We start from the raw sequence: 72,089 nt of genomic DNA, 5'->3' as shown, positions 1-72,089 counted from the left end.
GATACAAGAAGGAGGAGAAGATCAAGGGAAAGAAAACCTGTTTAAAAAGTAATGTCAAAAACTTTCCTAATTTGATGAGAGAAAAGCTGACACAAATCCAGGAAACACAGAGTCCCAATCAAGAGGAACCCAAAGAAGCCCACTTCAAGACACATCATAATTAAAATGGCAAGATTCCAAGACAAAGAGAGAATCTTAAATGCAGCTAAGGAGAAATAGGAAGTAACATACAAGGGAGCCTGGATAAGACTAGCAGCTGACTTCTCAAAGGAAATGCTCCAAACCAGAAGGAAATGACAGGACATATTCCCTGTAATAAAAACCAAGGCCTGCAACTGAGACTTCACCACCCAGCAAGGCTCTCACTTAAAATGAAAGGCCAAATAAGTGTTTCCTGGACAAAAGAATCCTCCAAGAATATACCTCAAATCAACACTGCAAGGGTTGTTAAAGGGTGTGCTTTAAGAATAGGGAAAAAAAAAAACAGTGAGAGAGAGAGAAAGGGACACAGGTAAAAAAAAAACGGAAATGAATAAACACCTAACAATAATAACCTTAAATGTAAATGGATTAAATGCTCCAATCAAAAGACATAGAATAGCTGAATGGATAAGAATACATAACCTACACATATGCATACAAGAGACCCACTTCAGAACAAAAGACCTACACAGACTGAAAGTGAGGGGCTGGAAACAGATTTTCCAAGCAAATAGACAGAAAAAAAAAAGAAGCCAGGTTGCAATACTCATATCAGACAAAAAAGACTTCAAAAAAAGGGCCATAAAAAAGGACCCAAGGTCACTTCATAATACTCAAGGGCAGAATCCATGAAGAAGACATAAATATTATAAATATATATGCACCCGACATAGTAGTGCCCAAATACATAAAGAAAATCTTGGAGGACTTCAAGAAAGACATTGACTGCAACACCATGATAGTAGGGGATTTCAACATGCTTTGTCAAAAATGGATAGATCTTCCCAACAAAATATCAACAAAGATACAAAGATATTGTGGCAATGGACAATGTTCTAGATCAAATGAACTTAAATATATATAAATAAAGCCTTTCATGACAAAGAAGCAAAAAACACATTCTTTTCAAATGCACATGGGATATTTTCAAAGATAGACCACATAATAAGACACAAAACAAACCTCAACAAATTCAAGAATATTGAAATCATATCAAACATTTTCTCTGATCACAAGGGACTGAAACTAGAAACCAACCACAAGGAAAAAAAAAAACAAAACAAAACACTCAAACTCATGGAGATTGAATAGTATGCTATTAAACGATGAATGGGTCAACAATGAGATCAAGGAAGAACTAAAAAAGTTTCCGAAAACAAATGAAAATGAATTCACAACAATCCAAAACATATGGAACACAGTGAAGGCAGTCCTGAGAGGAAAGTTCATAGCAATACAGGCCTACCTAAAGAAGATAGAAACATTTCCAATGAACAACCTAACCCCATGCCTACAAGACCTCAAGGAACAACAACAAAGACAACCCAGAGTAAGCAAAATGAAGAAAATAACCAAGATCAGAACAGAATTAAATGACATAGAGACCAAAAGAACAATTCTAAGGATCAATGAATCCAATAGCTCATTCTTTGAAAAGATAAACAAAATCAACAAGCCTTTAAGCAAACTCATCAAGAAAAACAGAAAGAAGACACAAATAAATACAATAAAAAAATGAAAGAGGAGATATTACAACTGATACCACAGAAATACAAAGGACTGCTAAAAAATACTATGAAGAACTGTATGTCAGGAAATCTGAAAACCTAGGTGAAATGGACACATTTGTAGAAAAATATAATCTTCCAAAAGTCAATGAAGAAGAAGCAGAAAGCCTGAACAGACCCATAACAGCAGATGAAATTGAAGCAGTAATCAAAAAAATCCCCACACGCAAAAGCCCTAGACCAGGTGGTTTCGCAGGAGAATTCTACAAAGCATTTAAGGAAGAGCTAACCCCTATCCCTCACAGATTATTCCAGAAAATCCAAGAACGTGGAAGACTCCCAAACTGTTTTTATGAAGCCAGCATCATCCTAATCCCAAAACCTGATAAAGACATAAGAAAAAAGAAAACTTCAGGCCAATATTGCTGATGAACATAAATACTAAACTCCTCCACAAAATATTGGTAAACTGCTTCCAGGAATATGCTAAAAAGATGTTACACCATGATCAAGTGGGATTCATTTTAGGGATGCAAGGATGGTACAATATTCACACATCAATAAAGGTAATATATCACATGAACAAAATGAAAAAGACAAAAACCACATAATCATATCCACAGATGAGGAAAAGACATTTGAGAAGGTGCAGCTCTCATTTATGGTAAAAACACTTAGCAAAGTGGGAATAAAGGGGACATTCCTCAACATAATAAAAGCCATTTATGAGCAACCTAGAGACAACACCATACTCAATGGGAAAAAAAATTAAGATCAGGAACAAGACAAGGGTGCCTGCTTTCACCACTCCTATTCAACATAGTATTGGGCATCCCAGCCACAGCGATCAGACAAGAAAAAGAAATAAAAGGCTTCCAAATTAGAAAGTAGGAAGCTAAACTGTCATTGTTTGATGATGACATGATAGTATACATGAAAAATCCTATAGACCCCACAAAAAAAAAGAAAGAAAAAAAAAACTACTCAACCTAATAAATGAATTTGGCAAAACAGTGGGGTAGAAAGTCAATATTCAGAAATCAAAAGCATGTTTGTACACCAACAATGAAATACCAGAAGGAGAAATCAGGAAAAATATCCCACTTGATATAGCAACAAGAAAAATAAAGTACCTACTGTTCAACCTAACCAAGGAGGTAAAAGATCTGTACTCAGAAAACTGTAAGACGGTGAAGAAAAAAATTAAGGACGACACAAACAAATGAAAGTGTGTAACATGTCCATGGATTAAAAGAATTAACACCATCAAAATGTCCATGCTATCCAAAGCAATGTATAGAATCAATGCAATCCCTATTAAACTACTAGTGGCATATTTCACAGGTGTAGAAAAAAGATTTCAAAAATTTATATGGAACCATAAATGACCCCAAAGAGCTGGAGGAATTTTGAGAAAGAAGAACAAAGCAGGAGGGGTCACAGTATCTGACATCAAATTTTATTATAAGGCCACTGCGATCAAAACAGCCTGGTACTTGCATAAGAACACACACATGGAAGGGAGGGGGGAGTATTTGAAGGAACTAGTATAAAGGATATATGAACAATAACAAGGAGGGGTGGAGATGGGAGGGAATTAGGAAAGGCTGCAGGGGTAAGCTACTATGGGGGTAAAGGGAAGAAAACTGTACTGAACAACAATAAAATAAAAGGGCACATAGGCCAATGGAACAGAACAGAGAGCTCAGAAAGAAACCCAAGTCTCTATGGTCAATTAATATCAGACAAAGGGGAAAAATGCATAAAATGGAGTAAAAACAGCCTCTTCAACAAATGGTGTTGGGGGATCTGAAGAGCCACATGAAAAAAATGAAACTCAATTTCCAACTGACACCATACACAAGAATAAATTCAAGGTGGATAAAAGACTGAGATATAAGTCTTGACACCATGAAAATCTTCAGGAGAACATCAGCAGGAAAATCTCAGACATTCCATGCAGCAATATCTTCACTGATATGTCCTTTAAAGAAAGGAACATAAAGGAAGGAATAAACAAATGGGATATCATCAAATTAAAAACTTCTGCATGGCTAAAGAAAACAGCATTAACATGAAGAGAACAAAGTATATGGGGAAACATATTTGTTAATGATAACTTGGACAAGGGTTTGAGCTCCAAAATATATAAAGAACTAGCATGACTCGACTCTAGCAAGACAAAAAAAAAAAAATTACAAGATGGCAAAGGACTTGAACAGACACTTCTCCAAGGAGGACATACGATGGTCCCCACAGGCATATGAAAAGATGCTCAGCACCACTAGCCATCAGAGAGATGCAAATCAAAACCACACTGAGATACCATTTCATACCTATGAGAATGGCCATCATAACAAAATCAACAAACAAGTGTTGGGCAGGATGTGGAGAAAAGGGAACCCTAGTGCACTGTTGGTGGGAATGCAGGCTGGTGCAGCCACAGTGGAAAACAGTATAGAATTTCCTCCAAAAACTCAAAATTGAACTGCCTGTTGACCCAGAAATTCCACTGCTGGGATCATTTCCTAAGGACCCTGAAACACCAATTCAAAAGAACCTATGTACCCCAATGTTCATAGCAGCACAATTTACAATAGCCAAGTACTAGAAGCACCCTAAGTGCCCATCAGTAAAGAGTGGATCAAAAAGCATGATACATTTACAGGATGGATTTCTTACATAACAGAGATTAAGAAGGAACTCCTACCCTTGTGACAGCATGGATAAAATTGGAGAGCATTATGCTAAGTGAAATAAGCCAGGTGGTGAGGGACTAATATTATATGGTTTCATCTTTAACACGAACCTAATTCACAAAAGAAAAGACAAGAGAAATATTCCCAGAGATATTGAAATTAAGAACAATCTGACAGTAATCATAGGGGAGGTGGGAGGGGATAACGGGGGAAAGAATTTCAGGAACAACTATAAAGGACACATGCACAAAACCAAGAAGGGTTGTAGAAGCAAGGGAGGGAGGAAGGTTTGGCTGGGTTGGGTTGCGAGGTGGAGGGGGTAAATGCAGAAAACTGTAATTGAACAATAATAAAAAAATTTTAAAAGGTACTCTTTCTAAGGTTTCTCTTTTTTAGGCAGGTTTATAAGAAGTTAGCAATGTTCCTTGGAGAACAAAATGGGGAAATTGAGACAGATATCTGAACTGGGTTAACAATTTATAGACAAATACAAAATCTCACCAGAGTGAAAAGCCTCAAGTGGTTAACAATGAACTAATTTGTGCTGGACCTCCCATCAGGGTGGTCTTCCCTCATGTGGAAAATTGCTGGTCATGTAATTTCAAACTTCAATCCTAGAAGCAACCAATTAGTGGAGACCACAACCTTGAAAGGCCACCCCTGAAAAAACTGATGAATATCTTACTGAGCTCTTCCTCGAGACCTCACCTAAAATCTTTACTTTTTCAAAGTAGATAGAATTGCTTGAGGCATAGAAACCAGCATGTGTTCTTCTTCATCTTCATTTTTAACAGAACATTTTTAATTTTTTAAAGGTTTTAACAACAACCATCCCCTGTAATTCCATCAATTTACAACGACTTGGTAACATGCAAATACTTCAGAGAGAAGAAACATGGTTGTTCTTGATGAATTTACTTATAATAAATTTCCACGATATTTTATTTTAAAATATACGAACTGGCTAGACATTATTAGTAATCTAAAATAAAATGGTAACATAAGGATGATTTTAACACTGGCATGAATTTGTGAGTCAATTTAAGGACAATGACTGTAGAGATTTATTTTAAAAATCTGGGGTCAAAAAATTTTTAGGAACCAACCATGTACCTTTGTACACTTGAAGATCAACAGCTAAAAACCCACTATCGATGAATACCATTAAATAATGATGTACAATATCCATCACACATCTGTTTCAAGAACAGCATGTGTTCAAAATTGTACATTTCTTTATAAATAAACATCACGGTATTGCTAACTATAGAGAAACCACTGGAATGAGTTCCAAAACATGTTAACTCTCATAAGGCGTTCCTGAGCTCTATTTTTAAGATAAAAATGGATATTTTTATCTTGTGGCTTTAAGAATATCTTCTTTGCTTTAGTTGGTTTTATATCTCCCTTTTCACCTTCTTCATAATCGGTACAGTCTCTTTTTGTGACAATATTTTTTTCCAATTGTCCCCACCAAAGCCCCATATCTTCTAGCCATTTCTTCATCGACACATCAAACTTCACTCTTTCATGTTGAACTTCTTCTGTTTGTTCTTAGAATTCATCTGAATCATTAGTTTCTCAACTTCAGGATTTAATCCTCTGAATGGCATTGTTCCATAGAGAAGATCTTCACATAACAAGAAATTCTGCTCTTCTATTTTAAAACTGTCCTTCTCCTTAAGCTCTGGCAAATCCAAGTACCAGTGCTCTTCACTAGTAGTTTTCTTCTCTTACTGTTATAGTTGTTTCTTGGTTTCTGAGTACAATCTTCTTTGCATGAACTTCATGCACAGCAAATTCTTGGACAACTTAGTCTTGCACTCTGTCACCATGCTAGTTTCCACTGGGTCCCACTCTCTGCCACAGCATGAGTTCTTCTTGAGTCACATCTACTCAAATATCCTTTGCAAGTAAAATTTCTTTCTTCTAAACTTTAATGGATCTTCAAGAAACTTGCAACCAGGGAGCAATGGGCAACAGCAACTCATCAGGGGAAACCTCCTGAACTTGTTCCCAAGACCCCTTTTCTGCGAATCTGCTATAAGCAGAAATCAGCCCCATCCTATCCTCACATCTTTCTCACAGTGTCTGAAGAGAGCCACAGCAGACCCACCCAGTCTCTCTTCTACTGTTTTCATTCTACTCTCATCCATATTTCCTGTCCCTGGTTTAATAAGCCTACTCTCAAAATTACCTGGACTTATGTTGTGGGACTCTTCCTGCACTAACCCAAGAACCCACACCCTAACAGTCGGCTTTAGGCCATTGTGCCCTGGGCCTGGGCACAAAATATCACCCTTTCTGGTGATATTTTGAAGTTCAGAAGAAACGTTACTGATAAAGGAAAAAAATGGATGTGTGTGTTCTCAAGAGAGGTTAAAAGTAAGTAGCTTCTCTTAACAAGTAGTTTATTTGCAAGTGAGTAAAAAGAGACAAACTAAGAAAATCAAGGAAAGTTGTGGAAGGTTAGTGGAACAAGGGTATTGAGGAAGGGATTAAATGTATAAACACTACACTTTAATTATGTGAATGTCCTTACACCCAAACTGAACAAGGGATACTAACTATATTAGTTAAATGGAAGCTGAAGTAGCTATAAAAACACAGCCCTCCAGGCCTGCTGCTGAAGCAGAGGAAATGTACTTGTGAAACTCTTATTGTCTTTCTCACCTGTGGAACTTGTAGATGGTAATTGTAATTCATAGCATTGTGTTCTTGCAACCTGGTCCCCAAATTAAACTTAAGTTTACAGCTCCTAAGTGTAGAGCTAATGAAAATCAGATTATTAATAAATAGTTAATTGCAGTTGGCCCATAGTAAATGCAATCCCATCTCATGGTGAGAATGTTTATACTGAAGAAGTGTGTAGTGTTCCCTCAAACTACAAGTAAATGGTGTACAAGATGAATACAGAGAAATGAGACAAATAACAAAGCTTAGATCATTATAGCTTACTGGGTAGAAATGATCCAGAATGTTTGTCTTAACATAGTCCTGTGAAACTGTTTCCCATTTACCTCCTTTTTTCTTTTGAGTACATTCGTCTTTGACTTCCATGCACTGTTGAGGTCTTGCTACATCACCAATAGTTTTATCTTTGAGCAAGACAAACGTTGCCACTAAGTCTTCCTAAGAATCCCACCTGGCACTTGAGACAATGTTATTTAACCAAAAATAGTTTCCAACTCGCACGTGAGACAATGTTATCCCACCTCACACTTGAGACAATGTTATTTAACCAAAAATAGTTCACCAATGCATTGTTTAGAAATGGGAAGGTGTGAACAAAATAGTGGCCACATACTAATCCTGACAAGCTCAGGGAAGGGCTGTGTGGTGGGACTCACAAAGTCAGAGACCTGAGGTGACCACAGAGGATGGTCTAAGTGATGGGAAGTCATGTCCTAGGCCAGCAGCTCTTTAAATAACAACCAATCTTTACCTTAACTGAGCCTGTTTATTGTCTTTTTGCATCTACCATGACATAACTTTAGAATGTCATGACAATTTATGGTTTTGTAGACCTCTCTCTTCAGAACAGACAACAAAAACCTTTCACTGTTATTGTTATTGTGTTCATTATTTAGTGCTAACTGTCCTGAACTAATGCTCTTAAAAAACAGAAACGGTGTCTATTGTTTTTAATTTTTCTTAATCTCAGAGATTTCTGCACTTGGCTATCCTCTGCCCCCCTACTCTAATGCCAGTGGATTTCATGTAAACCCTTGGACTTCTGGCTTTCTTTGAGTGTACTATATAAAATAAGGTGAAGCACTGCCATTATCTCAAAAATTTTTTCCATTCATTGAGATTTCGCTTCCTGGTGATTGTCTTCAAGATTGTCTCAAAGAAACTCAGAAAAATTCTCTACAGGTTAGATGTTTCTTATATTGACAGCTGAAAATTCCAAGCTTCTGATCCAGAAGTGGTCTTTCTGGTGACCGGCCCTAACTCTGCCACTATGCAGAAGCCTGCCAAGGGTTGCCTCATCATGACAAAAGCACTTTTATCACCCTCATCACTTACAACATTCCAAAAGTTTAGTCACTCTTGTCTAAGACCCAGCAAAGACGACCAAACATCTTTTTCTGATGTCACATGACATATCTGAGGCTTCTTGAGGTGGGATGACATGCCCAAAGTCACACAGCCTGCAGGTGGACTCAGACCTGTCATGTACTGTCTACTGGGACTTGGTATGCATGCTCATTTTCTTCTATTTTTTTTCCTTTATATCATAGAAGCTGAAAGTTTCAATCCTATTTTTCCCATAATTGTTGTGATTGAGAGTCCAAATGTGAGTCAAATTCAGCCTCCAAGGTGCACGTGTGTTTAATTCAAGAACTGGAAGGGAGAAGGGGCATTATTTCCTTAAATGTGTTGATTGATGGGTGGACTGTGGCAGAAGAAGTAGGTGTTTCCTTACCTATACTTGGGGCTGTGGTCATGCAACCTTGTGACCAGACTTCCAGTGGCAACTCACTCACTTCCATTTTTCTAGGTATTCATGGTTTTATAAGGACTGAGTCTTTTTCTTGAAGATGTTTCTGCACATGTGGTCATGGAAGGTTTACTGGTAACTACCCAAAGTTGGAAATAACACAAGTGTCCATAAAGGGTGTATAGATAAGTAAAATTAACTTATCCTTTGAATGAGATATAACTGGAGAGTAAAACTAAAGAACTATGTCAAAAGAGCTAAATTTGGCCTCAAATTAAATACTTTATGATACAAAATTGAAAATTCCATAAAGTGCCGCTGAATTTATACTGAAGAGAACTGAAGAGAGTTTCCTTAACACTAAAAATGGAGGAGGAGAGGTGAAGAAAAATGAGATTACAAGAGGGCATGAGAAGACTTTAAGAGTAAGGGACATGGTCTTTATTTTCATTGTACAACTTCTCTGGTGCACGCATCTGAAAACACTTCATAAATTGCATACTTTCAATATGTTAAGGTCATTATATTCAACTATAATTCAATAAGTATATTCAAGTTATATATACTTCTGAGAAATATTGCCTAAAGTATAAGTTGAATACAAAGTACAAAACTAAAAAATAAGATACCCAACTGTAACGTGACATTTTCTTGCCCATGTTTCTACTTGTCCTCAGGGGGTGACAGTATTACTCTGCAGATGGGGCCTTTTTGGGGAACCACTGACTCTACCTCAGCAGCACCCATAGTGCAGCAGGGGAACAACCTCAACAGCATCATTCATTCCAGTCTTTCTAACTCTTCAAGCTCCCAAAATGGACTCTGTCTACTCTTCCATCCAGCCAGGCATCACCCCTACAGAGGTCAGTCTTCTGAGGAAGTTTTTTTTTTTTTTTTTTTCATATCCTTTGTTCTTTATGGAGTAAATGTCCACTACCTCTCAAGGTTTCAACAAGAGATTTCTTTCTCAGAAATGCTCCCCATGTTCTCCAAAGCAGATAGGATTGAATTATATACTCTGGGGGGATTAGAAGTTTTGTTTTGAAGTCCTTCACTGGATTATAATTCAGTTCCTCAAGCCATGATTTACTTGAGAGCCTGTCTGTGTTACAGGGTAAAGTCATTGAGCCCACACTTGTCTTATTCTGTTTGGAGTTTCCAGGGCCCAGCCAAGAGCCTAACATATGACAGATGCTCTATAACCAAGCATTGCATCAGTAAGGGAAACTGCGCTGTGGAAGCCTGTCACTGAGTGGCACTTGCAGTGAAATTATGTTCTTATAGACACAAAAGCACTGATGTCAGCATGACAGGAGGATGGCACGTGTTTGGGGACATCCTAAGGTCAGGCCTTTATTTCTCATACCATCTGAAGGAAAGAAAGGAACTTCCTAACAGTGAGGGCTTGGACTGCATTTATTCCTCCAATGTCACAGTCCTCCACAGTCCCACCTTGTTAGTTAGCTGATTCGTTTAGCTGATGCTGCAGCTAGGTGGGGAGTATTAAACAGCCAAATTATTTTGACCTGAGAATGTATGTTGCTTCCTATTAAATCAATGAAAGACTCTCTTTCACAGTTCTAGTGGACCACTTCGGAAAGAAAATGGGGTCTGACAGCAAAAAAAGGGGACTTTGAAAAAGAGAAATATATACAGAGTCAAACGGGAAGCAAAATTATCAATAGGGACTCAATTATTGATACTTCAACATGTACAAGAGCTAATACATTGGGTTTTTAAAATATGATTTTATGAAGTAAACAGTATTACTGGAAACCTTACTGTAGCTCATGACATCCATAGCAGATATTCTACCTCTCCAAATATGACAACTATTCCCAAATACCTTTCCCACGTTCCCCAGACCCACTTGAAATATGGTAATTGAATTCTATTTAAATGCCACCCTCTGAAGAATACAAATATGTATTAGTTATAAATTATGTCTTTTCTAGCTGGGTTGAGACATTTTCTTCCATTAGAGCGACAGCCTTAATTAAAAAAGGTAAAATATTATTGTGAGGAATTAACACCAACTATGGAATACTCCCCGACTTACTGAGACTGAAGGACTCATTTCACTGGCAAAATAATATAATACGTTTCTAATATTTGGGCTCCTTTACAGATTCTCATTTTGCCCATCACTATAATTCTCTGGATTAGTGAAACATACAAATTAGCTATTAAAACTTAACTAAATAAATTTTCAGAGACTTTTAACCCCCACTAGCCAAAAAGCCTTTCAACCTAAAATTTACTCCTCTTGGTAAACACATAGATTTTCTCCTCATTAAATAGTCACTGGTCACTCCATTCATCTAAACAAAGGGAGATATAGATCAACCTTAATACATGGAGATATTCTGCATTATTGTCCAAAACTTATTCATCAACTTGTAAGAACTGATAAATTAGTGATATCCATGTCAAAGATGCACTGCAAGGCAATGATGATAACCTTAAAGACAATGACACATTCTGTCTAATGGAAGAGAAATCAATTAAAGACACTCACCACCATTGTTGGAAAAAATCTTATGGGACCCCAACAGCCAAGGTACACCTGCCCCTGTCTCTGATGCTTGCCTCTACTCATCACAATCAAACATATTTCAAGGATAAGAAGTTGCCTGTGTCAGAGACAGACAGCTATCCCAAAATATCAACAAAACCTTTATATCTACAAACTGATGTTGAACAGTATAAGTTTGATTGACTTTACCTTCCTGATAATATTAGTCACGATAATTGTAGTTGTTCTTTGGACTTTTCTCAGTGTCTATTTAGAACAACTGTTAATACTTTCTAAAGGTGTATATGATAACTTTTATTTTACATAAATGCTATTTTATATTAAATACTTTTGAATTTTATTGTTGTTGGAGTAGAGTTTTCTGCCTTCCCCCCTTCCCTCCTTACCAAACCAGCAATCCCCACCTCCCTCCCCTATTTTCATCCCCCCTTGTTTTTGTCCATGTGTTCTTTATAGCTGTTCCTGTAAACCCTTCACCCTTCCCCGCTCCCCCCCCCATTATCCTCTCCCCTCTCCACTCTGGATACTGTCAGTTTGTTTTTAATTTCAATGTCTTTGGTTAAATTTTGCTTATTTGTTGGTTGGTTTTCTTTTGAGGCAGATAAGGAAGAAGCTAGAAATACTCCTTTGCAAGTGAAATGCGGAAATTGAGAAAGGTGGCTGAACAAACTGGTCCAGTAATTTACATCTGGATACAAAAGTTTACCCAGGTGAAAAGACCCAGGTTCATAGCAATAAATCAAGTGTGCTGAACCTTGCTTTCAAGATAGCCTTTCCTCTTCAGGTATATAGCTACTCATGCAATTTAGAACTTCTGTCTTGGTACTGACCAATTAATGGAGACCACGACCCTGAAAGGCCACACCTGAAAAAGCTGATGAATTTTATCTTGAGCTCTTCCCTGAAACCTCACCTAAAATGTCCACCATTTGAAAGCAATATACTCAACACAAATTACACAGTGTGTACTCTTGTTTGTATTTTTAAAAGGTTTTATTCTTTCATTTTTTTTTTATAAAGTAGATGGAGATCGAGTGAGAGAGATAGAAACACCAATGTGTGAGAGAAACATTTTCAATTTGCCCCTTGCACATCCCCAGCAGGGGACCTGGCCCACAACTCAGGCATGTGCCCTCACTGGGAACTGAACCAAGGACTTTTCAGTTCATAGGCCATTGCTCAGTCCACTGAGCTAAACATCCAGGGCCACATGCAAACTCCTTTAAGCACATGTACGGAATTGTTTTTCTTTCTCTAGGGGAGGGTAAATTTTCATTCTTGACCTCTCTGAGGGGTTTCCAGGAAATTTGCAATAAGGGAGCATGGCAACATCAGCTTGTCCCAAGCAACCCCCTAAACCTTTCTGCAAGGCCCCTTTCCTGTGACTCTGCAATAAGCTGAGAGTAGCCCCCCCCTTGTCTCACATGTTTCCCACAATGTTTTAAGAGAATCAAAGCAGCCCCACACAGTCTCTTTTCTGATTCTCTTTTTATTCTAGGCCCGGCCTTGTGTCACTGTTCCCTGCTTAAATAAATATAACCTCAAAATTACCTGGGCTTATTTTGTGAAATCCTTCTGGTAAAAAGTCAAGGGTCTGTGTACCACTGGCTAACCGTTAGAAATCCTGTCCTGGGCCAGGTCCCCTTTCTGGAAACATTTTGAAATTTAGAAGAGATGTAATTGCAAAGTGAGAAAAAAATGTTGTGTGTGTGTGTTAGAAGAGAGTTTAAAAGTAAGTAGTTTGTTCTATTGAGTTGGTTATTTCTGAGTAAACAAACTAAGATCAAGTAAAGCTATAGAAGATTACTGTAATAGAATATAAAGAAAGAAATTTCATCAGTAAAATTGTGACTAAAGAAAAGAATAAATGCACAGCCTACAGCAAACCTGTGGAGAAAAGGGGGACAGCAAGGCTACTCTCTCAAGAGGAGAGTACACTGACCCTTGCCTAAACAGGCTTTTATTGTTTTTCTCAGGTCTTACATCAAAGAAGGATGTATTATCTATTACATAGAATATTGTTGTCTATATTTTAGGTACAATCAAGGAATTGAAAATAACATGCAGAAGGTAAAGTCAGCGAGCTGATAAGTTCTGTCCTTGGGAAAATTCACACAAGCTTTGGAAATTACCTTGAAGATAAAAAGTACAGGTCTACTGTTTCACACCAGGGTGACAGGGTTTTAGCAAGAGCAAGCCATAACAGTCTATATGCAGATTCTAGGCCTGATTCCCATGTGAAAACTTGATTTGAAGATCTGGCTTCTGCCCATCACCTCACTTCTGTAGGTTTCCATACAGAGCTCAGTCACATTTGCCAGACCAAAACAAACCAGTCCTCTACACTTAAGGTTACAACTTCCAAGTGAACAACTAGCAGAAATCAGAGTAATAATGAATAATTAAGAAGAGGAAGACCATAGTAAGTGACACTCCACATAATGATGAGATGGTTAAAAATGGATCGGTGCATAGTCTACCCTCAAACTATTAAGTAAATGTTATCAAAATGTGAAACACAGATATATGAGAAAGCACTATTGAGTCCATGAAAGCTTATAAGCTAGCAATCACCCAGGCTGCTTTTGTAATAAAGTCCCGTGGAAGTGACTGCCTCCCATTTACATGCTTTTCTCTTTTGAGAACATTCAGCTTTGACTTCTAGCCAAGGTGGAGGTCTTACTGCATCACAAATGGTTTATCGTTCAGCAGGAAAAATGCTTCCACTAAGGCTTCCTAGGAATCCCCTCCTAGAACTTGAAACGATATTATCTAACTGAAAGATAGGTCACCAATGCATCCTTTAAATTGATTTATGACTAAATGGGGAAGTGTGAGCAAAAAAGGGGCCTCATATTAAACCTGAAGAGGTCAGAGGTGGCCTGCATAGTGGGGCTTACAATTGCAAACAGCTTGAGTAACCACATAGGATGGTCTGAAATTAAAATTTTAACCAAATAGGAGTCATGGTGGCTGGTCATGCCCTAGGCCAAGATCTTTCCTGACTGAAGTCAGTCTTTACCTGAACTTAGGGTATTTATTGTTTTGTTTTGAAGTTTTTTGCCTCTCTCATAACATACCTTTGAAATATCAGGGTAATTTTATACAACACTCACTGCATGATAGCAAAGACCACATACCTTCTCATTACTGTACTTATTGTGTTTATTGTTAACTGCTATCATTCCTATAGGAACCAACATAACAATTGTGTCTGTTTTACTTTTTACCCAGTCTCAGAGTCTTTTGTCCTTTGCATCCTCCAACTCTTTAATGCATTGCCCATGGATTTAATGTAACCCTTTAGGTCCCCTGCTTTCACTGTACTGTATAAAATGAGGGGCAACACTGTCATGTTTCAGAACATTCCTCCAGTGCATGTGGATTTGCTTCCCACAATTATCATCATGTTTGGCCCAAGAACACTCAAAAATTTTTTTTTCAGGTTGAAACATTTCTTACATTGACAGTTGAAAATTCCAAGCTTCTGATCAGAACTTGGTCTTTCTGGTGTCTTGCACTCACTCTACAACTATCCAGAGGCCAGCCAGGAGTTGCGTCATCACAACAAAAGACATTTGTCACCCACATCACTTAGAAAATTCCAAGAATTAGCTGCTTTCTCTAAAATCCAAGAAAGAAGACCAAACATATTTTTATCACATCACACGAGGGAACGATTCTTACTGAGGTGGGGTTACTCACTCAGAGTCACACAGCCTGCAGGTACACTGGTAGTTGTCACGTATTGTCTGTGGGTACTTGGCATATGTCCTTCATTTTTCTTAGGTTTCCTCTTGCATCAGAGGGATTGAAAGTTTATACATTACCTTTCCCCTACTCCTACTGACTGAGAATCCAGATGTGAATTAAAGGCAGCTTCTGAGGTGCACTGGTTCACAATTTAAAGCTGAAAGATAGATGGGGCCATTATTTCTGCTGCCGTGGTGACTGATGAGTGGTCTGTGGCAGACACAGCTTTATGTGGAGAAGCAGGTGTTTCTTTACCTCTGGGTGGGGCTGTGGCAGTGTGACCTTGAGATCAGAGTGAACTGATCTCACTCTGGTCAGGTAGATAGTCAGTGAACTCTCTACCTTCCATTTCTATAGCTATTCAGTGGTTTTAGAAACACTGATTCTTGGTGTTAAAGACTTTTCTGCACAGGTGTTCATGGTAGGTTTACTTGTAATAGGCCCAAATTGAAAACGCAAATGTCCATGAAGGTGTGAATCAATAAACCAAATTAATGTGTTCCTGGAATGAGATACAACTAGAGAATCAAAAGAAAGAACTATGTCAAAATAATCATGTTGAATTAAGACATCAACCTAGGCCTAAAATTACATACATTATGATAAAATTTTAAAAATTCCAGAGAATGGAAATGAATTTAAAATGAAAAAAGCTGATAAGAGCTCACTTAACACTAAAAAAGGAGGTTGACAAGGGTGGGAAGGGGGGAGGGCTGGGGTGGGGGTGGAGTGGTGTGGGGAAAATGGAAACAACTGTACTTGAACAACAATAAAAATGTGGAAAAATAAGAGATTACAAGAGGGCATGAGACGACTTTAACTGTAATGGACATGGTCTTTATTCTCATTCTGACAGTTTCTCTGGTGCATGCATCTGGAAAAATTCCATACATTGTATACTTTGTATATGTTAGGCTTATTATATTCAATTGTAACTCAATAAATATATTAAAATCACATATACATATATTAAATATTTCCTAAAGTATAAATTGAAAATAATGTACAAAGCTAAGAACAAAACAAAACCTTAGCATAATGTGACATTTTCTTCCCATTTTTCTACTTGTCCACCTGGGGGCAACAAAAATACTCTGTGGGCTGGAGTGTTTCTGGGGCTCTGCTGACTCCACCACAGCAGCACTTACAGCCCAGCAGGGTACAACCTCATCAATATCAATCATTACACAGTCTTTCTCCCTATCCAAGATCCCCACAGTGGACTCTGTCTACTCTTCCATCCAGGCGAGCTCCATCCCACCAAAGGTCAGTCCTCTACAGGCAGGTTTTTATATTTAACACCCTCTGTTCTTCAAGAAATAAATGGTCACTAACGCTTCAGGTGTCAGCCAAGAGGTCACTTTGTCAGAAATGTTCTCTGTGATCCCCAGACCAGCTGAGACTCAAGTACTGTGTATGCACCAGAAGTATTCTGTCATGGCCCTTCATTGAATTATAATTCATTCTGTAAAACCTTGATTTATCTGAGAGCCTGTCTCCTTTACAAGGTAAACTCAATAAGCACAGGGCTGACACAATGAGCACAGGCATAAGACATGTCTTATTCTTCTTGGACTTTCTGGGGCCCAGCCAGAAGCCTAACTCATGACAGATGCTCAGTAAACACTAGGGGTAGCATTTCATTCCCAGAGTTCCTGGTCTGTGGGATGGCTGTCTGTTGTTTTTGAAGACATCTTTGTAGTTCATGATGTCCTGGGGAACAAGGGAAACTCCCTGTGTTTGATGGGCCAGGAAAACCCAGAATCTGTGGTTAATTCAATCTCAGAGGGGCTGAGGGTTCTGTGAGAAATGCTCTTTTGCTAACAGAAGTACGCACAGGGATCTGGTTAAGTGTTCATGTGGAGCTTTCCTGGCCACTGGGCCTGTGGGAATACAGAGACACAAAAATCACTTATATGCAACACCCCAATGTACTGACAGAGGACACACAGAACATTTTGGGGACTGACCCTCCAGACCAGCATCCTCCTCCAAAAGCTCCGGAGGAACTTCCTCAGGCACTTCCTTTGAACACTTGAAACCAAAGAGCTCTGTATAAAACAGCACATCCCCCTGGTGGGACAGTTCTCCTGACAATGGACCTATAATACTCTAGACAATGCCACATTTTCACTGGGCTCCCTCTACACTGGTCAGTATCTCTCTGCAGCACCTGACAGTGGCTGCAAGTCTACTTCTGTCCTCCAGGAGATGACACTGATACACACAAGAAATAGACACATGAACCCGGCTTTGGCTAAGGATATGGAGAAAGGGCCTGCTTTTCATCCCCTGCTTCATCAGGCATTTCTTAGGCACTCCCTCATGACTGCTCCATCAAATTTGCTTCTTCTAGAGACTGTAAACAAAACAGCGTTGTGTAGTAAACCCGACAACCTCAGTGGGCCACATGTCAAGCCTGACATGCCTTATAGGATATCCTAATCAGAAATTTCTAACTCGGCAGATGATAGTAGGTTGTCATATCCTAGGCCTCTCTTTTCCTTAGCAAAGGTCATGCTCTACCTTACGTTACCCTTGGTCCATTTTTGTGCATCTCAGATACCATAACTTGGACACGTCAGAGTGATTATCTTTGCTGGACCATTCATGTCACAAGAGTCTGGGACAAGCAATCAGGTGAGAGCACAGAAACTTTTGTGGTATCTGCATACCTTCTCTGTGTCCTCTAAATGCTAATTATCCTGTAGTCATCAATGTAAAAACATATGAATCTCCATTTTGCATTTTTCACAATTCTAGAGATATCCCTGTTGTTTTCTCTCACCTCTTAGTTGATTTTATGCAATGTTTTTCACTTTCTACTTTGATTATAATATATAAAACAAGCTGCAAAACTGCCCTTCTTCACAGGATTTGAGATCCTGGTCCCAGGCATATAAGGTGAGTTCGGTTCAGATAAACTCATTAAGTTGCTGTATAGGCTTTGGATTTTTTTTTTCACTTTGATAGAACCAAGGAGTTCCTCCTCTCTCAAAGGTTTCTGTGCTGCTCTCTACCCCATGTCTGACATATTCCATGGGCAAGGTGAGGTGAGCACAAAAAAGCCACCCAGGCAAAAATCAGAGGTTGTCCCAACAGTCAGGGATCACAAGGACAAGCCCAACAAACAGACATGGAGAGGAATGATCTACTTGAAACTATCCATTCAAAGCAAGAAAGTGCAAAAGCACCTGAACTTTCACCACAGTCTCTTTTTCGTTGAGACACACAGGACACCTCTCCCTTCACACTCCAAAAGTGCAGGTGCTATTTCGATTCTTGGTTTTGGGGTTTTGTCCCTGGAAGCAAATCCAGTCTGGTGACAACCTGAGATAATAGAAGGGTTTCATCTGTAATTTTCACCAACCTTGAACCTTTTCACCCCCACAGTCCTCTCTGTACCCTTCCTGCTGCAAGCATATAACACCTTCTCAGAGCATTTGAGAACATGCAGAGGACCCAGGGCCCAGCTAAGTTTCTGTGTCACAAACAGAAATATTTCCCATTTTCAGGGCACCTAGGGCTTTCTTTGTGGTTCCAAAGACCCAAGGCCAAGTCACAGCAGAGACCACTACTGGCGTGAGTGGGTCATCCTCTCAGAAACACATGTGCCCTCATCAGCCTTGCTATTTATTGCAACTGTACCCTACAGTCCAGTAGGATCAACCCCTCCTGAGGGCTTGTCAGATACAGAGTCACTGACCCACTGCACTCCTGCCCTGTCAGAATGTGGAACTTAACATGATTGGAAGAATTTCCCTGTGCACAGAAGAGCTGGAGAATTGACTACCTTCACAGGGAGTGGTCTCATCTGAATGGACACCCACATTGGCTTCAGAGTTGCCAAAGCTGCATTTCTAAGGTGTCACTTGGGCTTCACCATGTTTGCAATGTTTCACAGGTGACTCAATGCACAACAGGAGTGACATCCTTGAGACAGGCTTTCCTAAGTTAGCTCAAGAACTGCCACTCTGAAGGGAAATGTCAACTGTGAATAAGAGAGGCTGTGGGAAAGATACTGAACACCTGACAGGAAGCCCTGGGAAATGCCTGAAACCTGGAAACTGTAGTCTTGTGCTTTCCCAAACACAGAGTGAGAGTGGGTGTTTGTGTGAGTGTTTACATGCATGTGTGCACATATGTGATGTTGAGAGACCTCAGGAGTTCCCAGGGAGCCCAAATGTAGTGGAGCAGTACTGGTGAGAAAGGAGAAGGGTGCCAAAAATGAGATTAGAATGTAGGGGTATCCTGTGCACAAACCCAGCCTCTAGCTCACATGACAAGAATATTAGATATGCTCCAGACTAAAGCTCAAGACTAAAGTTTAAAGGAAGGACACACATCAGATTGCACCATTCTGGACAGAGACATCTGGGAGCCTTATAACCTCAGGCTTTTCTCAAAGACACAGCCACAAGGCAGCAGGCACCATAGGGTCCCCCTCAGTCTTTAGCCACAGAGGACTTGTCCACTGGCAATGGCTCCTGCTGGTTGGTAACTAGGAGGTAATTCCTTGGAGTAGACTAAGGATCTGACACAGAGACTGGCTGGGGTCTTCTGAAGAGACCAGTGCTCTGAGGAGGGATAGACGGCTTCTGTTTGGACCTGAAGGTGAAGGAGAAAGCAGCACAATAGGATGGGGAAGAGGGTTCAGCAAGAGGAAAATCTAGAAGTGATGACAGGCAGACAACCCTCAATTGCTGTTTATTTCTGGTTATTCACAATTGAGTATTGAGTTATAAAAACTGGTAATAATAATCATTATTATTGTCAGCAAGCAGCAGGAAAAATTGAACCATGGGCTCTAGTCATTGTCTTTAACACAAACTTAAAAAATGGGTAAATATACCCCATGAATTACCCTGGGACTCTGGGAAAACTCATTCATTCAACCTCATGTATTTCCAGGCGTTCCAGTCACTGGAGGTACAAGATCAGACAAGGCCCTGCTCTCATCAAGCCCATGCTCTATGGAGGAGAGAGGGAAGATGTAGATGTGATGCCAGGTACCCACAAGTGCCATGTGGGAAAAAAGCAGGGTCAGGTCAGGAAGTGAAGACAAAGATCTTTAGAGAAGTTGGTCAGCAAAGGTATCTTTGAAGAATGCCCCTGAGTTTCAGAAGAGCTCTGAGCACAGTGCAGATGTGAACAAAACAAACACCTGGAGAAGTGTATAGGAAACAGAGAATATAAAAGTTTCAGAGGTGCTGAAGTAAAGGAGGCCATGCTGTTGATCTTGGCCATGGGAGACACACACTCACCTGTAGACCAAGGCTGAGAGGTAGAGACCTGTTCTGGATACAGGACCTCATCTTTCCATCCCAACACATAGATACAAACACTGATTTTGTTATTACTTTCTAGTGTCACTCTTAAATTTCTGGTGCCTTCTCATCACAGCCTAACTCACTATTGTGTTCACCTTTATTTTTGATGAGGAGGATGCGATTCTACCTCTCCACAGTATGCCTCCTGATATTCTAGCTTTTGTATGTTACAATGGGCAAGCATGTCCAGAAATGGTATGATTGCATTTCTTGTAACATTCTTAAGAGATGATACAAAAGGTCCTGCATTCAGCAGACAAGAGAGAATAAATTCTGATGGAGCCTTGCTGATACACAATGTCACCATGAATGACACAAGAATCTATCTTCCAGATTTCATAAAAGAAATAGGATTTGGGAAGCTTAATATATATTGAGTGATTACTCTCTGACGACTGGGTGTTGGATGGGGTGACTTCTACTTCACACACAGGACTGATTACCTTGGACTCTGCCTCGATCCCACTTTGAATTTTGTTTCATGGTTGGGTTTTGACCTTTAATGCTGGATTCACACAGTGTAGACCAACTTCCTAATGTCTCAGTTCCCTTCCCAAACTCCAGCTCTGCAGTCACTGCAGACAGAAGGATCAGTCTGATGACACTAACTCAGCAGAGGGAGACCCACCTGTTCAGCCCCCTGAGCACTTGCCTATGAACTTGAGCTTGAGAATGACTTTGCTGTAGTAGGTCAGAGCATGGTCTGAGAGGCCTCCTGAAATTCTTACTGACCTCTGCTCAGAAACCCCTCCCCAGAAACTTTTCCCAGGGATCATGACTCCAAGGACCCTGGTGAGCCTGTACCAGGTTGGGTTTGCCCTCCTGGAAAGGGCTAATAGTTTAATGGGTGCCCAACTCACAAGGCTCCTGAGTTAGTCACCAGTAAGGGCTCTGGTCAAAGATTCACTGTTGGAGGCCATCCAAAAACTGACCCTTGACACAGTTGAAACAAAAGAGATGCATTTGCACAGCAGATGCAGCTGTGGCCAGGTCTCCTGTCTATCTCTTCCCATGTTCCTGCCCCTATTAGCATCAGGTGGTGAGATTTTTGGACACCTGTGCTTTATAACAAAAAACTTTGTATGATGCCTCTGATTCAACATGAAATGACTTGCTGACCACTAACTAGAAGCCCCTAATAATTCTAATGCTGCCCACTTCCCCCAGCTGCAAAGTTAAGGGTAGATTTAAACTGTGGGCAGACTAACTGTCAGAACGCTAGAGGAGGCCATTGCCAGGAATGTCTAGGGAGTCATCATTCAAAAGCTCAAGATTTATTAGAACCACTGCCTTTCCCATGCCCTGGGCAGGAGTGGTTTTTAATGGGACCAGGTAAATAGAGGAAGAAGGAGTTTTAATTTAAATATAATAATCTTAGTACATGGAAACATAATTATGGGCCCCCTGGATATGTAGTTAATAGATCTAGGTAAAAAATCATTTATCTAATTTAGACAATCTAATTTCAATAAACAATAACTAATTTTAACCCCCTCCTACCCCTTTGATTTAGACCAATCCATAGAAACTTAGTAGATATTTAATTATAATCAACATTTAAAAGTTTGTGTGCATATAGCTTTGTTGGCTATCTGATTAATGATCCTCTTGGTCAAAATAACCTTTGTTTAATATGGTTGATCTGTGGGACTTCCTATACTTTTTGGTTATTTGTTTAACATGATTGAGCTATAAAATCTTCTGTGTTTTTAGAAATTATTTCTATGGTAACCATTTCTGTTTTAATAATCATGTTATGTATTGAATATTGTATAACCTCCCCTATAAAAATAAAGATTGATTTCTCTCAGTGAGCCAGTCAGGTCTAGAGAGCCTGGCTGTCCACCATCATCACATTTGGTGTCTGTCTCATGTTGCCTGAGTCATTCTTCTTTCAGGGACCCTTAGACCCGCCGAGGCTGGACCCCAGCAAGCCACATCTTGGCAGAAACGGAGTTTTGTCTCTCACCTGAGTCTGTGTGAAAAGCAGAGTTAGACGATGTCCATGGATATTAGCTACCTGTCTTGGAGACCTTAGAAAACCTCAGTGAAAAGCTCAGCATCCCCAGAAAGAAACTAAGGATAAAGGATGCTCCTGGAAGCTCCTCATTCACCAGGGATCAGACCAGGGGATCCTCTCTTGTAGTCTATCAGTAAGAGGTGCCTCTTATTTGAGCAGCTCTTGTCTCCCAAGATTTAGGTCACATACTGTATATATTTTAGTTGCTACACTGATAGCTGGCAGCCAAATATGGTAGCCATTGAGAATAACCTGACAAATAGGGAGATATGGTCACTAAAGCAGTCATACAGAATATGAGCAGCTGATGAGTCACTCAAGGTCCATCTGTAGCCATAGACATAATTTCTCTATGTTAGGGGCCATACACTGGGTCTTTGGATTCTGAAAAAAAAATGAATTGGTTCAGATCCTTTTTTTAAGGTGTCCTCAGCTCATAGGAATATATTTTGGTCTGCAGAGTAAAATAATGGAGACATAATATATTTTTACTCTAGAAACAAACTACCTGCAATCACAATGAGAGTCACTGCACAGAGCACCCAGACTTCCCCCTGAGGTAGCCTATGTACACCTTGCTGCACTGGACTTGAAATTAGTCACTTAATTGTTTTCTAATGTGTTGCTGTCACTCCCACCAGATATAAACAAAAGGAGTTTGCCTTCTCACTCCTCACTCTACCCCTGAAACCAGCTCACTGAAGCAGAAAGATCAGAAGATGAGAGCAGATAAAGGCAGAAATGAAGAATCCATCAGCCAAAACCTTGGCTTTACTCTGAGTGAAGATGGGAGACACTGGGAAGTTGAAAGACAAGAAAGAGAATTGAGTAATCTCTGTTTATGAAAGAAACCAACGTTTTGACACCCTGCCAATTTGGTTTTAGTATATTGATTTTAAGCTATTTATTTGAAAAAATAAAACACAGAAAAAAGCTGTTGACCCTCTCTATATTTCTGCCAAGGGATTCAGAAAGGAAATGTGCTTCAGGAGATTTTGCTTTAGGTCAATTGACTATGTGTGGTACATCAGAGGGCTTTGTTAAGACACCTATGTCTAGATACCCACTCTGCCCCACTGATTCTGAGTTGCCCAGAAAATTCTCTTTCCATACAGGATCTGGTGTTCTCAATTACCTGTAAAGCACTCTCTGACTTCTGAAATACAAGACCCCACTTTCCCTCATTCCTCCTTTTTCAAAGAATTTTTATGTACCCGATGTTGCTTTACAGTCATAGCAATGTTTATGCTTATGCGAATTATCCATGATTGTATGTTAAAAACTTTATTTCTTTTTGCTAATCTGTGTATGTTATTTTGATGGTTATGCAAGTGTAAAATATTTAGAAGGTGGGAGCAACGATTTTATTATATATTCGCCTCCAAATTAGCCAGGATTAGTAAGGCTGCTGGGTTGCAAGCAGGGAGCTCAGTAATAAGACAAGTGCACCATCCAGGTGACAGGTAAAAATGGTTGGACCAGCATGAAAAGAAGTTACAGTTTCAGGATTTGTTCTGAGCACCTAGAGTCAAAGAGTTTTCTGAAAAATTTAATGTGTTTTGTAAGAAGAAGAAAGGTTTTGTGAAAATACAAAGGGATTCAGAAAAGTACTGGAAAAGCCTACTGAGGTCAATTATTTGTGTGGGATTAAAAATCTGAAGGTATCCTGAAGTGCCTTTTAAATATTAGTGGTCAAGTAAATACTTAGACACCAGCAATCATGTCAAGTTTGTCTCTTTCATCCACTACTGTGTCCCCAATGCTTCAGACAGTGCCTGATAGGTATACAGTGTACATTCATTACACATTTACAGAATCTGCAAATGAACAAGCAATGAACAATCAAAATGTCTCATGGACACCTATACACAATATTTCTTATTGACCAAGAAAATACAATATTATCACACAGTCACCATGAATGCTGGGGGCTCTTATGAGCCCATTAGGTTTTGTAAGTCACATCAGACCTTTTATGTGCATTTATGCTCTCTATAATTTTGTAACTACATCAATTTAAACATAAAACTCCTTGAATGATCTAGAAACTGAGAAGGCACCCCTCTGGGATACTTTTTGATTCCGATTTCTCAATAATAGAAATGGGACTGAGGGACTCATTTCACTGGTAAATAATGCAACATTTTCCCAGTATTTGCCCTATTTTACATTATTTTCATGTGCCCATCACTCTAAGTATCTGGTTGGTGAAACATACAAAAAGTAAAGTTATAACTTAACTAAATAATTTTTTAGAAGATTTTAATCCATGTTAACTACAAGCTTTTTAACCTAAAATTTATTTACTCTGGGAAACATACAGCTTTTCTCCTCATTAAACAGTCTCTGGTCACCATATGCAACTAAACAAAGGGACATATAGAGCAATTTTACTAAATGATGTCAGTCTGCATTATATAAAAATAACTCATTGATCAACATGTCAGAACTGATAAATTGGTGATATTCATTTCATAAGTGGAATCCTGGGCAAAGATGATGACTTCAAAGACAATGGCATATTGTGTCTAATGGAAACAACATCAATTAAAGACACTCACTGCCCTGGCTAATGTGGTTCAGTGGGTCTAGCTCCAGCCTCCCAACCAAAGGGTCACAGGTTGGATCTCCAGTCAGGGCACATGCCTGGGTTGCAGGCCATTTCCCCATTTGGGGAGTTCGTGAGATGCAACCACACATCAATGTTTCTCTCCAACTATTTATTCTTCCCTTCCCCTATCTCTAAAAATAAATAAATAAATAATCACTAAAAAAAATGACACTCACCAACATTGTTGGAAAAACTTTAACAGGAGGATTTCTGGCCAAAATGGAAGTGTAGGTAGATACACTTTGCCTCCTCACACAATCAGAAGAAGGACAACAAATTTAAAAACAAAAAGTAACATGGACTGCCAGAAAATCAAACTGCATGGAAGCCTGAAAACCAAAGAGTTAAAGAAGAAACATTCATCCAGATCAATAGGAGGGGTGGAGATGAGCAGCCAGGGTAGAGAGTGCTGGTGGCAAGGAGGCAGAGGTGGACCAGGGAGAGCAAGCCAGGGAGTGGCAGAGAGGACAGTCCCACATTCACATGTAGATAAACTGGGAAGAGCGACTAGGGAGTGAGACCCAGGGTTCCAGCATGGGAAAATAAAGCCTCTAAACCTCTGACTGAAAGAAATCTGTGGGGGATGAGACAGCGGGAGAAACAACCAGCCTCACAAGAGAGATACTTGGGGAGATTCACAGGGCCCTAGAACATATACAAACCCACCCACCTGAAATCAGCACCTGAAGGGCCCAGTCTGCTTGTGGGTAGTGGGGGAGTTATATATATATATATATAACATGAACTGTTATATATATATATATATATATATATATATATATATATATATATATATCCCAAATGGAAAAACAAATCAATGCTCCAGAAAAGATACAACCAAGCAATGAAGAGATAGCCAACCTATCAGATGCAGAGTTCCTAACACTGGTAGAAAGGATGCTCACAGAAATGGTTAAGTATGGTCACAAAATAGAGGGAAAAGTGAAGCCTATGAAATGAGAAATAAAGAGAAATATACAGGAAACCAACAGTGAAGGAAAAGAAATCAGGAATCAAATCAATGGTTTGGACCACAGGGAAGAAATAAACATTCAACCAAAAAAGAATGAAGAAATAAGAATTCAAAAAAAATGAGGAGAGGCCTTAGGATCCTCTGGTACAACTTCAAACACTCAAACAAATCATAAAGGTGCCAGCAGGAGAAGAGGAGGAGCAAGAAATGGAAAACTTCTATGAAAAAATAATCAAGGAGTGCTTCCCCAGTCTGAAAAAGAAAATAGATGTCCAGGAAGACCAGGAAGCTCAGAGAGTCCCAAGGAAGTTTGACCCATGGAAGAACACACCAAGGCACATCATAATGACCTTACCCAAGATTAAAGATAAGGAGAGAATCCTAAAAGCAGCAAGAGACAAGGAGACAGTTACCTACAAAGGAGTTCCCATAAGACTGGCAGCTGAGTTCTCTAAAGAAACCTTATAGTCAAGAAGGGGGCTGCAAAGATATATTCAATGCTATGAAAAGCAAGGAATTAGATCCAAGATTCCTTTCTCCAGCAAAGCTATCATTTAGAATGGAAGGGCAGGTAAAGTGCTTCCCAGATAAGGTCGAGTTAAAGGAGTTCATTATCACTAAGCCTTATTATATGAAATGTTAAAGGGACTTCTTTATGAGAAAGAAGATCAAAATTATGAACAATAGAATGACAACAAACTATCAACAACTGAACCTAAAAAAATGACAAAACAACTATCAACAATTAGCCTAAAAAACAAAAACAAACTGAGCAAACAACTAGAACAAGAGTAGATTCCCAGAAATGGACTTACAGGGAAGGGCATTAGTGGGGAGGGGTGGGAGGAAAATGTGGGAAAAGGTCCAGGGAATAAGAAGCACATATGGTAGATACAAAATAGACAGGGGGAGGTTAAGAATAGTATGGGAAATGGAAAAGCCAAAGAACTTATATTTGTGACCAATGGACATGAAATGGTGAGAGGGGTGAACAGGGCAGAGGGGAATAAAGGGGAGAAAAAAATGGGACAACTCTAACAACACAATCAATACAATGTATTATTTCAATTTTTAAAATTTTTGTTTGTTTTGTTGATTAGGTTACTGTTAAAGGTGAGATCATATGGTATTTGTCTTGTACCACCTGGCATATTACACTTAACATAATGCTTTCCAGTTCCATCCATGCTATCTCAAAGGATAGGACCTCCTTTCTTTCTGTTGCATAGAATTCCATTGTGTAAATGTACCATAGACTTTGATCCATGCATTTACTGATGGGCACCTAGGTTGCTTCCAGCACTTGGCTATTGTAAATCGTGCTGCCATGAACATTGGGGTGCATAGGTTCTTTTGGATTAGTGTTTCAGAGTTCTTAGGATATAATCCTAGCAGTGGAATTGCTGGGTCAAAAAGCAGATCCATTTTCAGTTTTCTGAGAAAATTCCATACTAATTTTTACAGTGGTAATTTTTTTTTTTTAATTTTAATTTTTGGGGGGAATTCTTCCTGCACAAAGTCAAAAATTCTTGCACCATTGGCTACCTTTTGACAAACCTGCCTGGGGCCAGGCTCCATTTCTTGTAACATTTTAAAATTGAAAAGAAATACGACCCCATAATAAAATGATGTGTGTGTTTTAAGAGTAAAAAATTATGTAGTTTCTTCTAATGAGTTGTTTATTTTTGAATGAGTAAAAAGAGACAAACTAAGATCAAGGACATTGGTAGAAGGTTACTGGAATAAAGATATTGAGAGAAAAGTTTTATAAATAAATAAAAGAACAGAATTATGTGAATGTCCTTACATCCAAACAAAGCAAGGACCACTAACTATACTAATACAAATGAGAGCTGAAGTGGCTGTAAAACACAGCCCTCCATATCTGATCCTGAAACAGAGGAAGGTACTTATGGAACTCTTACTGTCCTGCACACCTGTGGAACTTTTAGACAGTAAGTGTAATTTACATGGTGTCTTCACAGCTTGACCTCAAATACACTTTATGGTGACAGCTTTCAAGTGTACAGCTAACATACATCTGATGAAAAATTAATAATTGATAATTAATAATAGGTACATTATAATAAGTAGGATTCCATCTCATGGTCAGACTCTTAAAAGTGGTTTGGTGCATAGTGTGACCTCAAACTGTAAGTAGATGTAATTCAGGATGCAAAACACAGAGAAATGAGACAGTAACACTTAGTCCATGATAGCTTAGAGGTTCAAAATGATCCAGAGTGTTCTTCTAATAAAGGCCTGTGGGTCAACTATCTCGCATTTACCTGCTTTTCTCTTTTCAGGAGCTTTGACTGCCATCCAAGATTAAGGTCTTGCTGCATCACCGATGGCTAATCATTCATCAAGACAAATGCTGACACTAAGTCTTTGTAAGATTCCCTTCCTAGCACTTGAGACAATATTGTCTAACCAAAACATCAGTCACCAATGCATTATTTCAGCTGATTCATAACCAAAGCAGTGTGGACAAAAAAGGGGCCACATTCTAAACCTGACAATCTCGGGGAAGGACTGCATGGTGGGACTTATAACACATAAAGTTAAGTAACCACAGAGGATGGTCTGAAATTAAAACTCTTAACCAAAGTGAGTCATGGTGGTTAGTCATGTCCTAGGCTGGTCTCTTTCCTGACAAAGGTCAATCTTTACATTAACTGAGGGTGTTTATCATCTTTTTCCTCTACCATAACTTATCTTAAAAATGTCAGGGTAATTTTATTTTTTTCAAACCCCTCACTGCACCAAAGCAGAGACCAGAGTTACATATCTTCTCATTGAGTTAATTTTTTTTTATTTTTAAAAGATTTTATTTATTTATTTTTAGAGACAGGGGAAAGGAAGGAGAGAGGGAAACATCAATGTGTGGTTGCCTCTCACTGGGGACCAGGCCTTCAACCCAAGCATGTAGCATGACTGGGAATTGAACTGGCAACCATTTGGTTCTTCGGCCTGTGCACAGTCCGCTGAGCTACACCAGCCAGGGGTGTTATTGTGTTAATTCTTAACTGCTGACTTTCCTATACCAACCAACTTAACAAATGTATGTGTCTATTTGTTCTACTTTTTACCCAGTCACAGAGATTTCTGCATTTTGCTTTTCCCCATGTGTTGCCGATAAATATTGCATAACCCCTTAGGCCCCTCCATGTGAGAGTACTGTACAAAATATGGTGCAGAATTGCCATTCTTCAGAATATTTTGTCAATCCACTGAGATTTTTCTTCCTCACAATCATCATGTTTTATTCAAGTAGACTCACAAAAATACTTTTCAGGTTGAAACATCTCTCACATCGACAGCGGAAAATTCCAAGCTTTTTGTTAGAACTTGGTTTTTCTGGTGACCTGCCCTCACTCTGCCACTATCCAGAGGCCTGCCAAAGGTTGCCTCATCACAACAAAAGACACTTTTATCACCCTTATCACTTAGAAAATTTCAAACGTTTTCGATGTTCTTTCTAAAATCCAAGAAAGAAGGTCAAGCATTTTTTCTATGATGTCATATGAGAGACTTGAGGCTTCTTGGGTGAGGTCACTCCCAGAATTGCACAGCCTGTAAGTAGACTCAGATATTCTGTGTGTTTTCTAATGACACTAGGCATGTATGCTTAACATTTTTTTATTGTTGTGCAAGTATACCTGTCTATACCGCCCCACAACCCCAGCCATTCTCAATTCCCACCCTTGATCCTACCGCCTTTGATTTTGTCCATGTGACCTTTATAGATGTTCCTGAAAACCCTTCTTCCCTTTCCCCTCTAATATTATAACCTCCTGCTTCCCCTCTGGCTACTGCTATTTTGTTCTTAATTTCAATATCTCCAGTTGCATTTTTCTTGCTTGTTTGTTTTGTTGATTAGGTTCCACTTATAGATTAAATTGTATGGCATTTGTCTTTCATAGCAGCACAATTTACAATATGCTTATTTTTTTTAGGTTTCCTTTTATGAGGAATTGAAAGTTTAAATACAACCTTTTCCCAACCCCTAGTGATTGACAATCCATATGTGAATTAAATTCAGCCTCTGTGCTGCACTTGTGTGTTTTGGAAGCTGGAAGGGAGATGAAGTCATTATTTTTGCTACTGTGTTGACTCATGGCAGGCTGTGGGAGACACAGCTGTATGTGAAGAATCAGATGTTTCTGTAGCTCTGGGTGGGGCCATGGCCATGGGACCTTGAGACAAGACTCTCTGTGGCAACTCCCTACCTGTCATTCCTCTAGCTAGTCATGGTTTTCAAAACAGTACTCTGGGTGTTAAAGGTTGTTCTACATTCACGTTCATGGCAGGTTTAATTTAATAGTCCCAAATTGGAGACAACACAAATGTCCATACCACAGTGAATAGATAAAATTAATGCATCCCAAGAATGAGATATATTTAAAAAATAAGGAGAAAGAACTATATCAAAATCATTGTGTTGCACCAAGAAGACAACTGCAGCCTAAATTTATATAGTTTATGAAAAAGTTGGGCAATTCCAGATAATGCAAAAGAATTTAGAATAAGAAAACAGTCTTTGAGAGTTTCATTAACACTAAAACAGGTGGTGCAGAGGTGAAGAAATGGGAGCTTTCAAGAGGACATAAGAAGACTTTAATAGTAAGGGACGTGGTCTTTATTTTCATTGTACAACATCTCAGGTGCATGCTTCTGAAAACACTATATAAACTGCATACTTTCAATAAGTTAAGCTTATGATATTCAACTACAAGTCAACAAATATGTTAAAATTATGCATACATAAATTAAATATTGCCTAATGTATAAGTTGAATGGAAAGTACAAAACGAAACAAAGAAATACCTAACAGTAACATGACGTTTTCTTTGCATGCAGCAGTGAGCAGCAGATTACTCTGCAGGCTGCACCTTTGTGGCATCTCTGATCTTCCTGAATCAGCAGCAGCCACAGCCCAGCAGGCACCAACCTCACCAGTATCAATCATTCCAGTCTCCCTAACTCCTCAAGCTCCCCATGTGGACTGTGTCCAGTCCTTCATCCAGCCAAAGGTCAGCCCACAAGAGGTAGTCCTCTATAGGCAACTTTTAAAAACACTCTGTTTATCAAGGTGAAAATGGCCACTAATTCTTCAGGTCTTATCCAACAGCCATTTCTCAGAGGTGCTCTCTATGATCATCAGACCACCTGATTCTCAAGTATGTGCTCTAAATGCTCCAGAAATTTTCCTTTATGACCCTTCACTTGTTTATGGATAATTCCTTAGAGCAATGATTTATCTAAAACCTGGTTGCTGTTAGAAGGTAAAGTCAATGAGCTCAGGGCCCACCTCTGTCTTGTTCTCTTTGGAGTTTCCAGAGCCCGGCCAAGAGCGTGACATGTCACAGATGCTCTGTAAACATGAGTTAAATCAACAAGGGAAACTGCACAGTGGAAGCTTGACTGTGCTCACCTACTTCATCAGGCCTTCCACAGGCCCTCCCTCTTGACTGCTCTGTTCTACCTGCTACTTCTAGAGACTGTCAACAAAAAGGGGCTGTGCAGCAACCCTGGCAAGCTTAGGGGGCCACATGGCAGACCTGGCAAGCCTCACAGGATATTCTGATCAGAAATTTCTAGCTGGGCAGGTGATGGCAGGTTTCCACATCCCAGGCCTACATTTTCCTAAGGAAAGTTCCCACTTTTGCTTGAGTGAGCCCTGATCCTTTTTTTTTTCTCATCTTATATTGGATAACTTCGACAGGTCACAATGATTTCTTTTGCTGGACCATTCAAATACACAGAATGTGGAGCAAGTATATGACAACACAGAACCCTTTATATTATCTGGTCCTCTGAACACCTTCTCTCTATCTTGTAAATGTTAGTAATCCTGTACTCATTGATATAAAAAGTATGTTTCCCTCTTTTGCTTTTTCTCTGATTCTGGAGATTTTCCTGCTATGTTATCTCTCATTTCCTAATGGATTCTATGCAACATTTTCACTTTGTACTTTATCATGTACAAAACAAGCAGCAAAAATACATTTCTTAAAAGGATTTGAGTCCTTTCTCCCAGGTATATAAGGTCAGTTTTACTCAGATAAACTCATTGCATTGCTTTCAGGTTTGACAGTTTCTTACTTTGACAGGGCCTGGGAGCATAGCACCTCCTCCCTTAGGGGTTTCTGTGCTGCTCTCTACCCTGTGCCTGGCATCATCCATGGGCAAGTCTGGTGACCACAAGAAAGCCTCTCCGGCAGAAATCAGAGGTTGTCCCACAGCCAGAAGCACAAAGACAGGTACAATAAACAGACATGATACTCCTTGGAGGACCAGGAATCCCACAGGCACGTGACTATGCCTCACAGTGTTTTCTTCCTAGGGAAACAGCACACCTCCCACTTCCCACCCCCAAACTGCAGGTCCTATTGAGACTTCTGGCTTTGAATCTTTGTCACTGGAAGCAAAATGCAGTCTGCTGACAACCTCAGATAGAAGACAGGTTCCCTCTGCAGGTGTCACCCACCTTGAAATCTCTCACCCCCAGTGTCATCTCTGTGACCTTCCTGTTGGGAGGGAATAAAACCTTCTCAGAGCATTTGAGAACATGAAGGAGACTGGATTCCCACCTAGGTTTCTCTGTCACAAACAGAAATAATCCCCATATTTTGAGGATACCTGGGGCTCTCTGTGCTATGCTGACAGACCACAGACCAAGACACAACACTGCTGTGATCAATGCTGGCATGAGTGGGTCCTCCTCTCAGGGGTAAATGAGCCCTCATCAGTCTTGGTATTGGAAGTGTACCCTTCAGGTCAGTAAGATCACTTTCTCCTGAGAGCTTGACAAATGCAGAGTCTCTGATACACTGCCTCCCCTTCAGAATCTGCAATTTAACAATATTTGGAGACTTTCCCTGTGGACAGGAGAGCAGGAGAAAGGGTTCAACATTCACATCAAGACATCTCATTTTCAATGGACACCCACATTAGCTGGACAGCTGCTGAATCTGTATTTTTAAGGTGTCACCTGGGCATTGTGATGTTTAATAAGTTTCACATGTGATCTGATGTACAGTAGGGTTAATAGCCTCGTGGCAGATTTTTCTGACTTAGCTTCAGAACACCTGCTCTGAAAACAAAACTCAAATGTAATAGGGAGAGGGATGTGGGAAAGGCCTATGTGCAGCTGACAGGAAGTTCTTGGGAATGTCCGAAATCCAGACAACCCACTCTAGTGCTTTCCAAACACAGCATGAGTTTAGAAGCTGTGTATGTGTTTATATGCATGAGTGCATGAATGTAGTGTTGAGAAACCTCGGGAGTTCCCTGGGAAACAAAATATAGGAAAGAAGTACTGGTAAGTAGGCACTGCAGTGGCAGAATAAGGGCAGGGAGTGGGAGGGTCCTGTGCAGAGACCCAGCCCCAGCCCGCATGATAAGAATAGTAAAGATTCCCCAGAATACAGCTCAGCACACAGGTAAGACACACAGCAGATTGCACCATTCTGGACAGAGGTACCTGCGAGCCTTACAGAACCCCAAGCTTCTCTCAAAGAGAGAGCCACAGAGCAGACAACATACACCATGGGATCCCTGTCAGTCTCTACCCACAGAGGACTCCTCCACTGGCAAGGGCTCCTAGTGGCTGGTAAGTAGGACAGAATCCTCGGGGTAGACAAAGGATCTGACACAGAGGCTGGCTGGGATCTGCTAAAGAAACCAGTGCTCTGAAAAAAGAGAGAAGGCTTCCATTTGGACCTGAGGGGAAGGACAAGGAGCAGAGTAGGATTAACAAGGGGGTCAGAAAAAGGAAAGTCTCATAATCTGGAAGTGGTGAGAGGCAGGAAAACCTCAATTGCTCTTCTTTTCCTGTTATTCATCATTAAGTATAGATAATAAAAACTGATAATAATAATAATAATAATTTATGTCAGAAAACAGTGGGAAAAATTAAAACATAATGAGGGGTGCTAGGCATTGTCTTTACCACCAACTTCAGAAATGGTCAAATATACCCCACTAGGTTAAACCCTGGGTTTGTCCATTCATTCCAAGTCATGTACTTGCAGTTGGGTGATGTCCCTGGAGGTACAAGATCCAACAAAGCCCTGATTTAATTTAGCCCATATTCAAGAGGATAGAGGGAAAAGGAAAAATTTAAATGTTATGTGAGGTATGCACGAGACCCATGGGAAAAAAAGAAGTGAAGAGAGAGGATTTTTAGAGAAGGTGGTCATCAAAGTGTCTTCCAAAAATGCCCCTGACTCTAAGAAGGAGTCTGAGCATAATGAGGGAATGAGCAAGAAAACACCTAGAGAAGACTGCTTGGAACTGAAAAAGTAACAGTTTTGGAGGTGCCGAAATAATGGGGACCATGCTGTGAACCTTGACCATGGGAGACACACACTCACCCGTATATCAGGGCTGAGAAATAAAAAGACCCACTCAGGATTCAGGGCCTTATGTTCCCATCCCAATATTTGCATGCAAACATAGATTTTTTTTCTTATTTCCTAGTCTCACTCTTCAACTTTTGGTGCCAGCCCACCACAGCTCAACTCGCTATTGTGTCAACCTCTATTGCTGAAGGGGAGGCTGCACTTCTACCTCTCCGCAATACACCTCCTGAAGTTCTAGCCTTTGTATGGTACAAGGGAGAAGGGACAAGCAAAAATAGTATTATTGCATTTCTTTTCACATTTTCAACATATGATATAAAAGGTGTTGCATACAGTGGTCGAGAGAGAATAACTGCTGATGGATCCTTGCTGATAGATAATGTCACCATGAATGATGCAGGAATGTACACCGTGGTAGTCTACATTACAGATGAAATAAAAGAAATTGGATTTGGGAGGCTTAACGTATATGGTGAGTGATTGCTCTCTGGCCACTGGGTTTTGGGTGGGGTGGAGTCTACTTCACACACAGTACAGACATCCCTGAATTTTGCTTCCATTCCTCTCCACATTTTGTTTCAGGTTGGATTTTGTGTAGACAGATTTCCTAAGCTGTCAGTTCCCTTGCCAACTTGCACCCCTGTGGAGAGTCATTGTAGACAGAAGGATCACTGTGATGGGAGTTACTCGGTAGAGGGAGTCCCATTTCACTTCAGCCCCCTCAACACCTCCTTGTGAATTTGACCTTGAGAATGACTTTGATGTGCTAGGTCAAAGCATGATCTGATGAGCCCCCTGATATACTTGCAGAGCTCAGCTCAGAATCTCCTCTCCAGTACTTTGTCCCAGGGACCTTGAACCCAGGGATTGTGGTGAGCCTGTGTCAAGTTGTGTCTTGGCTCCTGGGAAAGGCTGAGTGAGAAACAGTTTAATGGTTGCCCAAGACACAACAATCCTGAGCTGATCACCAGCCAGGGCTCAGGCCCAGGAGCCACATCTTGGCAAAAAAGAGTTTGGTCTCACCTGAGCCTGTGTGTGGAGGGCGCAGTTAGACAATGTCTTTGTGTATAACCTCCTATCCTGGGGGTCTTAGAAAGGTTCAGAGGAAAGTCAGCATCTCCAGAAAGAAACTGAGAAAAAGAGATGTTCCTGGTAACTCCTTATTCATCAGGGATCAGCCCAGGGGATTCTTGGAGTTGATCAATAAGAGATGTCCCTTAGTTGCACAGCTCCTCTGTCCCTGGTGAAGGTCAGATGATGGAAATACTGTACAGTTTCTACACTCACAACTTAGCAGCCAAATATTTCTTGAGAATGAACTGAGGCACCCAGAGATACAGTAACTAAAGCAGAGTCACAAAGACTCTGAGCGGCTGATCAGAGTCTCTCAATGTCTGTTTGTAGCCTCAGATCTAATTTAGCCTCAGATTTAACTCCTCTACCTTAGAGACACTATGAGGGTGGCTTTGGATTTTTAAACCAATGAATTGCTGCAGATCCTTTTGTCTTAGCCATTGTCACTTCATAGGAATATATTTTGACCTGTATAGTTTTTACAAAAGGAGAAATAATGTATTTTTACTCTAGAACCAAATTACATGCAGTAACAATCAGAATCACTGCACACCCCACCCCCTCAGGTAACCTATCCACACCTCCCTACATTGGACTTCACATCACTTACTCATTTGCTTCTTGCTTTGGTGGAGGCACAACCAGCAGTTACAAAGAAAAGAGTTTGCCTTCTCACTCCCCACTCTGCCCCTGATACAAACTCAGGGACCAACCTGTAACAAATATTCAGTGGCTTTTCATGAAATAGGAAAGAATAAATGGTGATTGAATGAATGAATGAATGAATGATCCAAAATCACTTTGGAGCCTGGAACCTGGATACAGAGACCTTTCAATTCTTGACATGAGCGACAGTCTTTCTGTGCCGCCAAGAACCAAGACCATCACCTCAGATCAGTTTCTTTTCTCTAATAAAATAGTCTTTTTTGTGATTGCTCTTAGGCCCTGGGCTGTAAATAATAATTTTCATATACTGAAAAAAAACCTTTTTTTCAAATTTCTATCACACAGCCACCTGACACATATTGCCCACACAGGCCAGAATTGCAGCAAATCCATGACACCACTTGCTATAATACTTTTGTTTTGCATTTGCACAAGTCCTTACCTGCCATCAGGGGAGAGAGAATGACTTTAATGGTCAAGGGCAGAGCCCTTGATTCTGCTGCATTAATCAACTTCTGCATGTCTTTTTTTTCCATTTTCCTAAATCACTTCTTGGACTTTGCTGTATCATTTTTTGGCTCACTGACTCATTTGGCTCACTGAGTAATTTGGTTCACACTCACCTTAAAATACCTGATCCACCTCTTGGCCCAGAGACCTGAGTAGCCATCTTACCTCCTACTTGCCCTGGTTTCTATTTGTTAATATTGCACAAACCCCAGTCTCTAGCATGCCCTGGGAAATGGTGCCTCATAGAAACACACATCAGCTGGGTGATAGAAGTCTGTGCAGCTGGAAGGAAAGACTCCTTGTTAACCAGGCAGTCAGGTTGTCTGTGAAGAATAAGAATTACAGGGGTGTATCTGACTCCCAATCTTATGTTCTTCCTTAACCAAACACTGATTCTTAAATGACACCTGAGAAAGTCTGTACTTTCCCCCAGTCATATAGCTGGAGGCCATATATTCTCTGAGCACACATATTCCCACGCATTTTCTAGTGATGCACAGACCTCCAGGGTTCTTTCAAAGACTGAAGTTGACTGAGATATGAGAGGTGCCAACTCTGGTTGAAGAAGCTTTTGGAAAAAGGGTAGGTACTAACCAGGGCAAGTTTTATTTTCTTACCTGCAGAGCAAAGTTAAGCACACCCAACATCACCAGGAACAAATGAAACATGGAGAATTTTGACTTTCATTTTTGTGAATAGTACTGGGGTTGAGCATTTTTTTCTGTGACTTTTGACCTGTTGCATATATTCTCTGGAGAAATGTCTACTCAAGTGTTTTATTCATTTTTAAGTCAGTTTATATGTGGTTTTGTGGTTGCTGTTGAGTTCTAGAAGTCCTTTTGTATATCCTAGACATTAACCTTTTATTTTTTATATAACTTGCAAACTGTTTTCTCCAGTTTGTAGGTCACCTTTCCACTTGTATTTTTGGATGAAGAAAACATTTTCATTTTGACAAAATCCAAATTGTCTATTTTTTACCTGTGTTCTTAGTGTCGTATTCATAAAATCATTGTCAACTCAATGTCATCATTCTTCTCCCTATACTTTTTCTATGAAATTTATAGTTTTGGGTTTAACCTTCAGAATTGGATCCACTTGAATGAATTTTTGTGTCTGGTGTCAGACAATGACCCATGTCACTTGTCTGCATGTGAATACCACTGTGCAACCCATTTATTAAAAGGACTGTCTTTATTGAACAGTCTTTATTGCCTAATAAATTATTTAACAAAAGACAAATGCTTTTTCACTTACTGTAAACTTCTTTGGCTCCATAAATGGACATGGTGGTAAGGCTGCCTTCCAAAACATGGATAAAAGTTTATTAAGGAGTGGGACCTGATGTTTTGTGAAAAAAGGACATTCTAAGAAAAGATCAATAAAAGCTCATGAGAGAAAAATTCTATCTCATGATGAGGTTATAGGACACCTGGGGTGGGAAGCGGTTTTGTGAGCTGCTAACAGAGATGACTGAAGGAGTATGTGTGGAATCAGCCTGGGGTTATGTGGGGTCAGAGTGAAGCTCCAGATCTCTCCTTACATAATTTCACCTGAACTTAGATAATTGTCCTTCTGTAAATGTTGGGAACATACTCTGGTGGCCATTACATATCTCACTGTGGGCTGTTAGTGGCTGAGATCTGGGTGAGTTGCATGGCTTTAGGTCTCAAACCCATTCTTAATCAGTCACACTCCCTATTTCTCTACAGAGCCTGATTTAGTGGTCTCCCTCGTAGCCAGCAACACCACAGTCACAGAGAATAAGGATACTGTGATCTTGACATGCAACACAAATGCACTCTACATCCACTGGTTGTTCTATGGCATGAAGCTTCAGCTGAATGAGCGCATGAAGTTATCCACAGACCACCGAACCCTCACCATAGACCCTGTGAAGAGGGAAGATGCTGGGATTTACTGGTGTGATGTCTCCAACCCCATCAAGTCTACTACAAGTAGGACTGTTGAGCTGCATGTGAAATTTGAGTGACCCTTCTTTCCTCCTACATTTTATTAAATTCTAAATAAATTTTTGCATGTTATACTAGATTTTTTAAGGTGAATAGTCCTTAAATGATTTGCACTGACTCAATAAACTCTCAAAAATATGAGCTGACATTGTCATTATTGTTCAATTAAGGTCATATTTCGGACAACTCCCATCTCAGGTTGGTCTCATTTGTACCATGTCTACAGTGGGGAGATATTGTGTCCTTCAGAGAATGAGCAGTGGTCCTGTGAGAACCAGTGGGAACAGGTGATGAGCTCATAGAATCTGAGCTCTGTCCTTTGTCATGTAAACATGTGGAGGGAACCAGGACACTTTGTAGACAACAGGAATGGACAAGAGGACACTCATGTGAATGACAACACTGATCTTTGTCTTTCTCTTTCTTTCAAAAGATTTCTAAAGCCTTGAGTATTCTTATTTATATGTCAATTAAATTATTGCCATAACTTCAATACATTTCTGCTCTTGTTGTTAGTAATATCTTTGGAAGCTTTGGTCATAATACCAACACTTTAGCTCACATTTTCTAGTTCAGACTAATGTTCATGGAACTAGGAATAACCTCTGGCCTTATGAAACTAAGTTTTACCTGTTTTGTCTTTCGTATCTCTTTGAGAAGAGAACACTACCCAGAGCTAGAGAGAATGCAGGTGAATTCTCAGGGTGAAGCATTTTAAATTCGGGTGACTATTAAAACTCTCATCTTATCTTGTTTTATACAAAAAAAAAAAGACCTTTATCAGAGAAAACTACGTGGTGAAAGTCAGTTCCTCTGCACTTAGGTAACTAATCAGGCAAAATCAGGTGTCACGAGCCAAGTCCTCCCTAACTCTATCTGCTCCTTTCTAGGTCTCCCTCAAATGTCACAGAGACATGGATGTTTTCCCTGATCATCTTACATGGGAAAGTAACCACCTAACCCATCCACTCTCTGTCTACTGCCTCCGACCTTGTTCTTCTTTACACGGCTTATCGCAATCAGGAAAGCTTTGGGAGGTCTCTCTTGGATTTAGTCATCCAACTGCTTTACCCACTAGGTTCTAATTTCTACTCTAATTTCTTTCCATGTCCCTCCCTCAGGTGAGTCACTGTCCTCTCAAACAATTCACAGCGTGGACTCAACCTCCCTGGGGTTTGTCCTATGAGGCAGGTGATCATCAAAGCTTCTCAGGATCTTAACTTTACCGTTTTAGCATTTGAACTGCGCTTTGCCCCACCCTTACATCTTCTTATTATCAATCCAGCCTGAAGTGCCTAGGTGGCAGCTGTTCTATTGCAGGAAATTCTCTTCCCAACCCCACTACCTTTGGTGGGCTTTCTTCAACTACCCTAGCTATCCTCTTGGGCCCAGGGCGAAGACCTTGGGCTGTAAATCACACAGACCTCTCCACAGAAACAGGACATAGACTACTGTGGTTTTAAAGATATTTCTTTAATTTTTATGTTCTTATTTATTCTATCTACTCCATAGGATGCTATATATCGATAGACTGCTGTCGAAGTAATTTTTGAATTATACATATTTTCAATGTACAATCATGTTTCCATTCATTAGTATGGCAACAGGCTAGCCATTCACTGATTGTATGTATTTACTTTTTTAAAACCACATTTGCACACTTGGTTCATGAAGCACCTTCTTCTTAAAGAAAGAAGTATTTGATATTTTTTGTAGTGTGAACAATAAAGCCTGTTCCATGGCAGCCATAATCATTCTCATTAGAAACATAAAATTACTTCAATTGTATACATACACATCTATATTATGTATGTCTTTGACTCATCCTATAGATATGTTATTAATAGATTTAGCAAAAATAGCATCATTTTATTGATGAAAAATATTGCCCATTAATGACCTAGAAATTGGGTTGGTTTTTCTTATAGTTTAATTAGGTGAGCCAATTAAGTTGAGGAATTTTTATAAACAAATTTTAATTATTTCCTGAGTAGGTCGACATACAGACATCTATATAGAGAGATTCTACCAATGACCTGATGGTTTAATTTTAAAAACAATTAACATTCTGAGAATACTGGAAAGGTCTCAGGGCTTTCCAATGTCTCAGGAAAAAATTCAAGAAAAAGTTAAAATATAGACAAAAGAAATCTCATGAAATAGTGAGCAAATTTTGAAAGCCATAGAGGAATCAATTCAGGGATATGCTGCTAAGCTTGGAGATGTATTTGGATCAAGTGATGATTATAGGCCCAATCTTTGGCTGGATGACTTGGCATTGTTTTGTCTGCAGGGGTTGAGAGTATAGTTCTCTGGCAGTCCCAGAGTCAACTAACCAAGTGGCATGAGTCTGAGGCCATGGAGAGATAAGATGATACTGTAGAGCTATATGATTAAATTGTACATGAAAATTTAACTAACATGGCTGAAAAAAAAGACTTTAAATTGCTATTTCAAATGCTCAGGGGAAAAGTTTGGAGACCGGTGAGCAATTGAATAAGGGTCTGGAACACTTTTTTGGACAACAAGGAGCCTGGCATGAACTTGCAGGGCTTTATGTCACTGAATGTGTCTCTGTTAAAGCAACCTTTTGTTTGGAGAAGATTATGATGACTTTTTGAAACAGCCACTTATACTGTTAGTACTTGTAATGAGGTTAAATATACCCTAGCTGGACTTGAGAACATTTTACTTTTAAGAAGGTATTTTGCACAAACTGAACAACAGTAATCTGAGAGCTTTGTTTGGAATTTACATATGGGCAAGCCGTATTGCTTCTAATTCAAAAGTAAGCGCAAAAACAAAAAGTACAACATAAAATATGCTAATTGGGCTGCTAGTCAAATAAGCAGAGCTTACCATTTTGCAGGTAAGAAGGAAACCAAATGCTTTGTTGCTCTACTTGCTCAGCCATTTACTTTTTATTATTGCTCAAGTAGAGTTGTCTCCATTTTCCTGCCACGGCTTTTCCCCACCCCACCAAACCCCACCTCCCACCCTCAATTCTACCTCTCTTTGGCTTTTTCCATCTGTCTTTTATGCATGTTCCTCCACAACCCTTCTACTTCCACCTTTATCCCTGCCACCCACCCCTATGGTTACTGTCAGTTTGTTCTTTATTTGAATGTCTCTGGTTATATTTTGATTGATTGTTTCTTTTGTTGATTAGGTTACACTTAGAAGTGAGATCACATAGCATTTGTCTTTCAGGGCATGGCTTATTTCACTTAGCAAAATGCTCTCCAGATCCATCCAAGCTGTCACAAAGGGTAGGAGCTCCTTCTCTCTTTATGCTGCATAGTATTTCATCGTGTAAATCTACCATTGGTTTTTGATTGATTCATTTACTGATGGGCACTAGGTTGCTTCCAGCACTTGCCTATTGTAAAAAAAAAATGATGCTATGCTATGAACATGGGGGTGCATAAGTTCTTTTGAATTGGTGTTTTTGGATTCTTATGGTATAATCCCAGTAGTGGAATTGTAGGGTCAAAAGGCAGTTCCATTTTTAGTTTTCTGAGGAAATTCCATACGGTTTTCCAGTGGCTACAGCAGTCTGCATTCACATCAGCCATGGACTAAGGTTCCCTTTTCTCCACAACCTCTCCAGAACTTGTTTGTGGATTTGTTAATATTGGTGATTCTGACTGGTGTGAAGTGACATCTCACTGTGGTTGTAACTTGAATCTCTCTGATGGGTTGTGATGCTGAGCATCCTTTCATATGTCTCTGGGCTCTCTGTAAATTCTCCTTGGAGAAGCGTCTGCTCAAATATTTTCCCATTTTTTAATTGAATTATGTGCCTTCCTGGGCTGAAGTCATGTGAGTTATTTATATATTTTAGAGATCAAAACTTTGTCTGATGTTTCATTTGCAAGTATATTTTCCCATATGGTTGCTCCCCTTTCCTTTTTTTGTTGATGTTTGCTTTAACCATGTAGAAGCTTTTTTTTTTTTTTTTGATGAGGCCCCCTTTGTTTATTCTTTCCTTTATGTCCCTTGTTCTAGGGTATATATCGGTGAAATATTGGTGAGTGGAATATCTGGGATTTTCTTGCCTATGTTCTCTTTTAGGACTTTTATTGTGTCATGATTTATAGTTAAGTATTCTATCCATCTTGAGATTATTTTTGTGTATGATGCAATTTGGTGGTCAAGTTTCTTTCTTTCCCTTTTTTTTTTTTTTTGAATGTAGCTATATAGGTCAACCAACACCATATTTTGAAAAGACTACTTTTACTCCATTTTATGATTCTTCTCACTTTGTCAAACATTAATTAACCATAGAGACTTTTTTTTTCCTGGGCTCCCTATTCTGTTCCATTGTTCTATGTATCTGTTCTTATTCCACTACTAGACTGTTCTGTTTACAGTGCCCTTATAATCTAGTTTGATATCAGGTACTGTGATTCCCCCTACTTTGTTCTTCCTTTTCAAAATTCCTGCAGCCATTCAGGGTCATTTATGATTCCATACAACTTTTTGGAATGTTTGTTCCATATCTCTGAACTATATCATTGTTATTTTAATGTGCATTGTGTTAAATATATACATTGCTTTGAGTAACATGGACATTTTGATTATGTTAATTCTTGCAATCCATGAACATGGTATATGCTTCCATTTACTTGTGTCTTTCTTAATTTCTTTCTTTGTGTTTGTTCTTTTCTAAGTATAGGTCTTTTATATCCAGGTTGGGTTTACTTATAGGTACTTTATTTCTTGTTGTTAGAGCAAATTATATTTTTTTCCTGATTGTTCTTTCTGATATTTTTTTGTTGGGTACAAAAATGCCTTGATTTCTGAATATTGACTTTGTAACCCACTGCTTTGCCAAATCCACGTATCAGGTGGATTAGATTTTTGGTGGAGTCTATAGGGTTTTCTATGTACACTCTCATGTCATCTGCCAACAGTGACAGTGTTACTTCCTCCTTTCCTATTTGGATGCCTTTGAGTTCCTTCTCTTGCCTGATCATGGTGGCTAGGACTTCCAATACTATTTTGAATATAAGTAGTGAAAGCAGACATCCTTGTCTTGTTCTTGATCTTAATTGGGATAGTTTTTAGTTTTTGCCTGTTGAGTATGATGTTGGCTATAGGTTTTTCATATATGGCCTTTATCATGTTGAAGTATGCTCTTTCTACTCCCACTCTGCTGAGTTTTTTAATCATAAATGGGTGCTGTACCTTATAAATAGTTTTTCCACATCTATTGGTATAATCATGTGTTTTCTCCTTCTCCTTTGTTTATGTGATGTATTATGTGTATTGATTTGCAAATACTGTACCATCCTTGCAACCCTGCATTGAATCCAACTTGGTCATGCTGCAGGATCTTCTTAATGTATTGCTGGATGTAGGTTGCCAATATTTTGTTGAGGATTTTTGTATCTATGTTCATCAGAAATATCGGCCTGTAGTTTTCTTTCCTGTGTCTTAATCTGTTTTGAGATGTCAATGATGCTGGCCTCATAAAAAGAGTTTGGGAGTCTTCCCTCTTTTTTTTTTTTTTTTGGAATATTTTGAAAATATCACAGCTAGCTCTTCCTTAAATGTTTTGTAAAATCCTCTTGTTACCACAACCAGTCCAGATCTTCTGTGTGCCAGGATTTTTTTTGTTTTTGTTTTTATTGTTTTACTTTCACCAGATGTTTATCGGCCTGTTCAGTCTTTCTGGTGCTTCTTGATTCAGTTTTGGAAGATTTTGTTTTTCTGGAATTTGTCTATTTCACCCAGGTTTTCAATTTTTTTAGCACTTATTTATTCATAATAATGTCTTACAATCCATTTTATTTCTATGGTATCAGTTGTTAATTCCCCTTTTTCATTTCTGATTTTATGTATTTGGGTATACTCCTTTTTTCTTTTTGTCTCTGTTTTTTAATGAATCTGGGTTAAAGGCATCTCAGTTTTGTTTATCTTTTCAATGAACCAGCTCCTGGATTTATTGACCCTTTGAGTTGTTCTTTTATTCTATATGTTATTTAATTCTGCTTTGATATTGATTGTTTCCCTCCTTCTAGTTCTTTTGGGCTTTCTTTGTTGTTCTTCCTCCAGTTCTTGTAGTTGCAGGGTTGGGCTGTTTATTTGAAATGTTTCTATCTTTACTACATAGGCCTGTATTGCTGTGAAGTTTCTGTCAGGTCTTCCTTTGGTGTGCCCCGTAGGTTTTTGACTGTTGTGTGTTCATTTTCATGTGTTTCCATAAACCATTTGATTTCATTATTATAATAATTGTTCATTATTAACACAATTGTTGATTAATAGCATGCTATTTGGTTTCTATGCTTTTGAATATTTTAGAGACTTCTCTCCTTGGAGTTGATTTATAGTTTCAAGCACTTGTGGTCTCAGAAAATGCTTAACATAATTTTAATATTCTTAAATTTGTTGAGGCTTCTTTTGTGTCTAATCATGTAGTCTAGCTTGGAAAATGTTCCATGTGCATTTGAAAAGAATGTGTATTATGCTTCTTCGGGAAAAAAAGGTTCTATATATAAATCAGTTTAGTCCATTTGATGTAATGTGTCATTCAATTCCGCAATATCCTTGTAGATGGTTTATGTTGAAGATCTATCCATTGTTGGCAGTATGGTGTTAAAATCCCCTACTATCATTCCGTTGTTACCTATATCTTTCTTGAAGTCCTCCATGATTTTTCTTATATATTTGGGTGTTCCTATGTTGGGTACTTATATGTTTAGAATGTTTATGTCTGCTTCATGGATTCCTCCCTAGAGTATTATGAAGTGTCTTTCTGTGTCTCTTTTTATGGCCTTTGCTTTAAATATTTTTTTTTTTCTGATATAAGCATTGTTACCTCAGGTTTTTTTCCAGTCCGTTGACTTGGAATATTTTTTCCAACCCTTCATTTTCAGTCTGTGTAGGACTTTTGTTCTCAGGTGAGTCTCGTGCGGGCAGCATATATACAGGTCATGTTTTCTTATTCATTCAGCTACCCTTTGTCTTTTGACTGGAGCATTTAATTCGTTTTCATTTAAGGTCATTATTGATAGGTACTTATTTGTTTCATTTACCCCCTCTGTACATGTGTTCCTCTCTTTCTCTTTGTCTTCATATCCTTAAAGCAAGCCCTTTAGAATATCTTGCAGTGCTGCTTTGGTGGAGATGTATTAATTTAGCCTTTTGTTTCTGGGAAACTCCTTATGTCACCATCCATTTTAATTAAGAGTCTTGCTATATATGTAGTGTTTCATGTTGTTCTGCAGTTCCTTTAATGCCTCTTTGTTCTTTTTGAGTCTTTTTCCCCTTTTTCCCACTTTCTGAGTTTTTTTTTCTACCTTGTCCTCCAGCTCACTGATTTGAACCTCTGCTTCATCTAGCCCTCTTTTGATTTTTTGTACTGTGGTCTTCAATTCAGAAATTATATTCTTCATTTCATTTTGGACCTTGTTAATTTTTATGTCCTTTTTCATGCTGTCATTATTTGCAGTAAGTTTCTCCTAGCTTCTCTTTAGTTTTCAGCAATTCTCACTGAGCTCATTAATCTTCCATATAACAATTGTTTTGAACTCAATATCTGATAGTTTACTTCCCTCTATTTCATTTCACACTTTTTCTGCAGCTTCCTCCTTTCCATTAGTGGTGTAGTCTCCCCAGTCTCCTGAACCTGATTATCTTGGGATGCCCTTTATGCTGTTTATGTTGGCTCTCTGGATGTAATTGGGTTTTTACTGTTGTTTCATCATTCTTTGGTGAGTCTTTCTCTCAGCTTAGTTGATTGAGGATCACTTCACCAACCATTCCTTGTATGTGGTTGTGCAGGTGGTGCCAGAACAAAGCTACAAAGCCCAGGAAACAATCCCACATGTAGAAAAATAACTACCCCTGCAACCCCACTATCAACAGCAAATGAACCAGTATAAATAAGGGTGTAAAGGAATTAAGGCTATTATAAGAAAAGAGAGCAAATATGAGATGACTAACTGAAAGAAATATGATTTTCAGACGGTAGATGGAGGATCACTAATAAGAGTTAGGAGTTGGAGTAATGTGAAGAGAGAAAGTAAAATTTACATATGAAAAAAAAGGGAAGGAAGAAGCCAGAATGGAGTAACTGAAGGGAAACATATTAGGTTTAAATGGAAATTAAAAGAAAAGATAATAAAGTCAGAAAGAGAAAGAAAAATGGAGGAAAAAAGTAAATAAATGATAAAAAAATATAGGAGCCAAATTAAAGAGAAAGATCAACTACAACACTATCAACAACAAATAAGCTAAAATTAATATAGATGATATAGGAATAAGAGGGAGAAAAAAGAAAGAAAGAAAAGCTAAGGGATGTCTAGAGGAATGGTTAGTCATTGTGAAATGACAAGGTGAGAAGGAGTCCTGACAGTGAGGAACAAAAACAAAGCCAAGAGAGGGAAAATTATAAGTTGAGGTGAAAAGAAAAAGAAAAAAAAAAGAGAATACAAAATAAAAGGGCAGGATGAAAGAGAAAACTAAGAAAGAAAAAGAACAGGCTAAGACATGGCAAACTTACAAATTTGAGATATAAAAAGAAAGAGTTGGAGATGTGATGGTAAAACTTGAGATTTCAAATACAAAGTTACTGAAGGTCTAGAGATAAAATTGAAGAAATGTGACAATGATCTAGTAAAGATTGCTAAATGTGGAGAGAGAATGCAGGTGTTTTAAGTGCATGGAAATAGGATGTGCAATGTCTATTGACAATAAAATTGGTTTTGTGAGCCTGGCCAGGGGAGAAATGGTACAAGTGGCGAGAGAGAAAACAAAATTTAAAATGAAAATAATGAGAGTAAATAGTTAAAATGGGGTAAGAGAAGGGAGGGGAAAATGTGTGAATTGAAATAAGCTATAGTACAAAATCTAGTAACTTAATATGCACAAATGTGATGGACAAGAAATGAATGTTATAAAGCTATGCAGAAAAGAAGCTATCAGAAATCATGGAGAAGACCACAGTGGATTTTGTCTCAGAAGCTTCTAGTTTTTACCACTGTTTTTTCTTTCTGGATCTGCCTCTGGTGATGTCAGATGTTGACCCTACCTGAATTTAGGCAGCCTGTTGAAGACTTCCAGGGACCTACTGTCTGTGGCTGTCTCTTTCAGCTGTTAATCTAGTTGCTCTGCACTCAGCAGTAAGGCTTAAGCACCATAGGGCAGGGCAGAATCCCTCTTGGGTTTGGGGGTGTTGTTTTTCCTCAGCCTGCTGCTGCTGGGAGGGGAGTGGTTTTCCCGAGTAGGATGGCTGCTGTCATATAGGAAATGACCCAGCACTGGGATCCTGGTGGCTACTCTCTCAGTTCTCTCTCAAAAGCTACCATCATCAGTCTCTCCTCAGGCATCTCTAGGCGTTTGACCACGCCTTTGCAGGAGCCCAAGGTAAGTGCCTGCAAATGAAAATTTGTGTGTTGGCTCTCTAAATGCCTCTTTGCATTTCCAGGTATCCATCTCTGGCAGAGAACGATGGTCTCACTTTTCACCACTGGTTGTTTTCTGTGTACTTTTTGAGCTCTGGCCCTACAGGCTGGGGATCCCACCTTAAAGTTTAGAGCCCACTCTCCTGAGGGTGATCCAACTGGCTGCTTAAATATCCCTCCAGCACTTCAGCTGCCACTGTCACAGGTGTGCACAGGTAACCAGGTTCTTAGTGATCGAGGACAAAGAATTGAACCGAACACACAAAGTTTATAGCATAAAGAAAGAGGGAAGATTTATTAAGTGATAGTACACTCCACAGGACATGGGAGTGGGCCAGCTCTGAGCAGAGAAAAGGGCACGTGCGCTGGGGGATTCTATTCTTATAGGGCAGAAGCCCCCTTGCTAATCTTTGGCGGGCTTTTCCTGCGCAGGTACAAGGAGTTGGATTTCAAAGCTACTGCACATGTGTGGTTTCCCATGATTTTCTTGATTGGCTACTGGAGAAGGGAGTCCCACAATGTTATTTCATTATAATGATATTATAATGAATCAGGGGTAGTGCGCAGGTGCATTCTATGATTCAGAGTTATCCCAGTAAACAGGAACAACCCGTTTTAGGGGGTCTTTGTCATGTACAGATGTTTTCTACCTCAGCCGTGCGGGGCCCTCTGGAGCTTCCTTCCTGACTATCTCCTGCCTCAACTTCTCCCTGAGAGACATGGTTCTCAAAAATCTTTTTGGGGTTGTTGAGGGATGAAGATCCGTCATCCATAGCTGCTTCAGGCTTAGATTGGACAGTAGACCCTGCCTATTGAGAACCACGGAATTCTCGCCCTATTCTATCTAGAGGTTGAAGAGGAATTTCTGAGGCCACCACAGATGCTGTATGTTGGTCAGTTTCCACATTGTTCTCAGGGATTGGTTGGAAACCTTGGAGTGTTATCAGTTTGACGTGGAACTGCTTAAGTCTAGAAGAAACAAATTTAACAAGTAAATTAAATAAGAAAGGTCCTAAAAGTAGTAAAACCAGCAGTGTTATTAAGGGCCCCAAGAAGGGTAATAACCATGTTAAGCCAGGGAACCATGAGGTCAGGGCTTCCTTAATCCCTTGGCCCTGTTGGTTATACTTATGTAGCCATTCTGCCTGTTCATAAATTTTCCTTATGTTAGTTTCGATCATTCCAGAGTTATTTACATAGGTGCAGCAGGTTTTATTGATAACAGCACATACCCCTCCTTGTTCTGCTAGAAGATAGTCAAGGGCAAGGTGGTTATCCATGACTACATTTGCCAATGAATCTACTGATCTTGAGAGTCCAGCTAGAGTTCCAGCAGTATCTTTGGAGATTTCTTCTATAATCTTAGTGAGTTCCCTTAGAGTGGCCTCATGATAGGCGAAGCTTCCCCAGGGGGCTGCAGCGGCTATAGTGGCAGCAGCTCCAGCCACTATTAGACCAAAAGCTCGTTTTTTTCTGCTGAGAGATGGACTCCCAGGACCCATGGTTATATTTATAATGGTAAGGTCTTGGGGTGCCAAGGTCCCTAAGGTACAGTCACCCCCATGTTTAGAGTTGCTGAGATGAGTATAAGCAATAGCTTCTTGAAATTCTGAATGATCCGTTAGCCAGTTATTGGGAGTCCCACATAGCCAGACGAGCCCCGGGGGTGCTGCAATAACTGTGGCATTAGTGGAGTTATATTTGTTAAGGAGGGCATATGGCAAGGGGGAAAGGCAGTCCTTAAAAGGGCCTAAGTTATTTCTCTGATCTTTCCCACCTGCAGGAGGTGGTAGAAATTTTGCTAATACTCCTTTAAGAGATTGGTTTAATTTCCAAGTAACACATTTAGAAGTATCATTTGTATCTGCATTGTGAGTTTTGTCAAAGCAACAATGGGTACTATTAGGAATACAGTTAGAATCATAATTTGGGTAGCATACTATATGTGACCAATTTAATGGTTTGAAAATTTCTTCCTCAGAAAGATTCTCTAGAAAGCTGGAACTTGAAAGAGAAGCCAGGGCTTGAAATGGGTCAATGACCCTTGTATGAGTATTATTATAACATGGGGTACATCCCATTGTACTGTTGCACTTAAGAGAGGTGCTGGAGTAATTAAATGGCTTCAATTCTAGTGGGGTCATACGGAAACACAAAGGAGGATTTCGCTCCCATCTGACTCTTAAAGAAAAAAGAGGAACACGTGTAATTGACGGAGGAATTCAAAGCACTGATTAAGGATTCATTAGCTATTGGGTAGGCTTTTATATGAGTATTGTATCTGGAAGGAGTTTCCGGGTTAGGATGACATATCCAACATTGGGCCAGGTTTTCTCCTGCTGCTAAGGTCCGAGAAGCATTCACTAGAAAATTTTCATCCCATTCCGTTATACAGGGTGCAGGAGAGTAGAGAATGGTTAATAGAAACAACAAAGACATTTTCATTTTAGACAATCCACCCAGATATGATTCCACCCAGAAGGAAGTGAGCAAGCCTTTATATGAAGCAGAGGACCAGTACGAATAGGAAGTTTTTAAGTGCAACTATCCAGAACAATGGTGATTTTAGTGCACTGTTATTGGTTATTACTTATCTTTTTAGGGCTTCCTCCTTTTGAACAGGAACCTGAGGTCCTCCAGTGGCTCGCAGGTATAGTCTGGACTTTGGGTCTCCAGCTGGTCCTGAGTCAGATTGGGATCCGTGGGGGCTAGTTTTACCCTGGAAATATGAACCCAACTATCGACCCCTAAGAGTTTCACAGCCATAGGGGTACTCAGGGCTACCTGGTAAGGCCCTTTCCATTTAGGGTTGAGTTGGTCTGCTGGTGATCCCTCCTTCCAGGTTTTAAGGAGTACCCAGTCTCCTGGAGATATGGCAGTTTGAAAATTCCCTTTTGCGGCTGGTAAAACTTTATTTCCATATTCCTGTAAAGCTTTCTGCACCTGTCCTAAGTTTATTATATACTTAATTGCTTGATGGGTTTCTGTATCGAATATCAGATCTAGAGTTAAAAAGGGCCGGGCATACAACATTTCAAATGGACTGAGTTTAGTATTGGCCTTAGGGGAGCCCCTAATTCTCATGAGGGCTATAGGTAGTAACTTAGCCCAGTTTTCAGAAGTTTCTTGGCAAAGTTTTGCTAATGTCCTCTTTAAAGTTTGATTTGCTCGTTCTATCTTTCCAGAGGACTGTGGTCTCCAAGCAGAGTGAAGGTAATATTTTATGCCTAGAGCTTCAGAAACTGCTTGAGTGATCTTAGAAGTGAAGGATGGCCCATTATCACTTTGTAGGGATTGTGGAAGACCAAACCTGGGTATTATTTCCTTTAGGAGAGCCTTTACTACTTCCGTGGCCTTCTCTGTCCTTGTCGGAAAGGCCTCAATCCATCCAGTAAAGGTATCTACCAGGACTAGTAAGTATTTGTATCCTTTACAAGGAGGCATTTTGGTAAAATCAATCTGCCAGTCCTCTCCAGGATAGGTCCCTCTTCGCTGAATAGGTTCTATCAGCGGGGGCAGGGATGGCTTTTGCCCAGGATTGTTATAGGCACAAAGAGTACAAGCCTGGCAAATATTCTTTATGGTAGTAGCTATTACCCTACCTATGAATAATTTGTTAACCATTGTCATTGTAGCATCCCTTCCAATGTGGAAGGAGTCATGCAAAGCCTTTAAGAACTTCCACTGGGAGGCTTGAGGAAGGAAGAGCCTCGAGAAAGGAAGAGCCTCTGGCCAATATATATCCAGGGTCCTTCATGGACACCTCCTTGTTCCAAAGCCCAAGATATTTCCTCAGATGTATAGTTGGGCTTGATATCTGAGACATTTACAGGGGGGAATAAAGCCATTTGTCTATCAGTCCCTAGCGCTGCTTTCTTTGCTTCTTGGTCTGCTCTCCTATTTCCCTGAGAGATATGGGACATATCCTTTTGGTGGCCTTTGCAATGCATAACTGCCACTTGCTTAGGGAGCCTAACTGCTTCCAATAAATTTAAGATTTCTGGTCCATGTTTAATAGGGGAATTCTTAGCGGTGAGGAGCCCTCTTTCTTTCCATATGGCGGCATGAGCATGCAGAACAAGGAAGGCATATTTGGAGTCTGTATAGATATTGACCCTTCTTCCTTGTCCTAGGATGAGAGCTTGGGTAAGGGCTATAATTTCAGCCTTTTGGGCCGAGGTTGAGGATGGAAGGGGCTGTGCCTCAATGGTGTTATATAAACTAACTACTGCATATCCTGCTTTTCTCTGCCCATTCTGTACAAAGCTGCTCCCATCAGTGAACCACTCATCATCAGGGTTTTCTAAGGGCTGGTCTAATAAGTCAGTCCTGCTCGATTGAGTAAGACTAATAATGTCTGAGCAGGAATGGATCAAATCTGGGGACGATTCTCTAGGCATTAAGGAGGCTGGGTTTAGGGTGTTACAGGTCTTTATAGTTACTTCAGGATTGTCTAGAAGAAGGGCCTGATATTTGGTCAGTCTATTTCCTGTTAGCCAGAGGTGCCCTTTCATTTCTAACACCCCTTGTACCTGATGTGGAGTTAAGACTTCTAACTTCTGCCCGAGAGTTAGTTTACTAGCTTCCTCGGTTAGCATGGCTGTGGCTGCAACTGCTCTTAGGCACGGAGGCCACCCAGCTGCTACAGTGTCCAGTTTTTTTGAGAAATATGCAACTGGTTGAGGTTCATTCCCTAGTCGTTGGACTAAGACCCCTAAAGCTATCCCTTGCTTCTCTGCTATGTATAGAGAGAAAGGCTTACGTAAGTTGGGGATGCCTAAGGCTGGGGCTTCGATTAGAGCCTGCTTGATTTTATTAAAAGCCTGATCACATTCTTTTTCCCATATAATGGATTCAGTGTCTGGCCCCTTAATGGCTTCATACAGAGGTTTGGCGATTAGCCCAAAGTTGGGGATCCAAATCCTACAGAATCCTGCCATTCCTAAGAAGGAGCGAAGCTGCTGTTTAGTAGCAGGTGGAGTTAATTCAGTAATCGCTTTAATTCTCTCCTGTGATAATTGCCTACATCCAGGAGTCAAAATATACCCTAAGTAATTTACTTTTTGTTTGGTAATCTGAGCCTTTTTCTTTGATACCCGATATCGTCTTTCAGCTAGGAAATTCAGAGTCTGGATGGTATTTTGATCAGAAGCCTCCTTGGAGGGGCTGCAGATTAGTATGTCGTCTACATATTGTAAAATGGCCCCTCCTTGTAGCTGTAAATCTCTAAGGTCCTTTTCTAATACCCTAGCAAAGAGAAGGGGACTGTCCCTAAACCCTTGTGGCAATACAGTCCAAGTATATTGCTGATGTATCATCGTCTTTGGATCAGTCCACTCAAAAGCAAATAAATACTGAGAGTCAGGATGCAAAGGGATGCAGAAGAAGGCATCTTTCGAATCTAATACTGAATACCACTGAGCATCATCTGGTATCTGTGAGAGCAAGGTGTAAGGGTTAGCTACTATTGGATGTAAAGGGACTACTGCTTCATTGACTAACCTTAGGTCCTGGACTAGCCTGTATTCTCCTGTAGGTTTCATCACTGGTAAGATGGGAGTGTTGCAAGGAGACTGACAAGGGACTATGAGCCCATGTTGTATAAATTTAGTTATGATGGGCTGTAAGCCCTCCAAAGCTTCTTGTTTAATAGGATACTGCTTCCTGTGAGGGTAATCTGACCTGGGTTTTAACTGGATTTTAACCGGTAATGCAGTCTTTGCTCTTCCAGGAATTCCTGACTCCCAAACTAGTGGGTTTACTGCATCCAGAACTGAACTTGGGATTTCTTCCTGATTTCGAACACTACTGATTATCATCACCTTAATTAAATCAAATGGCACTTCAGGGAACAACAAGATAGTTCCCATCCAAGCTAAAAGGTCCCGGCCTAACAGAGGAATAGGGCACTGAGGAACAATTAAAAAGGAGTGTTTGAATATTCGACTCTCAAATTGGCAAGTGATAGGGAATGTATAGAAATATGCCTTAGGATTTCTTTCGACCCCCATTACTTTAGTTGATTTGGAGGAAAGAGGTCCAGAGTAGGAGTTAAGGACAGAGTAAGTGGCCCCTGTATCAACAAGAAAGTTGATTTTCTTACCTGCCACATCTAAAGTTACCTGGGGCTCCTCAGTAGAGATGGGAATATGAGTATTCCCTGGGGCCGACCTGTTCCCCGGGCACCTTCAGTCCTCAAGAGTAGCCATGGCCTTGGGAGATGACCCCTTTCCACTATGGGAACGGGGGCAGTCTACCTTCCAGTGCCAGGGATCAGAACTGAAGTTCTTGCATAGAGGACAGGGCCTCGGAGGTGGCTGAGTGCAGTTCTTTGACCAGTGTCCAGGGCGCTTGCACTTATAACAGGTCTGATCCTTTTGCCCCTGATTCTTTTGAGGCCTCCCCGAGCTCCCCTGATGGGGCTGGTTTCCGCCAATGGCACTACTAAAGGCTAGTGCAAGGAGCTCTGCTTGCTTCTCTCTTTCCTTCTTTCCCTGTTTTCTTTCCTCCAAATCCCTATTGTTAAAGACTGAAAAGGCTGTATCCATGAGCTGATCTAAGGGGGTCTGCGGGCCCATTTGTAATTTCTGAAGCTTCCTGCGAATATCAGGGGCAGATTGACTTATAAAATGCTGTCCTATCAAGATTCGACCCTCTGGGGATGAAGGGTCCAAGTTTGTATATTTTTGGAAGGCTTCCACTAGTCTGTTTCTGAAGAGAGCTGGGTTCTCTTCCTTGCCCTGAAAGATTTCCCTAACCTTTTCGTAATTCACAGGTTTCTTGATGCAGTTTCTCATTCCTGCCAGTAAGCAATCTATCATTGCATCCCTACTCCGGATCCCTGCCTGAGTATTGTATCCCCAGTCAGGTTCCTGGTCCGGGACAGCTTGGGCAGCTGACTGGTTAGTGCCAGGGTTCTGGGTATGCAGCTGATCTGCATACTTTCAGGCCTCCTCCCAGATCCGCTGTTTCTCGGCTGGGGAACAGCAGGTGGTCAGAATTATGTACAAATCCCTCCACAACATACTAAATGCTAGAGTAAGAATCTGGAAATTACTAGTGAAACGTGAAGGGTCCTCTGAAAAATTCCCAAGCCTGTCTTTACATTGTTGTAAATCAGTTATAGAGAATGGCACTTGTACCCTTATAGCACCTTCAGGGCCTGCTACCTCCCTCAAGGGTAGGAGTGCAGGAGTGGTAGGGAGATAAGAAGCGCCACTTCTGGTATGTCCTGCAGGGCTGGGTTTTTCCTCAGCTGGTGGCTTTAGGTTGTTCATAGCATAGGGTGGTGGAGAGGTCGCTTCCTCTAAGGTAGGGGCAGAGACTCCAGAACTCTGGGGTTCCCTTAATCTCCCTTGAGAGACAGGTGGGGAGCTAAGGAGAGTATCTTCTAATTGATCAACACTTGGGCCTGCAGGTTTTGTCAGGGTGGGGCTGGAGCAAAACGAGGGATCTCGGTACAGAGCCATAAATGCCTGCACGTAAGGAACTTCAGACCATTTGCCTTCCCTCCGGCAGAATAGATCTAGCTGTAGGATAGTATTATAATTTTTGCTCCCATTCTCAGGCCATATTTCTCCATCCCCTAATTTATATTGGGGCCAAACTGTGTTACAAAAGAAAACTAATCTCTTGTTTTTTTAAATTTTGGGGGTCAAATTTATCCCAGTTGCTAAGAATGCAACCCAATGGTGATTTGGAAGGAATGGAAGATGTAGTTCCCATCTCGACTGCGGTGATCCTAAGAGAGAAGGAAAAGAAACACAAAGATACTCCTTTGCAGACTAGAGGCGTCCCTCTCTTTGCTGCCCTTAGGAGATTCCTAGTGGGCCATGGGCGACCCCTGGGATCCCACCGAACTACCAGATGTCTCTGGCAAAAGAGATTCTAGTGAGAGAGATACTCCCTTGCAATCGAGAGGCTTCCCCCTTTTCTTGCCTCAGGAGCTTCCTAGTGGGCCACAGTCTACTTTTGTCTCTATTGGGAAGGAACCAGTCCTGCATTCTTGAGCAATTGCCTATAATCCCGACAATCCCAGACTCTACCCTTGTGGCCCTAGTTCATTTCCATTTCTGTATTTTTCATCTATGGGGACCCTCATTTTCCTGTAAGCTTTAAGATCTGGGGCAAAGGAAGTGTGTTACTAGAAAAATAATTTCTGGCCCTGTAAACCATTCAAGAAGCACCGAGATGATCTTATTATAAAATGACTCTTTTCTAGATCACAAAGAAGACCCTTAAATATCCTATGTAATTTTCCAGAGCTTTAAGAAATTGTACCTGCGTCTGAAGTCTCGCAGAAGGGACCTCAAGAGATGTCTAAAACACCACCCTTCATACTGGAGGCGGATCTCATAGAGGGACAATGGACTGAGAGGGAAAATTAAAATACCCTTATAGGAACAAGTAAACCACCTTAGAATTCCAAAATCAATTAGTTAGGTAAGAGTGACTCTACGCAGCCATTTAGTAACCAGCGACCAGCAGGCACCTGTTGTGTGGTTCTGAGCGATGTTGCTGCTTACAATGACAGTATACACGTGGCAAAGATGGGAGTGGCTCATTCCTGCAACTGTACTTAGCGCTAGCCTGTCAATGACCCCAAGGTAGATATCCTAGTACAAAGACAGCAGGAGCCCTTCATACATAAAAGGCAAGTGGGGTATGAGTGAAGGTATAAAGACCAGAAGTCAGTTGGGGAGGAAAAGCATAAAAGACTATCTGTGGGCCTGATGAGGAGACTGCAAAAGGAAGCCATAGTGCAGGTGAGGTGGTGACTGATATCCCGCATGGAAGGTCCGACTATGCCTATTGGGGGAGTGGCCGCGGGGTGGGGCAGTGTTTTGTGCTTTCCACAGTGTGCCTGACCGTTGTGCAGACATTTTCTTGTACCTAGCGGGGACTAAGGCTAACCCCGTTCCGCATCCAAGTTATCCTATCACAGGAGTCTTCAAGCGGCGGGCACCCTTGTGGCTTTTAACTGCCCGACCTGTGCCCGCAAATTAGCGGCTGACCTTCCATCACGGAACATCAGAGTCACCGAAACAGAATAGGTGATAACGGAAAAGGGCATCCCAGGTGTCAGAGCAGCAAAGAAAGCTTACCACTCCGGTGTCTTCTCCTGGCTGGCTCGCCAAAAACTGTCACAGGTGTGCACAGGTAACCAGGTTCTTAGTGATCGAGGACAAAGAATTGAACCGAACACACAAAGTTTATAGCATAAAGAAAGAGGGAAGATTTATTAAGTGATAGTACACTCCACAGGACACGGGAGTGGGCCAGCTCTGAGCAGAGAAAAGGGCATGTGCGCTGGGGGATTCTATTCTTATAGCGCAGAAGCCCCCTTGCTCATCTTTGGTGGGCTTTTCCTGCGCAGGTACAAGGAGTTGGATTTCAAAGCTACTGCACATGTGTGGTTTCCCATGATTTTCTTGATTGGCTACTGGAGAAGGGAGTCCCACAATGTTATTTCATTATAATGATATTATAATGAATCAGGGGTAGCACGCAGGCGCATTCTATGATTCAGAGTTATCCCAGTAAACAGGAACAACCCGTTTTAGGGGGTCTTTGTCATGTACAGATGTTTTCTACCTCAGCCCTGCGGGGGCTTCTGGAGCTTCCTTCCTGACTATCTCCTGCCTCACCACCTGTGGGCATCCAGCCTGCCCAATTGTGTCTCCACTGCTCTCCCTACCAGTGAAATTGTGCTGAAGCTGATTCTTCAGTCCATCCCTGGTTATAAAGCTTCCCTTTCACTATCGTTTAGTTGTTTGTGCCTGGTGATTACTCCACAATTTAGTTGTAATTCCAGATTGGTACTGGAAGGGAGTTAGCATAATTTCTACTCCTCTGTCATCTTGGATCACCATCATTTTTACTTTCTTTGAAGAAACTCCACACTGTTTTCCACAGTGGCTGTATTCATCTGCATATTCTACAACAGTGAACTAGGATTTTCTTTTCTGGCCATCCTACCCAGCACTTGTAGGTTGATTTGTTGATGGTAGTCATTCTGGCAGATGGGAGGTGATATCTCTTTGTAGTTTTAATTTGCCTCTCTCTGGTGATTAGTAACATTGAGCTTTTTTTATATGTATATTGGCCATCTCATGTCCTCATTGGAGAAATGTCTCTTCAGGTCTGTCAGCCATTTTTTAATTGGATTGTTTGTCTTCCTGGTGTTGAGTTGTATAAGAACTTCATGTAGCTTGAAAATTGACCCCTTCTCCAATATATCATTGCCAAATATGTTCTCCCATACAGTAGTTTCTCTTTTCATTTTGTCCATGGTTTCTTCTGCTGTAAAGAAGCTTTTTAATTTGATGCATTTACATTTGTTTATTTTTTACTTCTCCTGGCCCTAGGAGACATGTTGTAAAAAATATTGCTATAGCAGATATCTGAGATTTCACTGCCTATGTTTTCTTCTAGGATTTTTATGTTTTTGCAACTTTCATTTAAATATTTTACCCATTCTGAGTTTATTCTTGTATGGTGTAAGTTTGGTGGTTTAGCTTCATTTTTTTGCCTGTACCTGTTCCATTTTCCCAACACCACTTATTAAACAAGAATGTCTTTACTCCATTGTATGATGTTGCATCCTTTGTTAAATATTAATTCTTCACAGAGGAGAGTGTTGATTTCTGGGATCTCTCCTCAGTTCCATTAATGTATCTGTCTGTTCTTTTGATAGTACAAAGCTCTTTTGCTTAAAAAGGCCTTGTAGTATAGTTTTGTTTCAGTCACTGTAATCTCTGCACCTTTGTTCTTTTTTTCTCATGCTTTTGAAAGCCATTCGTATTTTTTTTTTCTTTTGGTTCCATGTACATTTTTAGGATATATGTTCTGAACTGTGAAACATGCTATTGGTATTGTGATAAGAATTGAATTAAATGGATAGATTCTTTTGGGCAGCCTGGGCATTTTCATAATGTCAACTCTTCAATTACATGAACATGGTATATACTTCTGCTGATTTGTATCTGTCTTGATTTCTTGTTCTGTGTCCCATAGTTTTCACAGTACAGGTCTTTACTTCCTTGGTTAATTTTTTTTCTATTTACCTTAGATTTTTGTTGTCATTTGGTTTCACAGTAGTAAATGGGGCTGTTTTTCAGTTTCTCTTTATGATAGTTCAGTATTGCTGTATGGATGTGTTACCAATTTCTGAATATTAATTTTGTATGCTTCTACTTTACTAAGTTCATTTTTGACTCAGAAGCTGTTGGTACAGTTATAAGGTTTTCTACATAGAACATCATATAAAATATGATTAATGAGTCTTATTTTCTTCTTTCTAATTTGGTTGCAGTGCATATTTTCTTCTTCTCTTATTGTTGTTGATAGCATTTCCAGTGCTATGTTGAATAAGACTGGTGAATGTGGATAACGTTGTCTAGTCCTTGATTTTATAGGTAACACCTTAAGTTTTTGCCCATTGAATGTGATGTTGGCAGTGGGGTTTTCATATATGGCCTTTGTTTTCCCTATTCTTACTTTGCTGACTTTTTTTTATGATAAGTGGATGCTGGATCTTATGAAATTTTTTCCTGAGATTATTGTTGTGACCTTGTGGTTTTACATTTCTTTTTGTTTATGAGTTTTATTGTATTTATTTAATTGCATATATTGTAGCAACCCTGCATCCCCAGAACAAATGCCACATGATCATGTCATATGATCTTTCTAATCTATTGCTGAGTCTGGATTACTAATTTTTTTGAGAATTTTAGCATCTCCATTTATGAAGGATAAGTGCCTATAATTTTCTTTCATTGTAGTGTAATTATCTGGTTTTGGAATTAGGATAATGCTTGCCTCATAAATTCAGCTTGGAATTTTTCCTTCTTCTTGGACTTGCTGCCCTCACTTCTTTTCATTGTTATTTGTTTGAAATATTATTTTACATTCCTTTACTCTTTTAACCAGGTCATCCTCTTGCCATAATTTAAATTTTGTAAATTGACTATGGCCCAAAACTATTAATAAAGAGCTTGGAAACTAAGAGTTGTACACAGGTGTAAAGAGTTTGAGGTCCTGTTGACCTTAGATTTTGTGCAGCACCAAGAAAAAAAAAGGAGAATACCCACCTAACACTAGAGTCAAATCAGAGAGGACACATTTTTTAGACCTCAGAACTATTAACATGGTTTTCCTTCCTCAGAAATTAAAGGCTAACTAAAGTGCTGTTTTAAACACCAAGAACTGCCCCATTTATGACATATTTTTCCATCAGAATAGGTTTACTGTAAACACAATAAGACTCAGAAATTTTGTATGATATCATCATGTTACAGAACAACAAGGGGGGTGCAAAGGGCAATACACTATTACGGAAAGGAACCCCCCCAGGTTTGTTATGTCAGCCACCTTATAGGAAAGACATCTCTCAATGCTACGGATTCATGAAAAGGAAAGGAAATGTTTATTTAATACTATGCAAACTTAAAGTAGTAACCTAATGTCTTCATCAAAATCCCAAAGTCCCTTAAAACACCCACAAACACACACAGTTCTTCCTTCCCCCTTTGCCCAGTCTGAAGTACCATATCTCAGGAAAAGAAATGGAAGTCTGTGGCTCAGGCAGCCCCCAGTTCTTCCCAGTAATCTGTCTTGGCTGGTAGGCCTCCCTTGGTTCCTGGCACCATCAGCTATGTCACCAGGATCTCTGCTAAAGCTGGGTGGTGGTTCCCCCTTTTAAAGCCACGGGAGTCCCCACTCTGGCAAAGCCACGTGGTTCTCCCCGCACAGTGGCTGGGGCATCTGGGTTTAAATCCCCATGCCAATCTTCCTCTGCAGCCCCATTTCCGACTCCCCACACAATTGGCTACAATTGCCATCACTCTCATATTGTTCCAGCTTTACTAGGCTGCCATCGTGAGTCTGGGCAGATGTAGCCCCATGTCATGGAGCGAGTCTTCTCCAAGGTCCCAGGCAGGCGCTGTAACTCAGTGGACCTGCCCCCTAGTTATGTCTTGGTGGGGAAGTTACTTCCACTCCACTGTCTCAGAGCTTGACCACAGCTATTTAACATATCTATGCAACCAGTTAAAGGTTATAGATATGTTAAATGACCACACCAGAGGTTAGCTGCAAAGCTGTTGCTATGCAAAACAGCTCTCAACGGCCCTCCTCCATCTGTTCCTTTTCCCAACCCACACCTGTGGGGAAAGGGGTGAGGACACCCCAATATTTCCTGGACACATGAGTTCTAGACTCCATTCCAAATCCCTATTTAGGGCCACCCTCTTGGCTGCACCCTGTAACAATCATGCCCTGATTCATCCAGTTCTATTACATTTTCACCTCTGGAGCACGTAGTGCTCTCCTCTAACAGCCACAACAAAGTGCTGAAAATACTGGAGCAGAGACTCCAAGAGTAAAAGAAAGGACTTCAGGACAGGATCCCTCTGTTTTGCTTTTATAGGTGCAGCACATTTATTGTTGCTGTAGAGGTTGACATTTATACTCTCTATTTTGCCTGAGGGGAGGCATTTCCAACTGAGCCCAGAAAAAATGTTCACAAATAGTTGTTCCCTTTATGTCTTTTTTTTTTAACATTTGTATTTTTTACCCATTCAGGGTTTTCTTACCCTGTGACTTCAAAAATCTGTAATGGCTCTGTACACCCAAACATGTGTACCTAGCACAACAGCTCCTGCAGTGTTGGGCACTCAGACCATAGACAGGGGGTGCTGTTGGACCTTAGTGAGACACAGGCTGCAAAGATTTTCTAAATGAAAGAGGCTAAGTTCAATATCCTCAAGACAGTTGAGTTTATCATGGAATCCACAGCCTAGGGCTGTGTATTAAGTTCAGAAACTGTGGTAAGAAATTATGTCTCATAAAAATGCTAATCAGAAAGCCAAGGGGATTTCTACAAAAATTAAAAGTAGAATTACCATACAACTCAGTGATTTAACTTGTGGTCATTAGTCTAAAGAAAATATGAACACTAATTCAAAAAGTTGTATGTACCACTATTGATTACAGGCTTGTGCCTTATTCCTGACAGGCAAAATACTGAAGTAACCTAAGTGTTCATAAATATATGAATAAATAAAATGAAAACAATATCTTAACAATATATTTGTAAATGCACATTTATATGAAAAGTGTTACTCAGCCATAAAAATGTGTGAAATCTTGTTATTTGGGACAAAATATTATAGGTGGTCCTGGAGAGTATTATATTAAGAAAATATTCTCACAAAGACAATTACTGCATGATATAACTGTATGTGATACCTAAAAAGCTAGACAAATGAACAAAAATAAATAAAAATAGGCTCATAGATGCAACAAAAAAACTGCTAGTTTACAGAAAGTTGTGATGGAGGGATAGTAAATGTTGGGAATAAGGAAATTAAGAACTAAATTTCCTCTAATAGACAAGAACTACATTGTAGCTAAAAGGAAATGATAGGGGAGACACAGTGCAGTTAAGCAAACATCCCGTGTCTAGCAGACGCTCTCCCCTGGGTAGGCTAGATAAGCAGTGCTTTGTACTTTTTAATGAGAAAATAGAAAACTAGCTAGCTAGAGCCAGGAGATTACTAGGTTAATGAACAAACAGCCTGCATTCCCGCCTTATGCAAGAATGCTTGGTTTGAAATTCCCGCATGCGGTCTTTGGAAGCGAATTGCTAACTGCCACATCTGCTTCTGTATAATGCTTGTTTGCCTTCCCCTATATAAGAACGTAGTTGTAAGTGCTCTAGCGGCTCTCGTTTGCAGATCCTTGTGGGCACTGTGTCACTGGACACTTTGAGAGTTCGCCCCTGCACAGGTTAAACTTGGCCAATAAAATAACACCTTTGAACCCCTGAAAGTCTCCGATGCTCATTCCTCAAGGATATTGAATGCAACAGTAAATAGAGGTGAAAGTGATTAAAAGGTACAAACTACCACTTATAAAATAAATATATCTGTGGAATATACCAAACAGGACAGGGAATGTAATCAATAACATTATAATAACTTTACAGAGTGACTAGAGGGTAACTAGACCTGTTGTGGTGATCACCTTATCATTTACATAAATACAAGTCACTGTGTTGTCCACCTGAAACTAATAGAATATTGTAAATCAGTTATACTTCAAGTAGAAAAAACTTAAAAAAATACAATAAGATTCCATCTCACACCCTGCAGGCAGGTCACAATGCTTATGCACTGTTGATGGGAATGGCAAAATGATGAAATGTAATGATGGCTGCACAGCAATGTGAATGTATTTAATACTATTGAACTGTACCTTAAAATGGTTAATATAGTAAATTCTTGTTATGTGTATTTTAGTATTAGAAAATATTTTTTTTAATTGTATCTTGAAGCCTTTGCTTCATGTGAAAGCTTTACTGACAGAGGCAATTTGGGAACATGAAGGGATATTTTAAAAACAGCTCAGAACCAACTGAACACAGGTTGGAGAGAAGCCTTATAACCCTGGAGAGATGAAAGAAACCACTTTAGCACAATGAGAATCATAGGGAGTATGGAGGAGGCATGACAGGGCTGGCTGGGCTCCCATGGATAGCAGCTGAAGTTCTGGAAGGATATTGGCATCAGATTACTCAACAGAAACATTTCACGCCAGTAGGGCTTGCCATGAAGTATTTAAGGTGAGCAAAAGTAAGTATTTACCAGAAAGGCTATCATTTAAAATCAAAAGAGAGCCCTGAGGAGAAATAAGGAGATTCCCAAACAAGAAAAAGCTAAAGGAGGTTGTTAACACCAAACTGATGCAGATGCCAGCCAGAGTTATCTGTGGCATTGTGGATACAATGAAGAAATTCACATGGACTACTGAAGTTCTGTGGAGAAAAAGAGATGGCATGGCCACCCTCTGAGTGAGAGAGTGCGCTGACCCTTGCCTGGACAGGTTTTTATTGCTTTCTAATAGCATACATAAAAGGAGGTTCTCATTCGTTATGCTCAGGTTTGCTGTACGTGATTACTTTTTTCAGATAAGAAAGGAAAGTATGTTACTGATTACTTCTTACAGATTAACAAGGAAAAAAATGTTGCAAATGCAAGGGAATGATAAAAGTGATTGGTCTGGTTGCACTCTCTCCTTGAGATAATTAACAGACTTTAGGAAGTTACTTTAAAGATATACAATGAACATTTGCTGCTTAAACTCAGGGCTAGGGAGTTTTAGCAAGCCTCAAAGTAGCCTAGGTATAGTGCATACCTGATTTCCCATAGGGAAGCTGATCTGTGGGTTTGGTTCCTGTGTGCGAAATCATGCCTGCTGGTTTTCTGATATAGCTGGGATACATTTGCCATTGCCAGGAGGACCTGTTCCCTGTACCAAACCAGCACTGCAAAACAAGTTAAGGACCTTGCTTTAAGGAGGAGGAGGAGGGGGAGGAGGATGAGGAAGAGAAGGAGGAAGAAGGAGGAAGAAGAAAAAGGAAGAAGAAGGAGAAGAGGGAGAAGAAGAAGGAGAAGGAAGAGGAGGAGGAGGAGGAGAAAGAAGAAAAAGAAGAGGAGGAAGAAGAAGAAACAAAACCAGAGGAAAATAGTCTAACAATAAAATGGCACTTCATATGTATCTATCAATAATCACCTTAAATCTAAATGGCTTAAATTCTCCAATCAAAAGACATGAAGTAGCTGAATGGATAAGAATACAAGACCCATAGATGAAATGCCTCTAAGAGACTCATCTAAGATGAAAAGATGAACCAAACTAAATGTAAAGGGTTGGAAAAAGATTTCATGCAAATGCAAAGGAAAACAAAGCTATGGTAGCAGTGCTTATATATATATATATATATATATATATATATATATAAGAAATAGACTTTCAGCGGAGGCCAACTTACAATCCATGGGCTCGTGCTGCCCTGGATAGCTGTGAATAGATTCCAACACAAAGTCATGAATTTACTATAAAGATTATGAGATTGTTTTGTGATTGTGTATTATAATGTGTTTAATGTGTGGGCCAAGACAACTCTTCCAGTGTGGCCCAGAGGTGAGAGAAGTTTAGGTACCTTAAAATATAAATGAAGGCTATAGTAAGAGACAAAGAAGGACACTACATGACAAAGGGAATAATCCAACAAGAAGATATAACTCTAGGAAACATTGCACCTGACATAGGAGCACCTAAAAAAGGTAAAGCAAATATCAATCAACAGAAATACAGTCATAGTCATTGATTTTAACACTCCATTGACATCAATAGATTGAACTTCGAGGCGGAAAATCTAGAAGGAGAGAGTGGCCTTAAATGGCACACTGGGTCAAATGGATTTAATTTATATCTCCAGAGTATTTCACCCCAAAGCTGCGAAATAAACATAGTGTTCAAGTGCACGTGAAATGTTTTCTAGAATAGATGACATCCACGGACACAAAACAAGGCTCAATTAATTTGAGAATACTCAAATTATATCAAGAGTTTTCTCTGACCACAATGCTTTGAAATTAGAATTTGATCACAGGTAGAGCAGTGAAAAACAGGCAAGGCATGGGATCTAAATAACATATTCTAAACAAGGAATTGGGTAACCATGAGATCAAGGAAGACATCAAAAGATACCCTGAAACAAATAAAAATCAGGAGCAAAAAACCCAAAGTCTCTGGGACATTGGGAAAGCAATCCTAAGACTGAAAGTTATAGCATACAGGCCTATCTCAGAAGCAAGAAAAAAGCTCAAATAAACAATATAACTTCACACCTAAAGGAAATTGGAAAGAAAAACAACAGACAAAGTGCAAAGTGAGTAGAAGGAAATAATAAAGGTCAGAGCATAAATAAATGAAATGGTGTCTAATAAATGAAAAAAAGAACAATGAATCTAAGAGCTGGTTCTTAGAAAATAGAAACAAAAATGGCATAAGTCTTAAAAGACTAATCAAGGAAAAGTAGTAAAAGGTCACAAATTAATAAAAAAAATAAATTGTAGACCTAACAATTGACACCTAAGAAATACAGAAATGGTAAGAAAATATTATGAACATTTACATGACAACAAATTGGACAACCTGGATAAATGGATAAATCCCTTGAAGCATACAGTCTTTCTTTCAAAGATAAATAAGGAAGAATCAATAATCTGAGCAGAGAGTTTACACCTACTGAAATTGAAGCAGTAATAAAATGAACTCCCAATCATCAAATACTCTGAAACATATAGATTCACAGGTGAATTTTTCCAAACATAACAAAAACGAATACCTCTCCTTCTCAAATGATTTCATAAAATTGAAGATGTGGGCAGGTTCTTGAACTCATTTTACAAAGCCAACATTACTCTAATTCCAAAACCAGATAAAGACACTAGAGGGAAAGAGAATTATACACCAATATCTCTGAGGAACATCAATGCTAAAATCACCAACAAACTATTAGCAAAGTAAATATAGCAATGCATCAAAAACATTGTATACCATGATCAAGTGGGATTGATTTCAGGAGTGCAAGGTTGGTACAACATTCACAAATAAAAAAAAATGTGATTCTCCATATAAACAAAGTGAAGGTTCAAAATCACATGATCATATCAATACATGCAGAAAAAGCTTTTGATAAAACCCAACATACATTTGTGATCAAAACTCTCAGCAGAGTGAGAACGGAGAGAACATAACTAAACATATAAAGGCCACATATGACAAAGTAACTGCCAGCATCATACTCAAGAGGAAAAAACTACAAGTGTCCCTTTTCAGATGGGAAACAAAACAGGGATGCATCTCCCACATTGAGATACCACTTCACACCTGTCAGAATGGCCACCATTAATAAGTCAACTAAAAACAAGTGCTGGCAAGGTTGTGGAGAAAAGAGTACCCTAATACACGGTTAGTGGGAATGCAAGCTAGTACAACCACTGTAGAAAACAGTACGGAATTTACTCAGAAAACTAAAAATGGAACTGCCTTTTGATGAGCAATCCCACTACTGGGTCTAGACCCTAAGAATCCTGAATCACCAATTCAAAAGACCCTCTGAACCCCAATGCACATAGCAGTATTATTTACAGTAGCCAAGTGCTGGAAACAGCCTAAGGACCCATCAGTAAATGAGTGGATGAAAAACTGTGGTACATTTACACGATGGAATACTACAGAGCAGAAAGAAAGAAGGAGCTCCCACCCTTTGTGACAACATGGATGGAGCTGGGAAACATCATGCTAAGTGAGATAAGCCAGGCGGTAAAGACAGATAACATATGGTCTCACCTACAAGTGAAACCTAATCAACAAAGCAAATGAGTGATATAGAACCAGAGATTTATAAATGAAGAAGAAACTGATAGTGAACAAAGTGAAGGGGGATGGGTACAAATGGAGGGAAAGAGGGGAAGGGGCAAGAAAAGGAACACAAATAGAAAACTCATGGGTGTGGACAATGGCTGGGATTGGCTGTGGGAGCTTGAAAAACAGAGTAGGGGAGAGCAATGGGCAAAAAGTTAGGACAACTATAACTGAATGCCATTACATAAAAAAATAAAATAACTTTCTATTCTTATATCTATAGAAAAACCTGCATCAGAGCAAACTATGTAGTGAATGTCAGTTTTTCTTCACTTCAGTAACTAATCAGAACAAAGTGAATTACCGCACCTATCTTGTAGGATCAGGACTATTCTTGTTTGCTTTATAAGATGTTTGAACAAAAAAAAATAATAATGAAAATTTGAGCAAAAATATGAAAAAGCACAGAATCTTGGGAGAAGAAATCCTGACTCTGTTCAAGGACTCTCAGGTATTTTGCCCCTGTGCCGACCTTGCTAGGAACTGGCAACTCTTTATAAATATCAGGCAATGATGGAGATGCAAAGAGGTTCTTGGCTGAAAGGAATTTAGTTGTGGGTCCCTCCACTCTGAAGAAAGCATTTGTGTTATGACCCAGAGGACTTAAATTTCCCTCAGAGTCAGGAACCTTTAGACTCTTTGTTCCTGACTACAGGTCTCTGACATCTACTTTTAGACCATTCTGTTGAAAATATAATTGTAATTTGGTGATGGATGATTCTTTATCTAGTGTTTTGAAACACACCTAAGAGTTTTTGAAAGCTTCTAGCCAGTGTTAAGAACCAAAGAATATCTGCCTCAAATACTGGGCTCATTACATTGAATTTTAATCTTCCCGGTGTGCCTGTCCCTGAGGAAAATAGAAACCTACGTTACTTGAATAACTTTACAGCCAAAACATAAAACAATCACCTCTTCAGGTTTAATGAACATTTTTGCTATTGTTTGTCTAAAGTCAATTAGGAAACACAGATCCCGATTGTTCCTTCTGTTCTAAAATCTCTGCAGCATTTGAATTTGGGTTGTTCATTTTTGTCTCACTGTCTGTTGGGTAAGTGGAAGCAGTCTAGCTTCCTCACCCAGGTGTCTGGGTATCTAAGGGAAGAAATGTTCCCATAACCAGGAATGGGACTGATAAGTAATATTCTCACAGCTTTGACTCTGGGTCCAATAAACTGTTCCAATAACATGAAGTGGGCTCACATTCACAGAATTGTGCCATGTTTTACAATTTTCTGGCTGGAATCTAGCTTTGTTTGCCTCCAGTCCTTAAGCAGATAGGGACCCCCTGGTGGGGGCCATGACATTTGCCCCACAAGGGGACAGGTGACTAGCAAAATGCCACACAGAGACATGCAGGGGGACACAGAGCCTGCAGCATGAGTGGATTACCCTCCCTTGAATAAAGGCATGCCAAGCATCCCCAAAGCTTCAGCAATATTCTTCCACCTGCCCAAATACCATGAACCTGTCAGGCCTTAAATGGTCACAAGACACTGCCCTATTGCACGAACTTTAATAAAGTCTTACTTTTATTTCTAAATTGTTTGATGCATGCTTTTCTTTAACACAACCTCTCTGGGACTAACTAATGATGTCATCTGAGTCATAGTGTCAAAATTTAACATATGTTTACATCTTTCCATTTTTTCCTTACCTGCTTAATTAAAAAAAAAAATGTTTGGAAGTATCTTCCCTCTCCTCTGACTAGATGTTCAAAGCTGGAGATAACCAGACTTCCCAGATCCTCTGGGTCCCTAGGTTGCCTCAAAGTAAGCTTGGCTCAGAATCCATGAAACTGTGCCAGCATGAAAGGACATATTTCAATGCCCTAACCATCAATACTGTACTCATTCCACATCTTTTTCATGCACCTTCAAGAAACAAGATCACAGGGATTATAAAAGACGTCCTATCATGAAACTCAACTACCAAGTAAACATGCAGATCTCTGTTAAATCAGACACCCACAGGTCTATACTGAATGAACCTCTCTCAAGCCGTCTTTGATGTACTTCTCAGGGCAGACATCACTGTCCTCATTCTTTGTTGTTGTTTGTTGTTCTTGTTGTTGTTGTTGTTCTTTTTACAAATTTCACATGCCTGTCCTTAAAGAACCTGCAACCAGAATTAAGAAATGGGAAATGAATATCTTTTCTGGTTCTATTCATTTTCTGCTCCCTGTGGCTCTGGTGTGTTGGACTGAGATCCTTCAGAACCTGTCCAGAGGTGGATTGTGTGTGAGCAGAGGAGAACACAGAGTAAAGTCATGGAGGAATGGGGTCTGCTCAGAGTCAGATGAGAAATTGTGAAGCCTGGGAGGTGAGAGGGAGTTTGGCATTGTATGTTTAAGGTGCCATGCAGAAGGGTTTGTTTGGAGACTCAGAATGAAGCTAAATAACATGAGTGAGGGTCTGACCTACCTGTTGCTTGAGGGAGCAGTTTGCTGGGTGAAGTGGGAGTGTCTGTCTTCCAAACTAGCCTGGATAAGAGGGTAAGACACAGCAGGGGGTGGGGAGGAAGGATAATGTTTTGAAGACTCACATTAGTATTCTGACATTAAGGCAAGTGGAAGCACCAGCCAGCAGGGGTCATTAGACAGGGTATATGGGGCAGATAATGAGGTGGAGGAGAAGACAGAATTAACATTGGTACTTTACACAAGTTAAGTTATGGGCTCATGGGGAGCAGTCTTTCAATGGGCACAGTGTTTCATAAGAGCAATTACATTATTTCAGTACCAGGTAGACATGTTGGCTGCAAAACATTGTGTTTAAACAAAATGCCACTGACATTTTCATTTTTTATAATGTAAATTTTACCTCATATGATAATTATGCTGAATTAAAGAGCCACATTAAAAAGAGAACATACTACATGATTTTATTTATGCAAAATTTTAGAAAAAGCAAATGAATCTATCAAGAATGAAACAAAAGGGGTAATTGTGGCCCTGGCTGGTATAGCTCAATGGATTGAGTGTGGGCGCAAACCAAAGCATTGCAGGTTTGATTCCCAGTCAGGGCAGATGCCTGGGTTGCAGGCCACGGCCCCCAGCACACACACATTGATGTTTCTCTCTCTCTCTTTCTCCCTCCCTTCCCTCTCTAAAAATAAATAAATGAAATCTTTAAAAAAAAAGAAAAGGAGTAATTGCCTGAAAATTCTGGAAGTTGGGTGGGGAGAGGAAGGGATTACAAAAGCATGTGAAAAGCTTTGGGTGAAATGGAAACACTGCAGTTTGTGTGCATGCCAACACTCATCAGACTTTAAGCCTTGCATATGTGTGGGTTATTGTCTTTCACTTCTATATCAGTCGAGGTCTAATCTATGCTTAATACGATGAATTCTTTGTGTGGTCAGAAGGAGAGTGTATTGTTTTTCTGTTACTGCTCTTTCCAAGAGGGCAGACCAAGAAAGTGTACCCGCAAAAGTTCAATAATGATAACTGTGGCAATTTTCTGGCACTGACTGCATACTGTATACCTGAGGCATAATATCTCATTCAATCACAATGAATCTCATTGACTTCATTCAAATTTCCTATCTCCTACCCTTTGCACATGCTGTGTCCTCTGCCTGGACTTCCATCCTTGCCCCTCATGAGCTCCAGGTGTGCTTGGGTTCATTCTCTGTCAGATTTTTGTCTTTAAAAAGTTTTTACTGATTCTAAATTTATCGAGGTCAGAGTCCAGTTATGTGTGGTCATAACACGTTAGATTTTACCCTTTTTACCATTATGATATCGGTAATTTGTTTACTCATTTATCAGAGAACACCAGCCCTGGCTTTACCATTTCCCTGAAACTCTTGTAATTACTGTCAGGATGGGTGGGACAAGAAAAAATCGCGGCTGAACTACGAACATGGCACTGAACTACAAACATAGTGGCTGAACTATAACCCAGGAAAAGATGCCCAACTGACTTAAGAAGGGTACAAGAAGAATCACCAATGTTATATTGCCGCTTTATTCAAAGGGGACCAATTCCCTGCTCCCACGAAGAGAGCCAGCCAAGATAAAACCCCTCCATATTCCCTGCCAGGGCACAACTTCCCAGGCCCCACCTTTTAGACCAGAGAACCTTGTCCAGGTGCACAAACTCCAATAAAGCTCTATACTGCCTAACTTTGTGGCTGATTAGCATTTATTTCTCAGCATGAGGCAGGAGATAGTCAGGAAGGAAGCTCCAGAGGCCACCGCAGGGCTGAGGTAGAAAACCTCTATACATGACAAAGACCCCCTAAGACAGGTTGTTCCTGTTTACTGGGATAACTCTGAATCATAGAATGCGCCTGCGCGCTACCCCTGATTCATTATAATATCATTATAATGAAATAACATCGTGGGACTCCCTTCTCCAGTAGCCAATCAAGAAAATCATAGGAAACCACACATGCGCAGTAGCTTTGAAATCCAACTCCTTGTACCTGCGCAGGAAAAGCCCGCCAAAGATGAGCAAGGGGGCTTCTGCCCTATAAGAATAGAATCCCCCAGCCCACGTGCTCTCTTTTTCTCTGCTCAGAGCTGGCCCACTCCCGTGTCCTGTGGAGTGTACTATCACTTAATAAATCTTCCCTCTTTCTTTATGCTATAAACTTTGTGTGTTCGGTTCAATTCTTTGTCCTCGATCGCTAAGAACCTGGTTACCTGTGCACACCTGTGACAGTTTTTGGCGAGCCAGCCAGGAGAAGACACCGGAGTGGTAAGCCTTCTTTGCTGCTCTGACACCT

General features: G+C 40.0%; 1 protein-coding gene and 2 pseudogenes across 1 annotated transcript; 2 read left to right on the top strand and 1 right to left on the bottom strand.

Annotated features, from left to right (window-relative positions):
* Positions 1-5,668: 5,668 nt before the first annotated feature.
* On the bottom strand, positions 5,669-6,318 carry LOC114511393 (annotated as a pseudogene).
* Positions 6,319-33,528: 27,210 nt separating this feature from the next.
* LOC114511392 (carcinoembryonic antigen-related cell adhesion molecule 21-like) lies at positions 33,529-38,714 on the top strand. Its single transcript, XM_036012171.1, has 3 exons — positions 33,529-33,693; positions 34,563-34,916; positions 38,407-38,714. The coding sequence occupies exons 1-3, from the start codon at positions 33,630-33,632 to the stop codon at positions 38,685-38,687; spliced, it is 699 nt and encodes a 232-aa protein (XP_035868064.1). The 5' UTR covers positions 33,529-33,629; the 3' UTR covers positions 38,688-38,714.
* Positions 38,715-38,883: 169 nt separating this feature from the next.
* Positions 38,884-57,130, top strand: LOC114511391 (annotated as a pseudogene).
* Positions 57,131-72,089: the final 14,959 nt, after the last annotated feature.

Source organism: Phyllostomus discolor, chromosome 12 (assembly GCF_004126475.2).
Source record: "Phyllostomus discolor isolate MPI-MPIP mPhyDis1 chromosome 12, mPhyDis1.pri.v3, whole genome shotgun sequence".
In the NCBI taxonomy this organism is placed as follows: domain Eukaryota; kingdom Metazoa; phylum Chordata; class Mammalia; order Chiroptera; family Phyllostomidae; genus Phyllostomus; species Phyllostomus discolor.
The sequence above is the reverse complement of the archived record's forward strand: the minus strand, read 5'-3'. Positions and strand labels throughout refer to the sequence as shown.

Coding starts and splice junctions, on each gene's coding strand:
- LOC114511392 (XM_036012171.1), top strand. CDS start 33,630: ATGGGATCCCTGTCAGTCTCTACCCACAGAGGACTCCTCCACTGGCAA. Junction 33,694..34,562: donor GCAAGGGCTCCTAGTGGCTG/GTAAGTAGGACA, acceptor CTTATTTCCTAG/TCTCACTCTTCAACTTTTGG. Junction 34,917..38,406: donor TGGGAGGCTTAACGTATATG/GTGAGTGATTGC, acceptor ATTTCTCTACAG/AGCCTGATTTAGTGGTCTCC.